The sequence below is a fragment of the Phoxinus phoxinus genome (assembly GCF_949152265.1).
Source record: "Phoxinus phoxinus genome assembly, chromosome: 5".
In the NCBI taxonomy this organism is placed as follows: domain Eukaryota; kingdom Metazoa; phylum Chordata; class Actinopteri; order Cypriniformes; family Leuciscidae; genus Phoxinus; species Phoxinus phoxinus.
Window position 1 is genome coordinate 9385988 of NC_136880.1, and position 72089 is coordinate 9458076.

The 72089-nt window shown below is 39.2% G+C and overlaps 1 long non-coding RNA gene and 1 pseudogene across 2 annotated transcripts; both read left to right on the plus strand.

The window, feature by feature from the left end:
* The first annotated feature begins 25383 nt into the window (after positions 1–25383).
* Positions 25384–25883, plus strand: LOC306999419. Its single transcript, XR_013797843.1, has 3 exons — positions 25384–25450; positions 25564–25606; positions 25692–25883. It is a non-coding gene; the product is annotated as an uncharacterized lncRNA (long non-coding RNA).
* Positions 25884–30348: 4465 nt separating this feature from the next.
* LOC306998928 (putative nuclease HARBI1) lies at positions 30349–31754 on the plus strand (annotated as a pseudogene). The gene is made up of 4 exons: positions 30349–30774; positions 30939–31054; positions 31168–31293; positions 31381–31754. The product of its transcript is annotated as a putative nuclease HARBI1 (transcript).
* The last annotated feature ends 40335 nt before the right edge of the window (positions 31755–72089 follow it).

A 72089-nucleotide genomic window follows, 5' to 3' on the forward strand; every position in this document is an offset into this window, starting at 1 on the left:
ACAAATGAATTGATGACAAAGTTCCAACATGCATATAGACAAGGCTTTTCCACAAACACTGCTCTAGCACAAATGACAAATGAGTGGCTAACATGTTTGGATGAATGGAAACTAGTAGGAGCTGTGATTTTGGATTTTACAGCAGATTTTGATGTAATAGATCATAGTCTTCTCATAGCCAAACTCAAAGCATATGGTTTTTCACACTCAGCACTAACTTGGGTGCATAGTTATCTTTCCAATAGGACGCAACAGGTTTATTTTAATGGTAGTCTATCCAATTGCTTAACAACATCATGCGGCATAGCACAAGGAAGTTGCCTGGGTCCACTTTTATTTTCAATATTTATAAACGATTTTCCATATGTTTTTAGAAAGGCTAGTGTTGTTATGTATGCTGATGATGCTACTTTGTTCAATACAGCATCAACATTACCTGAACTCAATGATAATCTTCAGCATGAGTTAACCCTCTGGGGTCTGAGGTGTTTTCTGGGTCCTGGAGGTGTTCTGACATGCTCTAACATTTGTGCTTATTTCTGTTACTTGTGACATTTTCAGGGCTAAAGTCTTATTACACTGCATTCAGCACAAACTCTGCTACAATAACATGTCAGCAGCATGTATGTAAAAGTTTGTATTTTTGAGATAATAACATTTATGCACGGTTTGTGAAAATGACAAAAAAAAAAACTGAAATAAGGTTATGAAACCCAAACTGATTATTTCTTTACAAGACTTTTGAAAATTGTATCACGTAGCCTAGAATATTTGCTCCAAAACTATGTGAAAATCACCTTGACTACTCATTCAGATAAGACAATATATTGATTTAAAATTTGTAAGACATGTCTTGTGTAAGAAAGCTTTATGCGAGTAGGCGTAAACCACCCCATGAATATTGAGTGTTTCACACCTGAGAAAGACCCTCCCATAATGGCCATATTAGGAGCTCTCAGGTCCTATGAGGAACTTTGAACAAAGAATATAAATATATTTTTTCTCAAAGTCAAAGTCAAAGTTTATTTATATAGCACTTTTTAAAAACAACAGGTGTTTAACAAAGTGCTGTACACATATATGCTATATCAATAATGCAATCAACCAACATGAAAAATAAAAGGAGTAAAAAATAATAAAAACAGCAAGCATAAAACAATACTCACATAGTATCAAATGCCAAACTATAGTAGTGAGTTTTGAGGTTTGATTTAAAAATAGCAAGGGTTTGGGCCTGTCTGATATGCAGGGGCAAACTATTCCAGAGCTTTGGTCCAGCTACTGCAAATGCTCTTTCACCTCTACTTTTTTTCTTCACCCGAGGGACAACCAACAACAACTGGTCAGCAGACCTAAGCGCTCTTGACGGAGCGTATTGCCTAATCAGTTCTGACATATACTTAGGAGCAAGGCCATGAAGCGATTTAAAAACAAACATCAAAATTTTGAAGTTAATTCTAAAATAGATTGGTAGCCAGTGAAGGGAGGAAAGAACAGGTGTAATATGTTCGCGCTTTCGTGTCCCTGTCAACAAGCGAGCTGCAGCATTCTGAACCCTCTGTAGTCTAGAGAGAGAGGCCTGACTAATGCCTATATAGAGGCCATTGCAATAATCTAAACGCGATGAAATAAAAATGTGGAGAAGTCTTTCAAAGTCTCTAGAAGACAAAAATGATTTTACCTTGGTGAGTTGTCTCAATTGAAAAAAGCTCGATTTAACTACCAAGTTAATCTGTTTATCCAATTTAAAATCACAATCCATAGTGAAACCTAGATTTTTGACATATGGTTTCACTAGTGGATTCAGCTCACCAAGATCAAAATTTAGCGAGTCATAAGTGCCACCGGGAGTAAAAAGTATAACCTCTGTTTTGCTTTCATTAAAACATAAGAAGTTCTGTGCCATCCAAGCTTTAATTTCCTCGAGACATTGGAGTAAAGGCGCTAAAGTGCAGGTGTCTTTTTTTTTCAGAGGCAGGTAAATTTGGGTATCATCTGCATAGACATGAAACGAAACTCCAAATTTCCTAAAGATATGACCTAGGGGCAGTAAATACAAGGCAAACAACATTGGCCCCAAAATGGAGCCCTGAGGGACACCAGACGTGAGAGACGCCGTAGAAGAGACAAATTCTCCAAGGCGAATTGCAAAAGTTCTTTCAGACAAATACGACTTAAACCATGCCAACGCAGTACCCTCAACACCAACACATTCTTCTAAACGTGAGATTAAAATCCTATGGTCTGAGGTGTCAAATGCAGCTGAAAGATCCAATAATAATAAAATCGCACAATTCCCTGAGTCAGTGGTAAGTAACAAATCATTTGAAACTCTCAACAATGCAGTTTCTGTACTGTGTAGCGACTTAAAACCAGACTGAAACACTTCGTGGATACCATTTAAACATAAAAATACATTCAACTGTTCAAATACAACTTTTTCGAGTAATTTAGACAGGAACGAAAGCTTAGAGATGGGCCTAAAATGATCAAAAACTGATGGATCCAGATTACTTTTCTTAATAACCGGTTCCACCACTGCGTGTTTAAAAGATTTAGGTACAACTCCCGTAGCCAGGCTACTGTTAATAATAGCAAGAACCGAAAAGCTAACGGCATCAAATACATCCTTTAGGAGACGTGGAGGAACAATGTCAGTGTGACATGTAGACAATTTCATTTTGACAAAAGTCTCCCTCAATGAGACAAGGGACACTGGCTCAAACTGATTTAAGACAGCAGAGCGCTCAAAACTAATAGGTTGGAAAATCAGCGAAGATGATATATTCAATCTAATAGCATCAATCTTGTCAATAAAGAAATGTAAAAATTGTTCACATAGTTCGGTAGAATGTTCTAAACTAGCAGCTTGGGGAGTATTTAAAACCGCATTAATGGTACTAAACAGTACAGCTGGCTTAAGGGAGTTTCTACTAATTATATTCGATAAGTATTTTGATTTCTCCTGTCTCACACACTTTTGATATTTAGACAAGTTATAGCGTAGGATATCAAGTGAGATCTGCAACTTATCCTTCTTCCAGCGGCGTTCAGCCCTTCTGCATTCCAGCCTTATAGCTCTAGTTGTAGCGTTTAGCCACGGTTGGACTTTACATTTATCTCGAATCGTCCTGAAAGGGGCAACAGTGTCCAAAATGCTATTGCAAGTTGAAAAGAACGATGAAGTTAATTCTTCAGTAGTTTGCCCACATGATGGCATCCGATAGTCTAACTCAATTAAATAAAAAATTTCTCATACTAATTACACATGTACGTTTGTTTGTGTGGAAAGCATTCGGAAATGTCAACAGATGAGCGCATCAGCGCGCAGAGCAACAAGGCGCGCATGAACGTGTTTCATTGTCACGGCTACATAAACAAATTTCCGCACACAGGAAGACAGTTATGGTAATATTTTACATGTATTTTAATCACAAAAACTAACGTTTGCATCAAGTGAAAGCATCAGGCACATTGGCTACCTACATAATAAGCTGTTTTAAATGTAATATGTTCAATGCCGCGCTGATGTGGGCTCGGGTCGGCTATCCATCCTCTATTTCAAACACACAGCGCGAACATTCACTGAAACATCGAGCAACAGTTCGACTGCAATGTGAAGTTTATGCAACAATACTAACTAATATAATTCAGAATTATTTCCTACCTTAAAATCTTTCTTGTCTTCAAATCGCGTTCTTCTTCTTCTGATGTAAATCCAATCTCACCTGAACTTCTTTTTTCCTTTTTCCAGACTCTGAATTTGAACTATATGGCCGAAATAGTCGGGAAAGATTCATCTGGATGTCATCTTCCCTTGTCGAAGATGATGCTTGGCTACTCTGAGAACCAGGGGTGGATGGATAAGGTCGCCAGCGAGTGGAGTTTGTTCTGTAACATGGGGTGGTTGGGAACAGACTGTGAGAGGGGGCCCTAGGGGGCATCATAGACAGGAAGGATGTCCCTGGGTTGCATGGGGTGGTTGGAAACAGACTGTGAGACGGGGGCATAGGGGGCATCATAGATGGGGAGGATGTCCCTGGGTTGCATGGGGTGGTTGGAAACAGACTGTGAGACGGGGGCATAGGGGGCATCATAGATGGGGAGGATGTGCCTGGGTTGCATGGGGTGGTTGGAAACAGACTGTGAGACGGGGGCATAGGGGGCATCATAGACGGGGAGGATGTCCCTGGCAGGATGTCCCTGTTAGGAGTTCCTTGTGAAGAGGTCAATCTTTCTGCCAGTAAATTCGTTGTTATTTGTATCTGGCGAAGTATTTCGCGCATGTCTTCATCTGAACTGTTAAAATACATGCACAAATTGAAAACATGTAAAATATTACACTAAAAAATACTTTTTATTTATTAAATTTGTTTAATATTTTAACTTAAAAAGAATGGTTCACTGTAAAATGAAAAATAAATGTCATAATTTATTCTCCCTGTTGTGGTACTAATGTCCCTTTTTTTCAGAACACAAAAGGTAAAAAAAAAAAAAAAAGTCCTGTTCATGCTAGTCCATATCATTGCAGTAAATAGCGACCAGCTTTTAAAACATGGTAGCCTATTTGCAGGTATCTGCACTTCCAATTTAATACTTTTTTTAAAGTTTCCAAAGCATTTTAAGACCTGGAAATCAATTCAACTTCTATGCAAACACACAAAATCACCCTGCTCAACAGAGATATATGAATGAACAATGGGCATTTCTGGCTTTAAATGAACTATAGCAGAATAAACGGTCTATAGGATTATATAGGTGACCATAGCAAAAAATATTTTTGATTTACAATTTGCTCTGATGGTGAAATAAAAAAATCCAATGTTGCCTTTCTGTGACCTTACGATAGAGGGAAAAAATATATAAAGAAAGAGACTGATCATGGCAGTCAGAGAGAAAAAACTATCACTCCCTAAGCAATAGAAACACACTCGCAGCAGTGCTTACTTTTTTTTGGTAATTTTGGTACTTTTTTTACTTGGTAATTTAATGCCAGCCAGTGGGCACTCTGGCTGTGGAAGGGAGGTTGAAGATGACCACGTTGGATCACTGGGAGTCTTAAGCACCAGGGCCTTTGAGGCAGTGACCAAAGCCAGAGAGGTTGCACTCTGACTGGGGAATAACTGGAAAACCATGGAACATCCAGTAAAAGACAGGCTGATTTTCTAAAATCTGAATCCCAGGCAAGGTGCAGCCCTCTGGGGCATGAATAAAGCTCAAACACCCAAGCACCAGGGCTTTCAAGGCAGTGACCCAAGCCAGAGAGGTTGCACTCTTGCTGGGCAGTGAGTTCAATCTCCGCCATGGTGGAGCTCTGAAAGTCATGAAACCTCCAGGAAAAGACTGATTTTCTGAAATCTTAATCCCCTGGCTGGGCTTGGTTTGCTCCTGGAGGCCCTCTCCCTCCAGGATTTATCCCCAGCCAGAGTGCCCCCAGGCTGGGCTTGGTTTTCATCCTGGAGGCCCTCTCCCTACAGGATGTTTTTTGGTCAGTAACCAGCCTGACATGGACCCCGGCGGAGAAGCTCCTTCTTCATCGCCCACCACTGCCTCAGCTGACATCATCCCATCTCATGGCAAAAAGTAAGTGCATTATAGTTTGCAGGCATTGTTTTCAGTGCGACTTTGTCATCTCAGAATAAAGGTTTTAATAACACTGTTATTATTCACATAATCTTAATGGTGGTGTCTTAAGTATCTTGTCTGTTTTGTCCCGTTTAATCCAAACAGACGGTCTATTGGGTCTGCTTCTAAACATCAGACAATCATGTTTAAAGCAAAGGCAGATGTGGAACGGATACAAAGGGACATCCAGGTGGGCCGTAAAATCAGCAATGCTGACATGACCTTATACAGGCATAGGCGCCGATACCGTGGGTGCTCCGGGGCTCGAGCACCCACGGAAAATACCGAGCACCCACGTGTGCCAGACTGCCAGTAGGCTACATTCATTTAAAATTAAGCGTCACAATGTGATTGGTTATGTCGCTGTCAGTTGCCTGCTCCATATCCTATCCACCAATCACAGCGTTTCTTGGATGAAAACGCCTCTTTAGTGACCGCGCTCCATCCCCCCACTATACAGTTTTTGGTATATGTGCTTTCGGTAATCAGATTCAGAGTGAGACTAAAATGGACAGAAATGATGCAAGTGTATTGACATCCACCACAAGTGCCCTGTCAGAAGCACATAACAGCGAAACTAGAAGCAGCGAAGCTAGGAGCTACAGTGAAACTAGCAGTAAGTTACCAGTAGCGAGGCTAGGAGCTGTGCCGGTCAGTCATAACTTGCCATTTTCAAAACTCATTTCCCTTGAAGATGCCGATTTAGCCTTGTTTACAATAATAGCATCCAAATGTTACATTGCAAATATGGAAACGTTGGACCGAATGAGAGATGCGCGAACCAAACGTCGTACAGTTCTAGTTTCGATTCAAATAAATCAGTTTATGCTTGGCGTTTAGAATAGGCTAAACACAAAAAAGGCTAAATGTTGTTTGTAATAATGGCAACAATAGGCTATTTTAGTCTATGTATATTTTTATTATACGTGGGTGGCTAACGTTACTTATTTTTCATTCTTGTTGTTTTCTGAAAACAATTCATTTAAGGATTTGACATGGGTTACAGTAAGGGGAATTAAAATATGTATAGCCTATGTTATTAATAGTGTTTATAATATTCATTGTGTAACGTATTTTATTTACCGTTGTTGTACACTATTTCTGAATAGGCTAATAAAATGCGGTTTTTACAACAATGTGACGCGCGCGTGTTTTACTACATGACCCGGTGCGCATCATTTGTTTGGATATAAATTATAGGCTAATACATTTTAATAAAACACAAGGCCTACATCATAAAACTCAGAAGAGTAGCCTACATTTTAATATCTAATAGAATTCATAATTATTTCTTACCTTAAAATCTTTCTTGTCTTCAAATCGCGTTCTTCTTCTTCTGATGTAAATCCAATAATCTAACAGCGTGTCTTCCAAACTCGACGAACAGCAGAGGACTGATGAAGTTCGGTGCATTGTTGTTGAGGTAATGAGCGCGTTTGCGTGCATGCGTGGACGATTTGCATGTCTATATATTTTGCACGTGTGGGTGTGGTCACATTAAAACTAATGAGCAAGGGTTTGAGAAACTGGATATCTTGTTGGTTTTATACAAATTACTTAAACAGAGAATATTTGTTTTCGTTTTGACTCTGATCATTTAAAACTACACACTTAAATGTTTATAAATATATAGAGCTCACAAATGTGTGACAAGTATTCGCTGAGTTTTGTTTATGTTTAGAGATGTCCTCAAGAAAAAAAAGTTTGGACGGAGACGGAGAGGCAGAAAGCACACCCTGTTTAATTTCTTTATTTTATAAAAGCACAACGTTTTGTTTTGATTGTAAGTGGACACATACAAAAGTAGACATCTCACAGATTGTTTTTTCATATTTATTAAGTCTGTATGACCATATATGACGGAGTATTTTAAGTTTATTTAGCTGCTATGTAAAAAAAATCGCGCAAATCACGCCGGCGTGATTGCCGACCCCAGAGGGTTAAATACAGTAGTGGACTGGGAGAAAAAGAATAAATTGGTAATGAATATTTCCAAAACTAAATGTATGATATTTTGCAATAGATACATGTTTCCAAGTATCACCCCACTTAATCTGCATATAGAGAGTAATGTGGCCGAGCAGGTTACCAGATTCACACTGCTGGGTGTTAGACTAGATAATTTATTATCTTGGTCAGACCAGATTGACCACATTGTCAGTAAGATGGGCAGGGGTATTGCTATGTCCAGAAAATGCTCTGTATATTGTCCAACTGCTACATTGAAAAACGTCGTCCAAAGTCTTGTTCTGTCTCACTTATATTACTGTCCAGTAGTTTGGAGTAGTGCAGCTCAAAAACATCTAAGAAAACTTCAAATTGCACAGAATAGAGCAGCCAGAGTAGTTCTGCACTGTTCTTTTCGCGCTAGTGTGCGTGAGATGCATATTAAATGATCTTGGTTAACAGTAGAGGCAAAAGTAAAATATAATATTTTGTTGCTCATGCACAAGGTCATGGCTAATTAAGCATATAACATTATAAAAGAAAAAATATTGTTTAGTGGATATGGTCATGAGCATGTGCAACAAGATAATGATTACTCCTAGTCCAAGATGTAATTTTATGAAGAAAACTATTGTATACAGAGGGGCTGTAGAGTGGAACTCACTTCCATTCAGCGTCAGGGAACTCAAAAGTAAATATTCTTTCTTTTAAGAAAACAATAAAACAGATATTACAGGTGTGAAAGTACTACAGATGGTACTCAACCAGAATGCCTATTACCGCCGCGACAGGCACCGCGGCAAAACTACCGCGGTAAAAATAATCCAGTCGCATTTCAAAGTCATTCGCGAAATGACCGCCAGGTGGCGCAAAGGGACATTGTGCAAAACAGCAGCTATTGCCGTATTTTGAAATGTAAGCGGGGTTAATGTAACACTGTCAATTAACAGATGAAATAGGCTACTATAGAACATTGTTTAGGACAGAAAAATAGAATCATAATTTAAAAATAGGCTAGAGACGAGAACAATATAGCCTTTATTTCATATTGTAGCCTAGACGTCGGTAGGCGACATAAGCCTATTGCCCGTTGGGAGCAGCGTGATAAAATAATAATAATAAAAAAAAACCGAACAAAAATAAATTAGGTGCAAAGAAGCTGATTATTTGTTTACTACTCTATTGAGGAATGAGACGAATGATGAGCGCTTCTCTGGAACAGATTGGATAAAACGGGCACTTCTTAATGTGTATGGCCGAGTGGTAGAACTGACGTATCGGCCATTTGGTTGACTCGGGTTCGAATCCCGAACAAACAAAGATTATTGTACATTTTATATTAGCCTATTAATGCATGTCATAGCCTATTATTAATGCAGACAATCAAACAAACAATTTTTTTTAAAATACAGGATAGCCTTTTTTTTGGTTCCTATAAAGAGTTTGTAAAACATGGTTTTAAGGTGCGATTTGCCAGGGGGGACGGGGATTTCCTTCTGGTCTAAACATCCCTGCTTCTGCTGAATTATTTTAATCCCCCTCCCTCCACAGTAATCAATGCTATAAATTACTTCACCAATAGACCATTTAAAATATATAATGTAAAGATATGCAACAGGCACGTTTAAACGACAAACAAAACAAAAAATAACCAGTTTCAGTTCATGGTTCCAGTGCCTTAATGCATGCACGGCTTTCAAAATGGCACAAAGCGTTTTGAGATTATTTTGAATGAAATATTGAAGTTTATAATTAAGTATTTTGGCACACCACGCCGAGTGGCGCTATCCATTGTTCTAAAGTCGGGTTTTATTCTGGCATGTTGAATTAGGCTAGTGTTCGGCAGACGCGGCTGCGCGTTCATTTGGATTTATTTTTCTCATAACAGACAGCTAATATAACTTAGGCCCTTTAGGCTACTCCGTAGTTTTTTAGTCATACAGATCAGAGTAGAGTAGCCTACATCGTTCAAAACTGTAAACTTTTATTCATATTCAAACTTTTATTCAAAAGTGTATCTGTCGTCTCTGTCTCCAGGAACTGCGCGTCACAAAAATGAACCGAAAGCCACTTTCCTCCGCTCAGTCACGATAAGAAATCGGCTATGTCTAAAGCCTTTAAATGTCTAAATATTTAATAAATGTTATCTGATTAGGTAATCCGTATGAAACCGAGAGGTGCAGAGGATCTACTCAAACTAGCTATTATGTGAGCGCTTCCCAATGATGAACGGACAAGGGTGAAAATCTCGCTATAATAGTCTAGGCTAAATCGCCCTGAATTAAATTGTAAAAATAGATCAGATAATTTATTTGTCGAAATGTTGCGATATTGTTTCATTTAAGTTCATAATTATTATATAAATGTTATTTAGTTTAGCAGCAGCAAGCACTGTGGTTCGAGATTTATATATATATAAAAAATAATAATAGCTAATTCACAAATCGCGCACCCTGGTTGTAAGGATCCAAAGATCCCCGTGGAATTTAACATTGAGTTGAACATTGTATTCATGACAACAAATGAACATGCGTTTGAACAAATGAACATGCGTTTGTATTTAGGTTTGCTCGGAAAAAGCTGGCCCAAACCGAGGTAGTGTTTTCTTTCTTCAATTATTGAAATAATTAAATGTTTATTAATAAACTTTTATGATAGAAATATTAGCCTACTAGCCTACATGTAGCCTAAATAATTTACTTATTTCATTACACTTTACTAGCTTAATGCTATGTCTAGAATTAAGTGTGAATTGCGACTTCTCTTTGTTTTAAGTCGGTCTGGAGCTCAGATCGCCTGTGGGGGGTTGGGGGTTCAGGAGGTGTTAAATGTTCTGTCTTTCATATGGAGAGTAAGCTTGATGACCAGGCAAAGGCAAAATACTTTTAAAGATAAATCTCTCGATGTGTCCAAATGTAGGCCCTTAAATTATAAATATTGTAGTTTTATGTATTGTATTTAAAGAGGTCTCACACACACTTTCAGTTGAAGTGTTCAATCCATTTGTTTCAACTGGTTTTGTATAATTTTAACATGTTTGAGTAGTGTGTGTTTGTCAATAATCTGGCATTATCTAAACATGAACTATCGACGAAACGCGTTCTTGCCAACTAAACGAATGCAAGTGAGCAGCAGATGCAGAGCGTTTTATTCGCGATCCACCTCGTTTTATTGTACGGTGAATTCAACCAGGCATTCTGTTTCTTTGAAGCAAGACTCAATCATTTGTTACAGTTTTTTTTTTCGTGATTTGTATGGATGACACACAGCGACATCTATCAGCTGTATAATGGGGTTTTACCCTGAATCTTGTTTAATTTCGAGAGAGACCCGGCGTGCGCAGTGCTGGGAGACTAAATAAACTAAAATAAAAGAGATCCAGCGCGAGAGAGAAGCAAAGAAAATCTTAATTTATGTTGCTTTGAACTATTTTCGTTTTGTAGACTAGCCTACTGTTTTAATTGTTTATTTAGCTGCAATTTCTTTGGCAATACAGATTTAAAATGTCGCAAGAATAAGATTCTGTTTCTTACTTAATAAACTCTAACTCGATGCAACCCTATTTTAAATAGGCTAAATAAACTGCCCCCGACACTTTATTTAAACCTTGAAATGTCCAGGATCTGTTTTTATTTTCTAATTATTAATTTCTTCCTTTGCTATGGCGGGTATCAATTGTCAGTCATCTCAATTTCGTGGATGATTCACAAAACAATAATTTAGCAGATTAAAGACTATCTTCATCATTTTCATTTTCTGACGCGATCGGCTGATAATCTTCCTTCATCAGTTTTGTCGTCTGTGCAGCGGCTCTACTGGAAAGTAGCAAATGTATGTTGTAATGTGCCATAGATAATTAAACAAAACGCTTGACTTCAAATAAACAGTTACCTATCTAAGCATCAAGAATGGTAAAACATTTAACGATGTCAGCCAAAGCTAGTGAGATTCGATCTCGCATCGCTTGAAGCTCCGTGAAGCTCGTGCTGGTGCGTTGACCACTGCGCTACCGTCGGTCCGCTGATAAGACGTTGCTCTTGCAAAGCCTGATTGATGTAGCCTAACATTTGTCTATTGCAATGTTTTGTGTTGAAATATTTTCATTATTTATTAAATGTATTAGGCCTACGTTTAATTTCAGTCTTGTGATTATATGAATTCATTTAACTAAATGCTTAACTTGAATTTTTTCTGTTTTACCACATTTCAAACACTCTCAATGAGCCGCGGCGCGGCGGCAGATTACGCAATAGAGAGAATAAACTGACACTTTTCAAAGTCTGCGATTGTAGCGCCTCTTAGCGGTCAAAGGCAGCAAATACACCCCCGCAATTTTACCGCCGCGGGAACGGCGGCGGTAAAAGTCTCATTCTGGTTGAGTACCATCTGTACCTATTTTATTTTTGCATGTTTTGTTTTAAATGTTTTGCATTGCATGTTGAATAGATATTTCTTTTTGCATAACTGCATAATTTGTACTCCTTTCAAATGTGTGTCATGGTAGCTAATATATTGCATAGTTTTTATAGATCTTATTGATGTATTGATTAATTGAATTTTTATTTTTGTATTGTACTTTCAGTGGACCCCAGGAAGACTAGCGACCACCATAGTGGGAGCTAATGGGGATCCAAATAAAAAAATAAACCTATAGTGTTTAATGTACCATGCCAAAAGCTTTTTGCAAAGGAAGGACACTTTGTTAGCATTCACTAGTACACTGAGAATTCTGAAAAATAAGCCACTGCATTGACCTGAAGACACAATCATGCCTTCACTGAAATGAATTCCATGCAGATGTACATCAGACGCGAAAGACAAAACTTCTTTGTGTGGCTATTTTTTCTGAAGTGCTGTCTTCTGTGGCACTTCTAATGTACACGTTCTTACCGTTTTCACATTCTGCACAGACAAGGGTAATGAAAAGAGACTTGGACCATTGAGAAAATGGGCCATCATAAGCTGATGCTTAGTTGCCAAAGTGAGTGGAATGTTTTTGAAATTGTGGACGTCACTCACCACACCTTTGAAATAGCTATGCTTGGCCTCAACTATGATTGTCCAGAAATCTGATTGTCCATAGCTCGACTAATGCCCAATTCTCATGTCCATTCCCACCTATGGTTTTCTTTGAAGAGCTGGACTGGGAAATTACTTGGGGTCTGTTCACTCTGTCTGAGTCGTTGTAAGGAAAGGATTTAATACAGTTGTACAGTAAAATGTCCCTTTGAAGATGAGTTATTTCAAGCTAATTGATAACTTCAATGGAACAATTCCCTCCAATGGGACAATTCCCTCCAATGTGTCATGTAGGAAATCTGGTGGGAACCCAGTTATTGGGTGAAAGAAAGGAAGGTGCTTACTGAGGACACATTCTTTTTTTACACCAAGTCTGCTCTGAAGCTCATGGTGGTCTCTCATCTGTAATTGAGTTGTGCTGTTCAATGGTTCGAAGCTGAAAACAACTAGCATCTTATGTCTGTATGTCATCTTTGCTGACTTGGCAAAATCTACACAGGTTCTCAGCTTGAAAGCTTTCTTGAAAGCCAGCAAGACTGTGAGCCCCAAGATTGTCAGCAAATACACAATACACCGTTAAGATGTGCATTCAGGGCTTCAACAAACACACCTTGCTGCTCCAGGTCTTTCATGTCTTTTAACAGTGGATCGAAAAATGTGTCGTAGCCAAACATTTTTTACATCAATGCTCTTTCCAAGCAGAGCCAGTTGTATTGAGGAAAGTGTAGAACGGAATTTTGCAGACAAATTTAGAAGCACCCAATAAACAGCTGTGATCTTGTGAATCTTTTTCGAAGTGCCCAGGGGATTGCAAACCTCAAAATCATCAATGTAGATACCCACTGAAAGGCAATCACTTTGAACACCTACAAGTTGGTTTTCCTTGTAATACTGCCCACTACGAGTAGATGTGTACTGTCCTGGTAACTCATCCTCAACAAAAACAGCTCTTTCCAAGACATCTGCTCTGTTGAGCAACACTTCAAGAACTCTCAACACAGGCACATGTGCCTATCAAAACGGTACTCCACCGGATCAATTACTTGAAAATGGTCTTTAAAATAAGCATTCCTTCTATAATCTGTTGAGAGTGTACCCTTCTTTGCAGTGGCTGTAAAAACAGGATTTGTTTTAAGATCTTCTGATGATATCAATTCAGAACGCTCTTCTGCCACTGAATCATCAATGTGGCTTTTGTATTTTCTTAAAATATCCCTGATCGATTGTTTTGCTGCATACTTAGATAACGAAACAATATCACTCATCCAACTTAATATCTCCTCCTGAGTTGCACTTTTTGAAACGTGCAAAATTGTCTGCATATAAAGGATCAATGATTCAAGTTTGCTCTCTAGACTTGTATAGTCTACAGGCTCTGAATACGAGCTTGTTTCAGGTCCAGAAGGAGTTAAAGGGCACCTATTATGGAATTTTGAAATGTACCTTTCATGTAGTGTGTAACATAGATCTAAGTGAAAAAAAAAACATCCTGCAAAGTTTGAAATATGAAAGTGCACCGTATATAAAGTTATTGTCTTTCAAAAGTAAGAGTCGACTCTGAGTCATTTTTATGAATCGTTAGAAGACCGAAGCTTTTTCTCTGACTAGATGACGTCAACTTGTCAAGTTATTTGAATACGATACGCCCACTTATTGCGCTCCAAGGCAAACTTGAAAACATCATGGCGACGAGACGCTGTGTTCTGAAGTGCGACTCAAAAGCCAACTTTTTTCATCTGCCCAAGGAGGAGCATTTGAAGACTAAGTGGCTACAATTCATATATACAACTATATACCACAGAAGTATAGTCCAAGCCTTGTGCTTAGTTCATGCCATTTTGAAGACGATTGCTTTAAATGCAATCAAACTTGGATTCGCGAGCCGGCTGATATTGAAGGAAGGTTCAGTTCCAAGTGTTTGCATCAGCTTCCTCCTCCATATCACAGCCTGTAAGTCAGGGGTGTCGGAGTCAGTTCCTGGAGGGCCAGAGCCCTGCAGAGTTTAGCTTCAACCCTAAACATTTTTTTAAAAACACCTGATCAGCTAATCAATTCCTTCATGCTAATTTGAAAATTGCAGGTGTGTGTGTGTTGAAGCAGGGTTGGGACTAAACTCTGTAGGGCTGTGGCCCTCCAGGAACTGACTCCGACACCTGTGCTGTAAGTGTTATTAATAATTGTTGCTTTTATGGTTTTTTTGTAGCATGCTTAATAATTATTTTGTTTGTTGTGTAAGCAACGTTTAGCTTCTAAGTCTTCAATGACAATTGAATTGAGATATGTGAAGTGTTTGTCGTTGTTTTCGGAGTTGTCTTAAAGAATAGAATAATACCTCGTAGTAACGTAACTGCATTTTTTTTTTTGTAAAAACGTTATGTTTATGCATCGGGCTAACGCAAACAAAGACTGATTGTGCTTTTACAATATGAACTCTGGGCTAATGCACGCTAACATAACATTAAATTCTTTATCTTATTTTTCGTTTTTTACTACAAACTACAAAGCAGTGGACTATAATCATTATTATAACACAATTTAATTGATAAAAGCATCATTGTACTCCGTGTTAAACAATAAGTATTATCTATGTAAACACTGCTGGGTCATCTGACCAATCGACGCAGATTAGCGTCGCGCAAAGGAGGGGTTTGGAAAAATGAGTCGTTGAACGAATCATTTGGGAGTCGGTGAGCAAATCAGGTAAAAATAAATGCATATTATACGACAACAAAAGTGTTTTTTGTCATTTGCATGCATGTAAAACTGTTGTTGGGGACTCCCTAAACAACATTAGGAACATTTTAAATGTCATAATAGGTGCCCTTTAAAAGAACAATGCTTACATTTGACTGTTGAATTGGTATCTCCAGTCTCTTCCGACCATGACTCTTCATTGGTTTCTAAATCATCCTTTTGAAATGTAACAGAAGAGCTAAAATCTTTAAAACCTTGAGACTTGTGTCTACGAGTTATGTGACTACTAAAAGTTGAAAGGACATTGGTTGTCAGCTCACAATCTTTAAAAGGACATTTGACTGTCATGTTTCTTCAAATGATTTCTGATATGGTTTAAAAACTGAGATGGCAAATATCTTTAAAATCACATAACTCACATGAAAAATGAAAGTGCTCTTTAACTGCAGCAGTCTGTTTGTGTGCTCTAGTCAAATGTGATTTTATCCTACAGTTTTGAAAGTGCAGATACAGTCCGTATACAAGCAAGGCTGCTGCCAGAATCGTCCTTGATAATGGTGAAACCTGTAGTTTCAAAATTACCTCTCTGCTACTGTGGGCAAATTTGCAAAGCTTACACTGCACATCTCTAACTCATTTTTTTTGTATTTAGGTTTGGAATGCAATGTTAAATTTCTACAAAATCATAATTAAATGTAATTAATTAACTAAGCATGAACAATACTTCTACAGCATTTATTAATCTTAGTTGGTGTTGATTTCAACGTTTACTAATACATTATTAAAATCAAAAGTTTTATTTGATAACATAAGTTAATGCACTATGAACTAACACAGACAATGAGCAACTTTTATTAACTTTGATTAATAAATACTGTAAAAAAAAAATGAATTAATAGCCTACTGTAAAAAAATTAATTGCTCATTGATAGTTCATATATTAATTTTAACGAATGAGACCTTGATGTAAAGTGTTACGTGTGTGTGTGTGTATATATGCTACGTTAAACACCGAAATAAGATCCTCAAAAATTAAACTGTTTTTATAATCGTTTGAAGACAAAATCTAAATTATATGGTTAAATCACGTCTTTACACTTGGCCGTGTTTATTGCACAGTAACGTTAGGCCTAAGTTACATTACAGTGAAAAGAGGACGAACATCAATGAACAAAATTAACACAATCTACAACACAAAATCCTCTTCTATACATGTTATTGTTTTAATTGACACTCTAACCGTGTATTTTTGATAACTTTCAAATGTTAATAGCTAAACTATCATCTCAAGATCGCTATAACTCGCTGTCTAAGCTCGTTTGAAAATATACTGTGCTATAGAATGAGTTGTCTTTTATGAACATAACATTGCACTTTATAATTTATGTGTGCAGTTTATATATCTTAATTTCAACAATAACGTTAAAAGAAAACCTACCTAATAGACTAAATCCACTCCCGAGTCCCTTCGTCAGCGTGATTGAAGAGGGAAACCCTGTGCAAGTTACGCGAAGACAGACTGTGCATGCGCAACAACAGGAAGTTAAACGGTCAAAATTATAAATCAAAATATTAAGTTTTCTCAACTTAATTGTTTATACTCAATGGACAAAGTAGTAATCAACATGCAGTTAAATAGTTTTTAGAAGTAAACTCAACATTGTGCTCAAAAATTTGTCCACTTGACTTACAATTTTAAACTGAGTTAACAATTTGCAAGTTGGATTTTTTACAGTGTGGAGAGAGAAACAAGTGCCCTGCACAAAGATGTCGCTTTTGGACTGACACAATTTGAACTTCACCTTTGTCAACACTTCAGTCGTGTTGAATTAATGGGTAAAAGAGGCCAGAAAGTTGCAGTGTTACTTTCACCAGACATGGTGAAGGCCATAACACGCGCCTAATAGAGAAAAGACAGTGGTGTTCTGGCAGAAAACCTGTTCCAGTTTGCCAGTCCTCATTGTCTGACTCCCTACAGAGGACAGGACAGTTTGAGGCTCTACGTGAGTGAATGTGAGGCTGAAAACCCTGAGCTCCTCAGGTCGACGCTATTACGCAAACATGTCGCAACTTTGTCACAGATCTTGAACCTCAAGAATCACGAGTTAGACCAGACTTCCTTGGGCATGATATTCTTGTACATCGGGAGTATTACCGACTTCCAGAGGCTACTACCCAGCTGGCCAAAATCTCCAAACTACTGCTTGCCATGGAGAAAGGGTCTCTCAGAAGCCTTCAAGGCAAAACACTTGAGGAGATTGAAATCGAAGGTAATACCATTTAAAGTTGTTTAAGTAAAAAATTAGAACTGTTTCTAGCAAATGTGTTTTTTTTTGCAAAATGGAACACACATTGTATGTAGGCAATCTAAAGCACTTGAATCTCATTATTCATCAAGGTAATATCATTTATTTTCTTAGATAACCTACAGTTGACCGATTCAAGTCCAGAGAGTGAGGTCGATGCTGAGAGAGAGGTCGATGAAGGAAATCTCACATATCCACAGACTGGTAAGTACAGTGTGATTTTTCTTGAATTTGTTTTATTTATGAAATCACATGACTAATGTTAAACTTTATTACAGATTCTGAATCATCAGAGATGAAAAGAACGACAAAACCTGTTGAGGAAGCTCCAGGCACGTATTTATTGTCACCAGATGTGGTTAGACTTTTAACAGTGTAACTACTTCCTATGATGTATCCCTAACCAATTGTAATTTCACTGTCAAGTCAGTAACTGTGTAATCACTTACTGGTTTCTTGTATTTCAGACACAATTCGAGGGGATGTTAATTTGTGTCTGAAAAACAAGAAAACAGTAAGGGCCTTATCGACTTAGGTCCCAGATAGCAATTGACTGCTCACGCAAACAGACTGCACACACAGTTGGTTTGCATTTTACAGGTGGGCTGATATGAGGTCACATGCAAAGATGGCGAAGGGTGTAGTATGCCAATTCGATTTTTGAACATTTCCTGGTTTATTCTGCAAAGAGTTTGGATGACAGCAGACTGACTGCACGCCCCAAGTTTCAGTGGAAGAGGCAAAGAAACAATAAGATATCTCATTATTATTAGGAGAAACGAGATACAGGAGAGTAAACATTACCTTTGTCTACTTTGCACATGGCAAGTTAACCAAACTCACTCTGTAATACTTCTACTCATCTTTTGTTATTTGTGTGTATGTATTTAATGGAGTATATTACATTTGATTACAGGTTCTGCAGGACTGCTGACAACCTGTCGAGGAACCTCCAGGCATATCTGTGCCATTATCACAAGGTTAGCCCTTATCCTGAGTCTACTAACATGTCACCTTTTTTTTATTGCTTTTAGGTTATGAAATAATGCACAGTGCATTCCCGCCTGTTCTCACGGAAATGCGTCTCTATAGCACGCAGTGTTTATCGTGCAATTTATACGTGAAAATTAGTTTTTACGTGCATATAATACGCAGTTTTCGAGTGCATTTGATACGCACTTCATTGCCTGTAATACACACGCACCCCACACCACTACAAAACCTACTGTACCCTAACCAACCCATGCGTATCCTATGCACGTAAAAGCTAATTTTCGCATATAAATTACACGATAAACACACTGCGTGCAATGAGACGCATTTAGTGTGATCGGGTTGAAAACCTTCACTTGTTTCAATTTAGTTATCACAGCAACAATTGAGATAAATGGGAGGCACATGAGCTAAATTTCAAGTGATGTGGATGTAGAGTACAGTAGTAGAAGCTTTAAATGATGACCAGGACACTTTTTTCAATCTAACAATTTACTCATTAAAACATTGCAGTGTAACAATGAACATAGGCATGGCTGCCGCTTTTCAATGCACATGACAGCAACTACAGAGTCTCAGCTTGCTCTTCTGCTAGACTCAATGCAGAATGTTGATTGGTTAACAGAGAATCGCCACTTGCACGTGCTACACGGGGAATGACAACATTAGAAGCGCCATTTTTTAATATAGCATACATTTGAAATATAATACTACTGTTATTGTGTCACGAAATATAGTTTTAAGAGTTTTTCAGGCGAGAATGTAGTTGTTTAACCCTCTGGGGTCTAAGATGTTTTTGGGGTCCTTGAGATGTTCTGACATGTCCTGACATTTGTGCTTTTTTCAGTTGCTTATAAACATATTAATGGCAAAGGTGTAATTACACTCTATTTATCACAAACAGGGCTACCATAATATGTGAGCAACATGCATATACATGTTTGTATTTTTGAGAGAATAATGTTTATGAATGGTTATTCAAAAAACAAAAAATGTAAGTGTCTGAAATATCTCAACAAAACACAATACTACATGTGTTCACAATCATTTTGAATAATGGATGTTGTCGCCTAGAGTTTTTCCTTCAAAATTGATCTGAAAATCATCCTGCCTAATCATTCACATAAAACAATACATTGATTTAAATTTTGTAAAACACTTTTTGTTTGGAAAGGCAATATGCGCAATGGGCGTAGATAATCCACCACCATCATGAATAGTAAGTGGTTCACACCTGAGAAGACAATGACCCGCTTAATGAGCTTGCATAATGACCCGTATACAAGTGATTTTATTTTACACTAATAATATATAAATAGATATTTTATTTGTGTGTGTGTGTGTGTATATATATGTATAAATATATATTTTATTTGTGTGTGTGTGTATATATATATATATATATGTGTGTGTTTGTACACACACACACACACACGTATACAATACATCAAAAAATACCCTACTTTCAGTTTAAGTTAATTTAACAATTCAACGCAAGTAATAAAAATCTGCATATATGAATTAGATATACATTATTTTTTATTTCAACTTTCTTTCATTATTTTAATGACACTGTTGCGTGATGACATTTTCACTTTCAAGCTGCGTTCACACTACAAGCGACACGTTACCATTCATTTCAATGGGGAGCGGGCATTTTCCAGGTTGGCGACCTGATGGGGTGTGTCTGGCGGCGCGACAAAGTTGAGATCTGTTTAACTTTATGCAAATGAAGAGCGACTTTCGGGAGCGACAACCAATAGGAGGGAAGTCAGTGGAGCGCGCGTGATCATCGTCACTCTCTGACAGAGGCAAGTTGAATGAGAAGCTAATTTTAGCAGTCAGAAACTGTCCTATAAGTTGTGATATATCTCCGTGGTGGTATTCACAGTACTGACGCCTAATTGGTTTTGTGAACCCATATAGACCGGTATTTGCCCGTTTGTTGCAATTAAATAGCCGCGATGGCAAAAAGCACTCATAGTTTCTGGTTCATCTTTAATATTATGCATGTTATGAACTGATTCCATTTATATTTAGAATTTTCCTTCCAAAATGTTTGTTTGTAGTGGCAAGAAAACTGATTTGTTTTCTACAACATGGAGAAACATCCGTGAATGTCACTCACAAACATTACTAGGCAACCAGTAGCGGGAATACGCCCACTAGTCAAGTCAAGTCATCTTCATTTATATAGCGCTTTTAACAATGTAGATTGTTTCAAAGCTGCTTTACAGAGATAAACGTATAACTTTAAGGTAGCAGATTGTTTTGGCTTTATAGCGGTTCTTGAATAATGTTACTTTCCAGCTAAAGTTAGTTTTGATTGATTCACTTCCGTCGAAAGGATAATTTGTTATTAAATTAGGGGCCGCTAAGACGACACCGTTCTCGCTACACAGACTTTAAACGTGAACCTGCGATAAACACTGATGGCGTTCACGTGCGCATTAGGAATTAATTCTATAGTTATGTGTGTTTGAATATATGTGCGCATGTTTGTAATTCTCTACAAACCAAGCCTATACAAACTACTTGTCCTGCCTATAAATTTGATACAGAATTTTATTTTATCACTACGGGGTAGATCCGCGAAATTTCCACAATGCTTTATCTGTAGAGTGGTAAAGGGATCCTCCATAGGGAGAGGCTAGTTGGCACTTCAGCACTGCGTTGTCATCGGGTCCAGGCGAAGGTCCTTCGTCAGATCTGGATACGGCCTGGATCCAGCAGGCTGCGGGAAAACCTCGGGATAAACAAAGACACTAAAATTAGCGTAGATGCCATTCTTCTTATGATGTAACGAGTACATCAGGATTTAAGGGAAGTGTTCCCAGTTCCGGCTGACCTAATCTATGCTGCCTAACATTGAATTATAGAAGTCAATAATGTATTATGTGAATGCTAGGTCAAAGAGATGTGTCTTTAATCTAGCTTTGAACTGACAGAGTGTGTCTGCTTCCCGGACAATGGTAGGAAGACTGTTCCAAAGTTTTGGTGCTAAATAGGAAAATGATCTACCGCCAGCAGTCGATTTTGATATTCTAGGTATTATTAACTGGCCGGAATTTTGAGATCGCAATAGATGTGAAGGACTATAATGTGTTAAGAGCTCGCTCAAGTACTGCGGAGTTAAACCATTTAGTGCTTTGTAAGTGATCAGCAATATTTTAAAATTTATACGATGTTTAATAGGCAGCCAATGCAGTGTTGACAGAACGGGGCTAATATGGTCATACTTCCTGGTTCTGGTAAGAACTCGAGCTGCTGCGTTTTGAACTAGCTGTAGTTTGTTTATTAAGCGTGCAGGGCAACCACCCAGTAGAGCATTACAATAATCTAGCCTTGAGGTCATAAACGCATGAACTAATTGTTCTGCATTATTCATTGAGAGCATATGACGTAATTTAGATATATTTTTAAGATGGAAGAAAGCGGTTTTACAGATACTAGACACATGACTTTCAAATTAAAGATTGGTATCAAAGAGCACACCCAGGTTCCTAACCGACGACGAAGACTTAACAGAGCAGCCATCAAGTGTTAGACAGTACTCTAGGTTATTACGTGTGGAAGTTTTTTGTCCAATAATTAGAATCTCTGTTTTTTCTGAATTTAGTAGTAGGAAATTACTAGTCATCCAATTTTTTATATCAGCTATGCATTCCGTTAATTTTGTGAATTGGTAGTGTTAGAAATGAATTGACTCCAACAAAAGTGCCCCCAGTCTCTGTCTTTATTCAAGGCATGAATAAACAATTCGTCCAGCGCTGGAGGAGAGAAGATTCTCTAAACTCAGACAATAGCGTACCAAAATATATAGAAGGAGTATCAGGGGGGAGTAAAACCCTTCCACCAATAAAACCATACATTACATCATATAGCATCATATAGCATAGTTATATAACATATTCTAAATATGGTCAGTTTCCTGTCAAAGCTCCACAAAGACATGTGTATCCGAACGGGACCCTCCAATGGAAAGAATAGGGACCCTAGAACAAGCTCTCCACTTGAGCAATAGGAACCCTCTTAATGTATAACAGATGTGACCATTACATTAACATAAAGGAATGCTTATGCTGCATATATGCAGGTCTGAGAGCATGCAGGGATATAGGAATATAAAACAGATATTTCTAACAGGTAGGTTTCGTTAGGTTTTGAAGAAATATACAGCTGAGTATCGTCAGCATAACAGTGAAAACTAATTCCATGTTTCCTAATGATATCTCCTAATGGTAGCATATACAGAGTGAACAGCAGCGGTCCTAGTACTGAGCCTTGTGGTACGCCATACTGAACTTGTGATTGATAAGACCTCTCTTCATTTACTGCTACAAACTGAAAACGGTCAGATAAGTATGATTTAAACCATGCTAGTGCAATTCCACTAATGCCAACATAATGTTCGAGTCTATTTAAAAGGATGTTGTGGTCAATGTTGTCAAATGCAGCACTAAGATCAAGTAATACTAATAGAGAGATACAACCACGATCGGATGATAAGAGCAAATCATTTGTGACTTTAACGAGAGCTGTCTCGGTACTATGGTACGGTCTAAATCCGGACTGAAAATCCTCGCAGATATCATTTCTTTCAAGAAAGGAACACAGTTGTGAGGATACTGCTTTTTCTAATATCTTTGACAGAAATGGCAGATTCGAGATCGGCCTGTAATTGACTAGTTTTGTTGGATCAAGTTGCGTTTTTTTAACAAGCGGTTTAATCATAGCTATCTTAAACGTTTTTGGTACGTATCCTAGAGACAAAGATGAATTCATGATATTAAGAAGAGGATCTATGACATCTGGAAGCATCTCTTTCAGCAGCTTAGTCGGTATAGGGTCTAACATACACGTTGTCGATTTAGATGATTTGACGAGTTTGCAAAATTCTTCCCCTCCTATAGCAATGAATGAATCAAATTTTCCCTCAGGGAGACTACAATGCACTTCCTGATGTGATACTGTATTAGACGGTGTTCATAAAGTCATTACCGCTGTGTTTCTTGGAAGCTTCTGGGCTTGAAGCTTTCTTTTTCGTTAGTTTAGCCACTGTTTCAAATAAATACCTAGGATTATGTTTATTTTCTTCTAATAGGGTTGAAAAATAAGCAGATCTAGCAGCTTTTAAAGCCTCTCTGTAAGCAATCGAGCTCTCCTTCCATGAGATCCGAAATATCTCTAGTTTTGTTTTCTTCCAGTTGCGCTCCATTTTTCTGGCTGCTCTCTTAAGGGCCTGAGTGTGCTCGTTGTGCCACGGCGTTGGACTATGTTCTTTAATCTTCTTTAAGCGCAGCGGAGCAACTGTGTCTAAAGTGCTGGAAAAGAGAGAGTTAAAAGTTTCCGTTGCAATATCAAGTTCTTCTAAGCTATCTGAGATGATGAAACTGATTAGGAAGATTTTTGATAAAGCAATCTTTAGTGGCAGAAGTGATCGGTCTAACATATTTATAACACGGAGTCGGCTTTGCAGCCTTGGCTAAATGTAATTTACATGAGACTAGATAATGATTTGAGATGTCATCGCTCTGCTGCAGTATTTCAACGGCATGAACATCTATTCCATGTGATAGTATTAGATCTAGAGTATGATTACGGCAATGAGTCGGTCCTGACACGTGTTGTCTAACTCCAATTGAGTTTATAATGTATTTATGCATCTTTTTCATTATCTATGTGTATATTAAAATCACCAACAATTAGTACTTTATCTGCAGCCAATACTAATTCTGATAGAAAGTCCACAAATCTTTGATAAAGTCTATATGGTACCCTGGTCGGTTAAGGTTAAGCCAGTCTGTCTGCTTCCTGACCTGAGCCCCAGATTGTCATGTTTTAGCTCTAAGACTATGGGCCAAATTACTAGAGAGAAGAGCAGCACCATCCCAGGAGGGATGAATACCATCTCTTTTTAACAGGTCAGGTTTGCCCCAAAAACTTTTCCAATTGTCTATGAATTCTATATTATTTCACGGACACACCCCAGACACCCAGCCATTGAGTGAACACAATCTACTAACTATCTCATCACTCCGCCGAACAGGAAGGGGGCCAGAGCAAACTACAGTGCTTGACATCGTACTTGCAAGTTCACACACCTCTTTAATATTCATTTTGGTGATCTCCGACTGGCGGAGTAGAACATCATTAGTGCCGACGTGAATAATAATCTTAGAGAATTTACGTTTAGCATTAGCCAGCACTTTTAAAGTTGCTTTGATGTCAGGCGCTCTGGCTCCTGGCAAACATGTGACTATGGTGGCTGGTGTCTCTATTTTCACGTTCCGTGTGATCGAATCACCAATTACCAGGGCACAATCAGCATAATTCTCTTAAGACCATCAAGATGGTCATCCTGTTACTGGTTCATGTGACCATTATGTCTTGTCTGATGTGTTCCATCAGAACAACAGTAAGGATCTTAGGGATTCCTTGAGAAAGATTGGCCTTGTCCCGGAGCTTGCAGGAAAAATAAACAGTCAGACAGCTGAGCAACTCTTTTGAGATATGAAGAAAAATAACTACTTCCTCAACATGATTAAACCAACATCCCACATATTCCTTGCAAGAAATATTTTGCACCATAAAAATGTGGCACGGAACAATATGGTTGTGAAGCAATTTACAGATGAGAACACTGAATTGCAGTTTGATTGCAATGTAAAGATAATTTGGGGTAATGTATTATCACTGTGTGTATGTTTGTTTATATTAATGTATATGTGTGTGTCTGTGTGTGTGTGTGTGTGTGTGTGTGTGTATATGTAAATAAATGTGTATGTATAGTATACATTGTATACGCTTGTGTGTTTTAGGTGAAGCCGTGAATCCTCAATCTGCTGCATGCAGTCAAATATCAGGTATGAAGGTGCAGTTGTGGTAAAAAGTTAAGACATCTTTGATTAAGAATTGTATATATTTATATATGTGTGTATGTTTTATTAGAGTGAGGATGTTTGTTTGTGTGTTTTAGGTGCAGCCGTGAATCCTCAATCTGCAGCATGCAGTCAAATCCGGTATGAAGGTGCAGTTGTGGTAAAAAGTTAAGACATCTTTGATTGAGATGAAGTGATAGTTCATGTTGTTTTTTCTTTTTTTAAGCCACCATATGAAGAGCATACGTCACAGTGTGACCACAAGCCCTTCTGGGCAGTGGAGGACATGCTTCCAAATAAAGGAGTTTGGGGCCAACCATTACCAGATCATCTTCAGAAAATGGTAGTCATTAGTGTGTGGCCATACTAAAATTCTGAAAACATGATCTTAGTTTATGCTTTTTCATTTTATTTTTCAGGTTGTAAGTGTATTGGACCCTAACAGTGACACAAAGGAACATATTGTTTCTGTGGGGTCCACTGTGCTGCTGCGTTCAGATTTTTTGTCTTTAGGATTGTCAGAAGGAGTTGAAGCAACGGTAAAATAATTTTTTATTTGTAAAATGAAATGGAAAAATATCAAAGAAACTGATTTTATTTGTTTTTATTAAAAAAATATAGATTTTGAACTGTTGTCTACAAATCGTTAGAGCACGTCGCTTTCCACAGGGTAAGGTAGCAGTCTCGAAGATTTTATTGAAAACCGGATACATTTGTATGCATCTGATAATTGTTTCTTCATTACAGGATAACAGTGTGTATGTTGCTAACTCGTATGTGGTAGCAACCTGGCTTCCGTCACTCTCTAGTTTCCCAGAGTTGTCCCTTCCGGTGAGTTCTGGACTGTTTTATTTACACGTGTCGCTCCGCCCAAAAGTGTCGCCCCGCACCCTCGTCCAGACTGCACTCTGGGGTACTATGCCGGAACCGACTCCGTGTAGTATGTACACCACGTAAACATGTACATCCGACATGTACACCATGTAAAGAGTTCACTAGGCTAGGCGCATCCAAAAAAGTATCGCTCTAGCACTCTTCTTACTATTCTCGATTAAAGTTTGGATGCGTGTCTCTAGTTCTGAAATCTTCTCCGTCAGCCTGACTGTCTCCTTGCATTTATCACATATAAATCCTATATTGCCGACAGAGAAGGCTATGGTAAACGTGACATGAAGTGCAGGTGACAATAACAGGTCAAGACATTACTCACCGTGTTTGTTGACTAATTCTTACTCACCTGGGCTTATATGAACTCAAAGGCGCGCGAGAGAAAAATAAATAACTGAGCGCACGGGTGGTGCGTTAACAGGCTAGTGAGTTACTAGCGTGTTGTGCTACCAATAACGGAAGCTAGCAATGTCAGGTTAATCTGAGATTTTGGGTAAGCTGTATTTAGTAGTATAAACAACTAGAATTGATAGTAAATGATGGTTCAAAACAGAAAGAAATACGAAGCTAATAAGAGGCTTAGACGGCGCAAACAGACTTACAGCAGCAGCAGTCACAGAGGCAGACAGGAGCCACTAGCGACTTAAGTCACTAGCGACTTAACCGCCAGCCACTGGCGACCTGCAGCGACAAAATCACTTGTAACATAGACTCACCGTATTTCGGACATCATGGTATTCTGTACACTTTACCTTTTCCCGCGAATTCTATAAATAAACGACATAAATTACACTTTCAGGTCACGGCATCTATATATATCAGTGTCATCTTTGCCGCCTCCTCTTTCGATTCCAACCTACCCCATGTTTCCAGAGCCAGTCGTTTCAAAGAAATCAGCGTGAGTTTCTAACGTACACCAATGACTGTTCAGAAAATGGCGGGGGGAGGATTTTCCGTCAGGCCAAAAGGAAGAGGGGAGAATACCTCGGCTCTTAAAACATAATCACCCACCAGAAAATGACAAAAAAACATTCTTATGGTCTTAGGGACTGTTCGTTATTTATTTAAGTAGCCACCGGAGGAGTTTTGAGATCTATAGTCAAAATAGACTTGACCCTCCCTTCACCAGCAATACATTTTTCTATGACCCTCCAAAATGATTGTGAAAAAAGGCATGACCCTCCCCGATAATTTATTGATTACTTCTGTACTGGTTTGCGCTTGGCAAAGATGTTCAGATATCTCTATGCCTAGACCTACACCAAGGTAGAAAATGCATGATTTGATTTGTTAAACATGAGGATTATCCGTCTGGCATTGCCGCTCACTCTAACATTAACCTAGATAATTGTTCGCTATTATTAGGCACATAGGCTAACCAAGTGGTTGTGCGGAGTGAGGAGCGCGCAGTGCATGACATGCAGGCGCTATCGCGATTACTTGCACTTTCCTATCAACAGTGGAAACAACTTAAAATACTTCATTTCTGGCCATACAGAAAAGAATAATGCATTAGTCACAATACTTTTATTTGTGTTAACTCACAATAAAAAGAAAAAATTTTGCTTTCGTAAAATAAAGTAAAACAATCAGGGCACGCTTTCATGGTCTCCGTGAACTGGAGCATGTCAGAAAATAAGCAGAAACATATCGTAAGATATAGCCTACTAGCCTCACATATATGAGAAAAATATCTATATAAAGCTTTATGTCCACTATTAAACGAAAAAAAATCTAATCGAAAGCAAATATGATCTGATTAATCCGTATGAAAGATGCATTTCTCTCTATTAGCGGAGATGTATGGAGACATGTTTGCAGTTGACACTGATTTAGAAAACATTAGTTTATTAATAAACAATTAAAATGCATCGTTATTTTTTAAGACATATTTATTATAATTAGCCTGCTTTTGCGGCAAGATTTATGGATCGGAATGCACCCAGTATTTAAGCAGAAACTAATAAACGTGTGATTAGTCGACTAGTAAAATCTTTAATATCGACCACAGGCTCAGCTCCCTCCTACTTTCACTCGCTCCTACGAGTCTACATCCCTACCAGAAGCCTGCGATCGGTCAATGAGCGACGGCTCGTGGTACCATCACAGAGAGCCACAAAATCACTCTCTAGAACATTCTCATTCACGGTTCCTTGCTGGTGGAATGATCTCCCTACCCTCGTCCGGAATGCAGAATCCCTGACCACATTCAAAAGACAACTGAAAACTCATCTCTTCCGTGAGCACTTGACATAAAAAAAAATAAAAAAAAACCTCTCCTTTACCCTCCCTTGTTTTGGCTTATGCTACTCTGAGCAATGCCAGAACTTTGTATTTTGAGCACTTCTTGCGTTATTTTTGCCTCTTCACGATGACTCGCTTGCTGTAGTCCTCAGTTGTAAGTCGCTTTGGATAAAGGCGTCTGCTAAATGACTAAATGTAAATGACTAAATGTAAATGTAATATATGGCAACTCTAATCAATACATTTACTATAGTTGACATTATTTAATTAGTAATAAGTATCCAGCTCTTTACATTAAATTTGTGTTAACAATTAGTTAATGAACCAATAAAATAATAAAACATTTACTGTAGCCTATCTTGAAGATTGTTGTATTGTGTTGTATCTTCTGCTATAAAGATGCAGATTGACATTTCGTTAATTAAAAAAATAAGCACATAATGTTGTAAAAATGTTCTGTTAGATGATCTGTTTACTACTTTTTGAATTTTGTATAATAATATTGTCAGTGTCTGGTTTGTGTATTCCTGGTGTACACTAGAGGTCCTCTTCCCCACGGTGTCATCCACATTATGAACTGCATTCCCCACAATCCTTGTCTGTACCAATCACTGTTCATTGCACTCAGCTGTTTCCCGTCATCATTGTTCCCAGCTGTTCCCTGTTTCATTGTTAGTTCTGTGTGTATATATCCCTGGTTGTTACAGTGTTTGTCACGGGAGTCCTTGTCTATTATCACGCCACATCTGTTCCCTGTTTGTGTTCATGGTTTTGAATGGATTTATGATGTTGACTTCTTGCCTGGACTGGATTTATGCTTACGGAATTCGAAATTCGGGATTCGAGATCTCAGACTGAAGTTTAAAGGGGTGGTAAAGTATGATTTCACTTTTCCAACTTTAGTTAGTGTGTAATGTCGCTGTTTGAGCATAAACAACATCTGCAAAGTTACAACGCTCAAAGTTCAAAGCAAAGGGAGATATTTGCTTTTAAAGAAATCGTTTTTTTAAGGACTACAACAAACGGCTGGTAGGGACTACACGACATTCCTCCGGTTTTAGTGACATCAGTAAGTCTAAAATGTACATAAACCCCGCCCCCGGGAACACGCAGTTGAGGGAACAAGTCAAATATTTGTATTTGTATAGTATTTTGTCACAGAAGGGAGTCAGCTCAAACTTTAGCATCCATCTTTTCACATGCAATCGAAAGTCACTCTGTGTGCATCTCACAACAGTTCCTATACGAGCGATTTATAGATTACCATGACAGAATATCCTAATTGAAGATAGTTAACGCCACATCAGCAACATAAATTCATCAACTAACCTTTCAGAGACGTCCTGTTGCATTCTACATGTTGTCTCTCCATCTTTGTCTGACTCCGTTTTGACATTAAAGACAGAACAGTTTCTGTCATTTTAGTGTGTCTGCGTGAGGTAATCGCAGCTGCTAACACACACATGAGCTCTTGAAACCCCGCCCTCTGCAGCAGCTCATTTGCATTTAAAGGGCCAGACACAAAACCGTGCGTTTTTGCAAATCCTCAAAAAGTGACAACTTTAACATGCTATATAAAAATATCTGTGGGGTATTTTGTGCTAAAACTTCACATACACACTTCTGGGGACATCAGAAATTTATTTTACATCTTGGGAAAATGGCATTTTACCACCCCTTTAACTAATCAGCTGTGAGCAAAGAAACATATAGGTGACGTAACTGATTCCCAGCGTCTGTTCTCTGTTGCAATGGCTTCACCTTTTCTCCCAAATCCCGTGGACATCTCCGCGCAAATTGTTAGACGAGCACTTCGTAGAGAGAGTTTTTAGGGACAGACAAAATTCCTTTGACTTTCCTGATATTTACATGTATGAAAGATACAGATTTTCCGCGGAAGGAATATCTTATCTTTGCAAACTTCTTGAGCCGCACATAACAAATGTGACTCATCGAAGCCATGCCCTTACTGTACCGCAAATGGTATGTGTTGCGGTTTTTTGCAAGTGGTACATACTTTTATGCGGTCGGTGATGCAGAGAATCTAGGGAAAAACACGGTCTGTCGAACAATTCGCAAGGTGGTCCTCGCTCTGCAGGGGTACATAAATAGCTTCATTGTGTTCCCTGGACATTTATCCACCATGTCCATAAAAGAGGGCTTTTATAAAATTGCCGGTAAGATATATTGATAGGGTGACATCACAAGAACAAATGTAACCTTTCACACAAATTTTTTTCTTCAAAAATTTTTTTTTTCACACTTAATCTATTATACAATAGTCTGCAGTAGCTACCTGTTAAGAAATGTTTTAAATATATATGTTTAATTCCTATGATAGGATTCCCTAGAGTCATAGGAGCAATAGACTGCACACATGTTGCAATCTCCACAGCTCTAGGAGAACATGAGTTAGATTATGTGAACAGAAAGTCTTTTCACAGCCTTAATGTTCAGGTAGGGCTACAATATAGCCTATGTGAAATTATTTTTATTTGCATTGAGATCAATCTTTAAACAAATAGTAACTAACAGATAGGACAATGATTTACTGTACATTTCATCTGCAGATGACTTGTGATCATGAATGCATGATCATGAATGCATGATCACAAGCTTGGATTCCAAATGGCCTGTCTCAGTGCATGACTCACGAATTTTCCGTGAGTCTATTTTGTGTCAGCGCTTTGAGGAAGGCAAGTTAAATTTGGTACAGTACACTTTACATTTTTTATTTTAATTGCAAAACTTACAAATTTTTCCCCTTTTCTGTTCTATGACAGGGATTTTTGATGGCCTGTTGGTAGGAGATAGAGGTTATGCATGCCAGAGGTTTTTGCTAACCCCCTATCCTGACCCCCAGACAGGGCCACAAAACCGCTTCGATGTGGCCCCCAGTAAAACCAGGGTCAAGATCGAGATGACGTTTGGCATCCTAAAGGCACGTTTCAACTGTCTTAGGCGTTTAAGAGTGTCACCAGAGCGGGCATCACAGATAGTGGCTGCATGTGCCATTCTGCATAATATAGCCACTATCAGAAAGGAGCAAGAACCACCACAAAACCAGCTTCTCCCTGATGAAATTGACCCCATCACACTTGACCACACAGCTGGGGCAGCTGTCAGAGATGCAATCACAACACAATATTTTACTTAATAAAAGCACACTAACACTGCAGATATGACTCCAACTGTTTTATTGGTCATGTGGCTAGGGAGGAAGAAAGGGAGCAAGAAAAATAACATTAATAAACATTCATAGTGTTCATACTAAAGCGTTACTTGGTTAAAAAAAGTTCACATACTGAGATCTGTTTTTTCCAGCTGTTTGATCTCCAATTTAATTTTTTTTAATTTGGAGCGTCCTCAGCTCACAGTCTAGTTCTAGACTCCTTTTGTAAAGGGCCCTGACTGAGTCTGTTTCCACCTGAAACAATTCCACTACAAACATGATCATTACAAGTTTTCTGGAGGTTGATCAAATCACAAAAAGTGGCATGACTTTCTACAAACATAGGACTGACTGTAATTTATGTCAAGGGTTTAAAGCATTACCATGTTCACATTCCTTCTGTAGCCCATTGAGGTAGAGGCTTCAGTTTCTGGGGCAGGTTGTGAAAAATCCTACAATAAAAGAGATGTGTAAGGGCCAGTCACTTAATTATGACATTCAAATGTATGACAATAAAAAGCCCAGTGCATTCACCTCAGCAACTGTCTCAGAACACACAGAGTGTCTTCATCATTTGGTTCACCCTAATAAATAAAAGTCAAATATAAAGCATAGCTGTTATAAAGCAGGTTATGTTCATGGTGTTCTGTCTGCTGCATATACTGACCTCTGTGTGGGAGACTGTGTGCATGTGTGCTGGCTTCAACAGGGACACTGTATTTCCCTCTACTGCAGAACAGAGTCAGACATATTTAACCCTTTTTAAAACATTAGTAATGCATTGCACACACATACCCAGTGTCACTTGCTTAGAGGAGCCAGCACCAGGGTCAGACTGTACAGCACTTGCAATGCCATCTATAATCGGCCGTCCCTTTTTATTACTCAGCGCCAACTACTCCGCCACAGTGTAATTTTGAGGAGGTGGCCCTCCCCCAGTTTTCCTGATTTTACACTTTTTTCTGTTTGCTGCAAACAAGTTTTTATGATTAAATGTTCACAAAAATAATAAAAGGTTGTGGTAAATACTCACCACTTTGAATTATATTTTTATATTTTGTCTTGATCTGCTGCCAAGAACGTTTGGAGTGGGGGTTGCATCTAAAAATCAATGAATATCAATCTTTCTTAGGATGTAATAGCCTATACATTCACATTTTACATACATCTACACACACACGTATGTACAGTATGCATGCATGCATGTATATCAACACGAATACACACGTTTATTTTAGCATTTAATACATTTTTAATATGATTACATCATTTAACTTACGCATTAACGCAATCAGCAATCTTCCTCCAAGATTCTTCTCTTGCTTTGGCAGCAGAGACAGTATTACTGCGTGCTTGAAAAACACTTTTATATTCTTCATATTTTTGAATAATAATCTCTTGCTCCTGCGCGTAAAAATATATAGCTCTCGCTCTATCCATTTCGAACGCGATTGGTTGTTCAGTGCCGACGTCACTCTTTTATGTGCACGCGCGTGGAGTAATCATAGCTTAAGATCAAAGCCTGAGTTGACAGAGAAAGTTGATGAGCTGCGTCATGGTACCAATAAAGCCTGATTGCATCGGTTCGGTTTTGTCAACTCAAAACTAATCCTGTAACCCCGAGTTTGTTCAGCTACCTTCATGGTACAGGCCCCTGGTGTAACTGCCCTCCGAAACGCATTCGAGACTTGCGTAAGAGACTTGCATTCGAGACTTGCATTCGAGACTTGCATTCGAGACTCGATTTAAATCCGATCGCTCAAAACACTTCAGGAGGAGGTCTGGGCCACATTCCAGACAAAACTGGACAAGTGTAAATGCATCTTGTTGAAACCACATATGTAAATTTTACTCCTCCCAAAAAAACAAAAAAAACAAATGTGAGCATATTATGTGTCATATTATAGCTAGATATGACGACACTACTGCAACACGCATCACTGCAGCCGAGCATCTATTCATCAAGCCAACGTGCAAACTATCACAAAGTGAAAGTAAGTCGCAGACGCTCAACACACAATCAGCTTTATTAAAAGTGAAGAACCAAAATGACCTTACCAAGGCTGCTAGCGGCTCTCTCTTATTGTCTTTGACTTATTGTCTTAAGCCGCGTTTCCACCGAAATTACCCGGAACAATTTGTCCCAGGAACTTTTTTCCCAGGAACTTTTTTTGCCCCAGACCGGTTGCTTTCTGCGTTTACACCGCGGTCCAAAGTACCGGGAAGATTATAAACTGCGCGCGACTGCTCCTCCCAGTCTGCAACGCACAGTAAACAGTTTTGAGCGCCACATTTATAATAAGTATGGAGGAGATTCAAACTGTGCTGTAGTTGTATTTGTGATGTATTGCAGACATTAAATGTAAGACGGGTGGGACGAACGCGCAGAAAATTTCCTGTTACACAAATACGCTTAATAAAGCCTGAACCTCGTCATCGTTCCAGCTGTTTTTTTTTTTATTGTTTTTTTTTATTAAATTCCATATTTGCAGACAGACAACTCTTAATGCATGAAGCCACGAACCGCAATAGATTTTTAAAAATGCCGGTTAAAATAGAATGCTGCGTGAAGTCCTCCAGTCAAAATGCGGAGTGAACACAACCAATCAGCATGTTCAGCGCACAAGTCCCACCCCCGAAAGTTCCTGAACTTTGAAAAAGTACTACCTCGCGAGCAGGGACTTTCGGAGGGGGAAATATTTACCCGGAACTTCATTTAGACCCTGGTTCCTGCGGTGTAAACACACCGAGTACCAGCCCACAGTTCCTAGTTCCTGGGGAAAGTTCCCGCGGTGGAAACGCGGCTTTTGATTTTGTCATTTTAGCTGATAAAATGCAGCTCATATCTGTTGTTTTCGGTGACGTGCACTCCATTAAATCTGCATAGCGCGAGAATTGAAGGTGGGATTTAAATCCATTTTACACAAACACATTTATGTGCCCATTGTAAATTGAATCGGTTTGATAAATCAGAGAGCTATTCGATCTGAGAAAACGCATGAAGTGGACAGATGTAAACAGCCCCTAAATGTACAAATGTAACGCGCGTTACTTTACAGTTTTTGATCGTGGAGGATTTAATGTCTCCACAATCTGCTTTTGAAGAAATATGGTAGTATCGTGTTACAGCGCACATTCTATAAGCTGCAGTTCTGGCGCCTCAGTCCCAATACTGTAAATCTCGACGTACATTCACATCAGATGTTAATGCTGCGGTAGAGTTACACTCACAGGACACTTCACTTATTCGCAATCACAAAAGTTCATTATTTGCTTGTGCTTTAAAGTTTTGCCGGGTAAACTTTTCATTGGCGTTCTGTTCTGACATGTGCACTTTTTCTGAGTGCGTGCACTGTCAAACAGCGCCAAACTGACTGAGACAGAGAGTTACATGGAAAAATATGCACCAAACAAGCCACTTTGAAATTTAGCTGTTTTCATGAATACAAAAGTTGGGTGACCCTCCCCTAAACTAAAAAAAAGTTAGATGACCCTCCCCTCAACAAAGAATAAAAAGAGATGACCCTCCCCTATTTTCCTCCGGTGGTCCATTCCATAAATATTTGTATTTTTTTAAGGGATATACACGTTCAACAAGGCACTTTGTCCGACATGAATTTGAGCGGCTGCGGCGCATCACTGCACCCTCATTAAAACACCTCAAGTTAAATTAACGTTCATGTTAAATGCTGTTTTAAAGGTAATTTCAACACATCTGTGTAATTTCACGTTATCTGGTTAACATTAGGACAGCACAGCACGTATTGTAATAACATGCAATTTAACAACATTTCAAGCCATTAAGTTAACATGTTTAAGTTAACTTACTTATAAGCCATAAAAGTAACGTTAATAACGTTAATCATAATTTCTATAACATTAAGTTATTTGAGGACCCAATAAAAATTAATCTACACTTCATTTTATAAAAGGAACTTTTAATAACATGAAAAAGATGAACATCAACAAAAAACTATATCCTCTGGATCTTATTTCGGATTCAACGCAGACACGGACAACTTTTCAATTCATCACTGGCATTCATCCAACTCACACTACTCGTCTGCTGTTTGCCGATCCTCGCACTACTCCACTGTACCTTCTACATACAAAGGTCGTCATACTGTGTTGATCGTGCATAATTAGCGGCAAAAGTGCTGCTGCTTTCTTGCATTTTCTTGCAAGAAAAGTCCGTTTCTCAATTGCCAGTAATGTCGTGCTGCTCCGTGGTCTGAATATGCATACTAATCGCAACGTCTCTGCACTGCACTGGAGTTTTAACTCTGGGTTTATTATTCAGCTGTGTACCTATGGCTCTTGACTATTCGTTACTCCAGCTGCGTAGCATGAAATCTCATCCTCGTCTTGACACGACTACATATAGACTCTGTACGGAGCTCAGGGTTGCTAGGCGACCGCGCTATGTCCATCGTTCCTGCCGCCGCCATTTCTAATCAGGCTGCCCATCGTCGTCAGCCATGCCTTCCATCTGGTCGAACAGATCGGATATCTGTAATTCTATGCTGCCGTCTACTCACCATGGAATGCATCATACCTCAGTAAAAACTGTTTCCTGTGATCTATCTCTGATTAATCCATATACATGCAATGACTGCGCGTTTCATCCTGCAGTTTAACTGTCGGTCTCTCACAGATAAGGCTGTACTCTGCTCACTACTAACTGAGAAAAACTTTGACTCATTGCTCCTCACTGAAACATGGCAAACTCCTAATGACAATTTCCACCTAAATCTCCTCACTCCCTCTGGATACAGCTACCTGGCCAAACCTCGCTTGACATCAAGGGGTGGTGGCCTGGCAGCTGTTTACCGCAATAGCATTCCAGTCAAAACTATTGACTTTCATGTGACTTCAACCTTTGAATATTTAGTTCTCAAAGTTTCTGGCACATCTCCAATGCTCTTGATTCTCCTGTATCGTCCACCTAAAGCTATGTCAAACTTCTTCAGTGAACTGCATGAACTGTTAACCCTTTCCTCTTTCTTATCTCATTGTGTTATATTACTCTGTGATTTCAATATAGATGTTGATACCGATTGTGCAGAATTACGCGAACTCTTGTCAGTGTTTGAATGTTTCAATCTTGTACAACATGTTCATTTTGCTACACACTCAAAAGGTCACACACTTGATCTCGTCTGCACAACTGGTCTACATAATATTTCTGTGCATGGTTCTCAAATTGGACTGTCTGATCACCTCGTTGAACTAAAATGTGAAATGCCTCTTCCCCGCGTCAGGGTTAAATCCACTATAACATACCGTAACCTCAATTCTGTTGATCCACTGCTATTTTCTGAATCTATACAAACTCATCTCTCTGACATTACTGAACACACAAGCCCCCTTGATATGCTTACCAAATATAATGCCTGTATTTCCACAGCCCTCAATATTTACGCCCCTCTTAAAAGTAGATTTGTGCCTTCTACGCACACGTCTCCCAGGTTTACCCCTGCACTTCGCAATCTAAAAACAGCTGGTCGTCGTCTTGAACGCCTTTACAAGAAAACTGGTTTAACTGTTCACCTTACTGCGTACAATGACCATATTCAGTTATACAAATCTGTTATAAATACTGCATAGTTACTACTCTACCATCATTAACAATGCATTCTCTCGACCAAAATCACTGTTTTCTATAGTCAACAAACTCAGCAACCCTCCTGCACCTGTCATGAGTAACTCAGCAGACCTCTCTAAATCATTCCTGTGCTTCATTCAAAGTAAAACTGATAGTATCTATAATCTCTTCCCATCCATGATCTCTACTGTTCTCACGCATGACCTCCTCACCACTTCTACACTTGGTACTCTCACTGATTTTGCCCCTCTAACCCCTGCTTATATCTCTGAGCTAATCAACAAAGCAACCCATACAGAAGTCACATATATTGAAATATATTAATAATAAATATATTTTCATATATTTAAATGTCTTAAATCTAAATAGATTAAAATATATGTTATATTTATATGTAAACATATTTTGAGATATATATTAAAAATATAATTTAATTTGATTTTGGCTCCTTTTTAATATTTTTCACATATATTAAACATGTGTAAATATATTTTTATTGGAAATATTTACATATATTTCTTTATTTTATATGTAAATACATTTATAAATATATTCATTTATAATATGAGTTAACATTAGATTTCTTTATAAGTAAATATATTTTAATTGGAAATATTTACATATATTTTTAATTAAAGTATATTACAAACTTTTAATTTAGACCCTAAATAATCATATTAGCTTGTACAAAAATGATATTATATGACCCCTTTAAGGCTGTTTAACAACTTTTAACGTGTTTACACGTTCAACCAAAAATATAAAAAAATAAATACAAATACAATTAAAGCTGCAAGCAGCCTTTCAGGGGCCAAGCCCTTCTGGATGTTTGGCTGGTTTGGATACATGATTTTTTATTTATTTTTTACTAGGAATCTTTTGAACATTCCACAATTCACATGGTTTAATACTTTGCTACACATCGGATTTGATTAAACAATCTTCAAAGTTATAGCCTTTTTCTTTACTCAGCATTTGCTTTATACTCATACACTGTGGTTTGCTTAATTTTACAGAGAGTTAACCCTCTAAGCGCCAAAGTCGCAAAATTGCGACAAGACGTCATACTTAATAAAACAGGCTGTAGATCCTAATATGGTGTAATATCTCATTTGTATTCCCTACCACTAGATGGCAGACATGTAATACTTTGATTCAAGACCAAAATGACGTCATGTTCCTATTCAAAGTATTGGAGAAAACAGCAGAGCAAGTGAGCGCTCGTGTCATTGATGCGGAAGCAGTTCAGTTCAGAGCGTCTGTGTAAATTGTGAGATTTGTGAGAGAAAATCATCAAATGGCTAATAAAAACTTTTATCGTGAGGATGTGTTGCAAATGTTATTCGCCGATTCTGACTCTGAAGGGGAATATTTGCCTTTTGAAAATGACGATCGCGCTTCTCCCGGTACATCTTTGCCGCGAAATGGTGGAGCTCGCGCTTCTCCCGGTAACGTACATCTTTGCCGCGCAGTGGTGCGCTTCTCCCGGTACATCTTTGCCGCGCAGTGGTGCAGCTCACGCTTCTCCCGGTACATATTTGCTGCGCAATGGTGCAGCTCACGCTTCTCCCGGTACATCTTTGCCGCGCAATGGTGCAGCTCGCGCTTCTCCCGGTAAATCTTTGCCGCGCAATGGTGCAGCTCGCGCTTCTCCCGGTACATATTTGCCGCGCAATGGTGCAGCTCGCGCTTCTCCCGGTACAACTTTGCCGCGCAATGCGCGAGTGTTCACGAAGCACAAACAGATCAATTTGACCATTTGCCTAACGGGGATGGGAGTGGCAGGGGTCGACGTGGTATTAGTGTACATAGCAGAGCTGTTTCTAGAGGTATAGGCAGCAGGGGTAGAAGAAATAGGGCTGGAAGTAGAGATAGCTCTTTGGATCCAGTCAGAGCGGCTCGAGGTGGGAGTGGCCGAGGTAGACGTGGCCGTGCTGTGCGTGGGAGAGCTGGGAGATGTGGTAGAGGCAGCAGGGGTGATCTGGGTCTAAATAGGGATGGAAATAGTGATGACAATAGTGGCTGTTTTTTTTTTTGAGAAATGAAGAAGTGTATCAGGACTGGATCAAACACTTTGATGAGCCTGTTGGTTATCTAGGAGAGAAAGATTTCACCAGTGCTGCACCCTTAGACTTTCTGTCCCTTTTTCTGACTGATGACTTCTGGAACCTCATTACAAATGAAACCAACAGATATGCTCATCAGTTTCTAAACTCCCAACAGCTGAAACCCAATTCCAGATTTCATAATTGGTATGATGTCACTGTCTTAGAGATGAAGGCCTTCCTAGCACTGCATTTGAGTATGGGGCTGGTAGAGAAGGCAGAAATTGAGAATTACTGGGCAGAATTTTGGCCAACCTACACACCTGGGTTTAGCAAAGTAATGTCTAGGAACAGATTTGAAATCATTCTGTCTTTCCTCCATTTCACAAACAATAGTGAGTATGTAGGGAGGGGTCAGCCAGGTCATGACAGGCTGTTCAAGGTACGTCCAGTAATTGACCTGATAATCCCTCTTTTCTCAGCCGTTTATGGTCCACTCAAGGAACTTTCTCTGGATTAAATGACCATAGAATTCAAGGGAAAGTCCACCTTGAAACAATACAACCCTAAAAAACCTGACAAGTATGGCTACAAGGCATATGTTTTGAGTGAGGCCAGCTCAGGCTATGTTTTGCAGTGGTCCATGTACACTGGCCAAAATGCTGATGCTGATTCTGATTTAGGTGCCACCCATCTAATTGTTCGTCAGCTGATGGCCCAATACACAGGGAAAGGGCATGAGGTGTATTAAAGTAATTAAAGTCCAGTTCATATGAAAAGAGGATTAGTTGGATTTTAAAACCGAACCAACATTTAAAGCATTATAAATGGAATTACAGGTACAAAGATAAAAAAAAGGACAAAGTTAGTCTCATATTGCATTTATTTAGAAGGAAATCAATTTGGGATAAAAAAATAAAAAAAAAGTAAAAAAAAAACATCAAAAGTAAAACATTGATAAAGCATCCTGTATAGTTGCAAACCTGAAACATTTAATCAAGTAGGAAAAAGTATCACAATTAAATCATTTTTATTTTACAGCAATGTATATTTCCATTACAAATTATTTTAGCTACTAGAAGTGGAAAAAAAATAAAAAAATTCATCATTGAAAAGTAAACTCTACTCATTTTTTACAACACTGAATATTTGAGGTAGACATGAAAGGAGACAAAATACAAGTTATACAGACAGTATAGGCTCATCACATGTTTTTTGTTTTTTACATGAATGTTTGTTTTTTGTTACAGGTCTTTTTTGCGGGATGAAAACTGCGTCAGGTTCTTGTGAGGATTCGGTTTCTTGAATTTGAAGAAATTGTTCATTGCTTGGATGTTTGGTTTCGGTTACAGGTCTTTTTTGCGGGATGAAAACTGTGACAGATTCTTGTGAGGATTGAGTTTCTTCAATTTGTAGAAATTGTTCGTCGCTTAAATGTTTGGTTTCTGTTACAGCTTTTTTTTTACGGGATGAAAACTGTGGCATGTTCTTGTGAGGATTCACTTTCTTCAATTTGAAGAAGTTCCTCATCAGTATCGTGGTTGGGTGTTGTTTGTATCTGTAGAACCTGCATGTTGTGTGTAAATGTTACGGTTGAACTGTTCATGGCCAGGAACATCTGTTCGATGTCCTGGGCATCGATGTGGTTCAGGTCAAGTAGTGGTTCTAGAAATTTCTTCAAAATGGAATTTGACACTGTTAAAGAAAGCTCTGTTTTGTTTTCTTTAAATTCCAAAATGCCACCGAGTTTTGTGGCGTAAGTGTTGCCAGTCCTTAACATTTTGCATTTTGTGCAGCGGTGGAAAGCACATTTTGGCGAAAATTCTTGCTGAAGAGTGGCACACTTTGGGCACTGTTTACTAATGTTTATTTGGACACCTTGCAAAGCAGAGGTGATGCTTTTGTGAGAAGTAATTTCTTTTTCATATATTTGGTGAAGTGGTCCAGTAGAAATTTGAATGGTTGGTGTAGGTGTAATTATTGTGTGTCTGGTTGATTGTAAAAAGGTTTTTTGTTGGTACCTTTTTGTTGTCAAGTTCGTAAAGTCATACGAGTTCCCTTGATAGACGTCATTAATAAAGTTGTCCCACAAGGCAATTTGAATTCCTCCTGTTTCGTCGGATATCCAACAGTTCATTACTTCTTCAGTCTTGTTAAAAAACACATTTTTAACAGATTCTATCTTTGTCACTGTGGCTTTTAGTGTGGGTATCTGTACACAAAGAGAGTGTGAGAGAAAACGGTCATGAGATTTGTTTTCAATGTGTATGGAAAAATGTTGTGCAACTTACATGATGCTGTGCATCTAGGGTTTTTATTTCGGCAATGGTTGAGAGGTGTACTTCCTTTGGGGGTTTATGGGGGAATGGTACTTGAGTCACTTCGAGTGTTGAGAGCTGGTACTCTGGATAGCATATTTTGTGTTATTGCTGTCTGGAAATTGAAAGAAACATTTAAAAAAAATTAGACAACAAGGAGGCATATGTGCAATCACTTACATTTTACTTAAAATACCATGTAATTTTTTTGTAATACTGATAACAACAACAAACAAAGCATTGTGAGTTTGTAATAAATAAATGTTGACCACGTCACAAAAGTTAACCGAAACGGTGTACACAAGTATATACTTGCCTTACAGACATGAGAAATGTATTAATGGAAAGTTTGAAATGTCTACTTTAAAAAACATGAAACAATTAAAATCTTACACACTTTCAGATAATGTAATCTGCATGAAACGGTTTCTTGTTTTATCAAGACACATTATGTTTACGATGCACCACAGCAAGCTTTATGCATTTCAGCACTGATTAGGTGATTAAAGGTTTATGATGTATTAATATAAATGTGCCATCCGTTGACTAATTACTAAAGTGATTAATTGTTAGTTGACTAGAAAAATCTAGGGCAACCAAAAAAAAAAAAAAAAAATTGGTAACACAATTAAAAAATAATAAGAAGAAGTGGAGTTAAAAATACAAGGTATACTTACTTGGAACTTTCTTTGCATACGTGATTGCGGAGCAGTTCCTTGCAGCATTGTTCCATGAGGTTTGTTGATTACATTGAAAGATGACTGTGTGGTGGTATGTGTCCCTGTCTGTTTGTAGTGAAGCGGTGAAATATTTGTTATTAATTTTAGATAGTTTTATGGGTGATACAGAATGCACATATCCTGAAATTGAGTCTGGAAGTTGATTCATTGTTCTCTCAATTTTGTTTTTTAATATTTCTGTTCTAATAGTGGAAAATATCTCATGGAATTCTGTGCAGGATAGTCTGGTATTTAAATTGGGAATTAGATTGGGAATGCACCATTACTAATTAAAAGAGATTGAGTCGGTTCATAGTTAATTAATTGGAGTGTGTGATTCATTGATGTCCATTTTAAGTTTATTAGTAAATTATGGTCTTTAGTGGTAAATTGTGGATGGATTAATACCTGTAAGTTAATTGGTTTATTTGTCATTACACTATATTTGATTGTTGCCTGTTATGTATTTCTGGTATAGGCAGGAAAAAAAATAATACTGATTTATGTATAGATATCTATAGGGTATTTTGCAATAAAGAAAAAATGACAATGATATTTTATGGAATTATTTCTTTATTAATTTTAGTAAACTTTTGTGTGGTAAACTGTAAAGTTGAGTGACATGTACAGTAATGATACTGGTATGATCAAACTGTCTGTTAAGTCTGTGTTACTGCTGTTGTTGATGTTATCACTTGCCCAGACAAAGTTAATAATATGAATCAAAGCAGTCAATGTTTTGCATACAATGCATCAAATAGAGATTGTGATAAGCCTATTCAATATTAAGTATCAGTTATATCCATTGAAAACAAAATTTCCTTAGCAGTTTTAGTTAAAAAGTGTGCACATTTGAAGTATTGATGGGTTATTATGTTTACTTAATTTCTATACAGATGAGTACTATTTATTAAATGTTGTACCCAAAATGAGGTGGTGTGAGAATTATGCTGCATGTGTCGTATGTCTCTTTCATTCATCCAAGAAGTTAGAGGGCGCCCTTGCCTAGAAAGTGTTCAAAACATTTCAGAAAATCCTTTATATGGCATTAAAAATCCCCCTTTCTGGTCAATGTATCCCTGCCTCTGCTTAATTATTTTTATCCCCGGTGGGGATAAATTTATCCTCCCCTCAAAGTGATCATAGTGCTACTACATAGTGGCGAGACGGATCACAAAACTTATCTTATCCCTCAATGCTTCTCTGCAACACTCGCTCCCTGAGAAGTAAAGCTGAGGAGCTAAGAGTCAATTCCAGAGTTCGACATGAGTACCGGGATTCATGCCTGCTTGTGCTCACTGAGACGTGGCTACGAGATGACGTGCCGGACTCGCTCGTTGCTCTGGAAGGCTTCTCGCTGGTACGCTCTGATAGGAACAACAACTCAGGCAAGAGCAAAGGGGGCGGCATTTGTGTTTACGTCAATCAAAACTGGTGCTCGCAATTTACTGTGAGAGAGCGGCTCTGTAACTCTGACATCGAACTGGTATGTTTAAGCCTTCGGCCTTTTTATCTTCCACGCGAGTTTGGGAACATTTTAGTATGCACTGTTTATATCCCACCCAGTGGGAATGCTGCAAATGCAGCTAAACTTACAGCAGACTGTGTCCATAGACAATTAAGTGTAGCGTATATGCCTCGGACTCTGGGTCCGTATGAATTAGCTCAAATGATCTATAGGGAATTTTAATAACTAATCATGAATATGATTAATATATTGCATATTACAGTTACATTAAATTATCGAAATTGAAGATAGACTATATGAATATATGAATAATCAATCACAACGAATTATAATTCCTCATTCATACATCAATAGTCTTATTTCAGATCGATTATGAGATAATCTTTAAGGGAAATTATGTAATCATCAAATCGGTGTTGTCCCGCAACGACCGTAAGATTAAACTATCAATTTCTCAATAAAGTTATCCCTTACAAACTCCAAGAAATATTAACTTTCTGGCCGTGAACATTAATTTTCTTGTGTTTATAAAATTAAATCTACTCGATGTAGTAAATAATAAGAGCGCTGGCAGCTCTTGGATCTTTAGATCTCATTGACTCGTTTTTATGATCGTTAAACAGTCACCAGTCATTTATAATATATGGTTTTAATAAATGCAAAACTACAGAATATAGGCTACTACACAAGATACATGTTATATGTCTATGTACATATCATACAGTTAAACAATAAGACAAACGGATAACAAATGAGAGAGGGAGAGTTGGAGAGAGAGAATGAGAGAATGGGGGCACGCGCGCTGAAGCACGCGCTGAGGTTGTAGAGAGAGAATGAGAGAAAGAGAGAATGGTCACGTGTGACCAGAACAGCAAAATCACAGACCTTTGAGAGCCATCAAAATGCATCGAACCTTAAAACATTAAAAACTCGTTAGAGTGGATACTTGCAAAAGGATCGTTGTGTGCGTAATGTGTCTGAGGAGGAGTGCGCGTTCTCGTGCTTAGGCGCGTTCTCTCGTGGAGGCTCGGACAGGGTGCATGCTCTCGTGTCTCCGGGGCGCGCTGGCCGCGGGAGTTTTAAAGAAGGCCTCTTTTGGAAGGGAAGTTGCTGAAGGAATAGTTCACGCTAAATTCGTTCACTCTTAGGTGGAAACGAACAAAAGAGAATTTGAAAATGAAACAAAAGAAACTTGGATAAAGAAAATAAAAAGAGACGGACTTCGGAGGAGTCGATATCGCAGACTGTTCACATGACGAGGTCGGGTAGCAAGAGCAGGAAGCGAGAGAGCAGGAAGAGCTTTGGCTCTCTTTTTAAAGGAATTTAAGGATAACGCCTTCTCATGGCGGATTGTCCAATCACCTTCAGTGATCTGGGAGCGGGAGAATCCCTTTGTCCTGCCAGAAGACCCCAGTCTGTGTAGTTTATGACAGAGCTTTGGCTTAGTCATTTCTATGACTGAAAAGGATTCATCTAGTAATAATCATATCATTGCAGTCTATTATCGAGATTCAACTCCGTTAGGTCTCAAAATTTAAAATGGTATCAAACACATTCAGGTTACGGTTACAGGAATACAACGTTTGATTATTATGCATTAGTCTAGACATTTTAAAGTTTGATTAATACATACTGATATTGAAATCAATTCCACATCGGTCGTGACACATAAATGGCAACACAAAAATATCAAGTCCATTTGTTGAGGTCTTAAATATGATTCTGTTGAATAAAGTCTCTTGGTGTGTGTGTGCTTCTTTGGGAAAGGAATGTTTGGTGTCATATTACGTGTCTTTTTGTGTGTGTGTGTGTGTTGTAATGGAGAAAGAGACAAAGCTCTCGTCGGTTCAGACAATGCATGAAGTGTTTGGAGAATCACGATTCACTGATCGAAAAGCAGTAGTCATTGTTGCTACATAAGTCGTACCCCTGAAGCACCTTGTTTCATTTTAATCATTGTAAAATTGATACTGTGTTGCCTGGATTCCATCAATATGTGGATTGTAATACAAGGGGCAAAAATATTTTAGATAAATGTTATGGGAATGTTAAGAACGCCTATATAGCTAAGGTTAAACCACCATTAGGCTCCTCTGACCACAATGCTGTCCATTTAATTCCAACATATAAGTCAATGCTTAAGAGCAGTAAACCACAAACTAAAACTGTATATGTGTGGAATGATGATGGAATTGAAACCTTAAAAGGATGCTCCTCTTGTACTGATTGGAATGTCTTTCAAAGTTTGGATCTAGAGGAGGCCGCGGAGACTATGACAGATAACATACTTCTCTGTAAAGATAATGTTTTAGATAAAAAAAATAATAACTATATATCCAAACAATAAATCTTATATCTCCAAGGAAATTAAGGAGTGTATAGTACAGAAAAAAATGGCTTTTAAGAGAGGAGACCTTGTAGCTATGAAAGATGCACAGAAGGAACTCAATTTTAAACTAAGCGTAAGGAGAGGGAGAAATTTGAGGCCCATTGTTTGACTATGAACACTAAAAAACTATGGGATTCTATGAAATATATGACTAATATGGCTCCAGCCAAAAGATCTATTAATGTGATAGATGAGGAGGCAAAAGCAAATGAGTTAAATGGTTTTTATTGCAGATTTGACGTAAGAGACTTTTCACAGGAGCAGCTAGCTGCACTTGATGCCTTGCCTACATTGGATTACCCTAAAACAATTATTGACAAGATCATGGTGGAGAAATTGTTCTCACAGGTTTGTCCTAGCAAGGCTTCTGGGCCAGACGGCATCTCTGGGCGGTTACTAAAATCCTGTAGTAAAGAGTTAGCCGAAGCCTGGTGCCCCATTTATCAAAAATCTATAGATACGCATACAGTTCCTTCTATTTGGAAGACTTCCACTATTATCCCTGTTGCAAAAAAGGTTAGCTGTTAGGAGAATAATGACTACCGTCCAGTAGCACTCACTTCAATAGTGATGAAGTGTTTTGAAAAAATGATGATTAACTTTGTTAAAACTGATGTGAGTAGTCTATCAGATATATTACAATTTGCGTATAGAAGTACAGAGGATGCTGTTATAGCCATAACACATTTTATAAATGGATCCTAGCTCATATGCACGTCTTTTATTTGTAGATTTTAGTTCAGCTTTTAATATGTTGCAACCACATCTTTTAATTGCAAGGCTGAATGATTTTAAAGTTCATCCATCTATTATAAAATGGTATTATTCTTTTTTGACCAATCGCAGGCAGCAGGTTAATGTCAATGGTACATTTTCTGAATTCAGAACGTTAAGCACAGGAGCCCCTCAGGGCTGTGTTAGCTCACCGGTGTTGTTTACCTTGTATACGGATGAGTGTAGAAGGCATTATTCTAAAACCACATAATTAAGTTCTCAGATGATACTGCAATCTTAGGTTTACTGAAAAAGAAAGAGGACATGTCTGAATATTTATTAGAGATCGAACAGTTTGTTAACTGGTGTGAGGATAACCACCTAGCTCTGACTGTCAATAAGACAAATGAGATGGTGTTTGACCCCGGAGATGTTGGTGATCACAGGCCTGTGATTATCCACAATGAAACCATCATACAGGTCTCTTCATATAAATATCTTGGCGTCTCCATTGATAATTTACTGACATGGAATATCCATGTAGATGGTCTTTGCAGGAGATTACAACAACGGTTGCATTTTTTACGGCGTCTTAGACTTTATGGTGTAGATCAAAGGTTTATGATAATATTTTATCAAGCAGTCTTCGAAAGTTTAATCTGATATTGCATTACAGTCTGGTTTGGTAATTTGTCCGTATCACGCAGAGCTAAATTACTACGAATGACCCATACGGCTTGGAAAATTATTGGAGTGAAAGAACAGACATTGCTGCAGATTCTCTATGAACAGGCTACTCTAATGCAGGCTAAAAAGATTGTGGGTGATCCATCACATATTTTGCACACAGAATACGAGTTGCTGCCTTCCGGCAGGAGGTTTAGAGTCCCACGTTGTAGATTGAACAGATTTAAAAACTCATTCATCCCAGTGTCTGTAAAGATGTTAAATAGTGGTGTTATGGAGTTGTAATTTATGATTTTTTTATTTTTATCACTATTATTGTTGTCTAGTTTGTCGATTTGTTGTATGTCTGTACTGAAGGCAGCATGGGTGATGGCCCAAGACAAATTTCCCTTCGTGGGATAATAAAGTTTTACCTTACCTTATCACGGATCCGTGGTTTGATTAAAGTCAATTTTATTTTAAAATGATTACTCTCACGCTTGAGCGTCTGGCGCCAGTGATTTCAATTTAAAGGAGAACTCCGGTCAATTTTAACATTGAGCTAAATTTTTAGTAAATTTGGAGTGCTGTCAATACAGAGAACAACGACAAAAATCGATGTTGCCTACACCGTGTTATCCTCTTTTTTAAATTTGCACCCTATTGACTTGAATGGGGTCTAATTTTAAACCTGCTTTTATTTCTCTTATCATCCTTGATGTGTCATACAAGTGCCCAGCCATGTTGAGTGATTCCTTCAGAGTGAACACGAGTGAATCTGACTGCAGTAGATGTGAAAGATATGAATAAAAATGATGTTATATTAGCCAGCGCACAGACCTGTATTTAGTTCCTGTTTTCGGTCGAAGTCCAAAGTAGTCGATTGTCGAGTTCACGCGCATAGGTTTAGTTACCTATGATCACGCGCATGAACTCGACATGTAACAAAGATGAAATTAATGCTTTTTGTAGAGCTTGGAATACCTAATCACAAAACGTTGTAAATAAGGGTGAGGATATTGTCAATACATTGTTTTAGGTTCACATGCTAGTTATTTGTTACCAAGTTTTTCTTTCTATTGCAGTCTAAAGAACAAGGTTTTTTAAAAATGGATATACAGTTTATATTAAATAATTAAGGGGCAAAGACAAAACCAGTTCAATTTAATTTACTTTATTTTTTTATTTTTCCGCCAACCTCTCCAACAGCAAAAAAAAAATTCGGTTTGACCTCTCTCTGGCCTCTGCTTCCCTCCTCTCATCTGCCTCCCTCTGGTATTTCATATCCTCTTTTAGGAGCTGTAGGATTGGATCCTCTCGCTTCCTTCTCCTTTTCTCTCCTCTGTGCCCTGCTCTCTCTTTGCTGCTGTCACTCACTCTCTCCTCCTCATCCTCGTCTCTCCCTTCATCTACCTCTTGTGCAGTGCTTGGCCCTGATTTTTCCTCTTGGATCGAGGCAATAAGGCAAGGGGGAGAGACTGCTGCAGACTGCCCTAATGCCTCGTCCATGAGGGCAAACCAGGTCCAATTTGCTGCTGTTGCCTTGCCATCCTCTGTCCCTTGACCTGTGGCAGGACACTTACATTCCTAAACAGTGAAGATCAAAAAGTTGTGATGTACACTACCATTCAAAAGTTTTGAACGGTAGTGTATTACTATTGTACATTACACTGCATTTATACTTACTGCAAGCAGGCCCAAGTCTGTCAGGTTTACATTCAAGGTTTACTTCAAAAATCACAAGTTACATTAAAATGTGCAAAAACAATTATTTCCATATCTCCCACCTTGTACTTGGTTTTTAAATTGTCCCACTTTTTTTTTTGCCTGGGTGTGAAATTCTGAGGATCCTCGACATTGGAACAGTCCTTCGACGGATGTCGATGACGTAGCATCCTCGAAATTCCGGCTTCCGAGGATCCTTCCTTGACATTGAGAAACGGCTATTGAGTCTGGTAATAAAGCTAAATAACTGAGAAAAATTAGAATTGGTCTTCAGATGCCATGTCTGTAACTTGTATGACAAAATCTAGCGATAATCCAATATCAAACAGATTAATTAAAATAAGTTATTAGTCCACCACGTGCGAGACGTCATAAACCAACGTGGTTGAACGATACTTTGCGACATACGGTTTCGGGAAACAGTCGTGACTAGCTAGTTGATTTCTCCAACAATGCATCGTACTATGGTAGTTAAGCAGCGAGCTATATAGTTGTACGTTCCATAAAGACATTCTGATGGATTTATGTTCAAGATATTAAACAAACTTTATGAAGATATATGGTTTTTGTTATTACAGCCACATCCTAAATGTTTTTTTTTTTTTTTTTTTTTCAGTACATTTAAGCTCTTTATAACTGCGTTTCTTGTGACCGTAATTAAGATTTTTTTTTGTACTGTAAGCATTGGTATGTTGATAGTAAAAATTAGTGTTTGCTATACATTTCACTGATGTTAAGTAAGATTGAATGTAATCCAATTAAACAATGAGTTTTATATTATTATCATGTCTTCAAAATGGATTTTAAGTAAGATTTTTATGGCAATGCCATGAAGCATTTATATTGATATACACTTTTCATCATTGCAAGTATTTTTTTGTAAAAGTATTGAATTAATGAATGATGTCAATATATCTGTATTGACAATGATTTATGTAACATGTATGTTAATATCAATGTCTTTACTTGGAATGTTATCATTTTGTAGTTATGAACTTTCTCTTTACATATGTATTTTTCTATTTTTGAGATTACAGATGCCATGGCCAAAAAAGAGATCACGCATAGCAAAAAGGCTATATGCAAAGAGATGTGCAAGGACCGAGGTTTTGCCACTTCCTCTTGAAAAAGTGGTAGAGGCTGTAGACGAGTGTCCTCTTGAATCAAGTCAAGCAGGCTTCTCTGATTTTATAAAGCTGAAGGAAAGTCCAATGAAACTCATGAAAAATTAAAACTTTAAGAAACACATGAAAAATTAAAAAACACATGAAAAATGAAAACCATAATAATCCTTCACATTCACATGAAAATGCGTTGAATACTTTACCTGCATGTGTTGAATTTTCACAGAAACCATTACTGAAAGGTTCCTTTCATCAAGGGGATGCCCGCTTTGGAAAGTCACGTGGCAGACAGTGTGGTGCCATCAGTCTGACAGCAGTGTTGACGAGCAAGATGAAGAATGTGCTGACCTGGACAACACAAGATCTCAACGGTGTCTTGGTGGCAGGAACACACCTTTATGAATCTTTACGAAACCAGGTTAACATAAATGACCGGGAAGTCATGGGTAGGCATTACATAGCAGTCCATGAATTACCAAGGAGACACGTGCTGGGTAATACTGTATTTTCCATAGAGTATGCAGAGTCTCTCACTGTATTTGTTAATGTTGATGACTACGATGAAGCCTTAAAGCTATGGTCTACGATTTCAAAGATTGTTCATTATTAATAACCTCGTTTAGATGCTGGTTATGGTTCTACAGTACAATCCTAACAATATGAAGAGAAAAATAATGAAAAAAATCCATTCACTCTATTGGGTGTACAGCTGCAGAGAAGTTGACCAATGTAAGCTGTCCGGCCGGACAGCTTACATTGGTCAACTTCTCTCATCCAATCACCAGCGCCACTTGAAACTCCGCCTGGCGCTCGCGTCTCCACCCCGCCCCCCTCCTGCGACATGAAATTGCGCGGGCAAGCAAGCTGACAGTCTATGGTAGCTAGCTAAGTAGCATCAGATCAGCAATGGATAAAAAAATAAACGACAGCAGCAAGCGGCCTCTGCTTGCCCCTACTGTAAAGTTTGGACGAAAGAGAAAGTCTGTAGAGGAAAGAGCAGAGATTGAAAAAAAATGTGAAGAATGCCGGACTCTAAGTAGAATAAATATAGGGTCCACCATTGACCGTTGGAGGAAGCTTCAGGGAGATCTGGGACTGAAAACCGACGCTGACACGGCTGACTTTTTGTTGAACAGGTAAACAAAAAAGCTTTACCTGCGAATCTGACATCGCACGTCTCTGTTCCGATGTTTACTACCGGTGATCACAGCTTGACTGAGTGACGTTGTTCAGGCCGTTTCCCGGTGGGAGGGATCGGGTAGCACAGAGGGGAGGGGTGTGTGTGTGTGGAGGGGCGGGATGAGTTTTTTTTAAACTTCCCAACCGTCTCAGGCTTTCTCGACCGATTTTGAACATCGTAGACTATAGCTTTAAGCAATGTGGCCATGCCAGTTGATGTAGCTCTTCAGCAAGCTTTACTGAGTGCTGATGCTTTCCTTTTAAGTATTTGTGCCAACACATGTGCAGTAATCAAGGAGGGCTCATGGTATGCCTTTGTTGATTCTCATGCTAACAAAACTGAGACAAGTTGTGTTGCTTATTGTGGCCGGATAAGTGATGTGGCCTGCTGATTGGTCCTTGTTGAGTAGGGCTTGGACACTCCAATAGGGGGAAGCGGCCGTAATATTTAAGGACCCTTATTTTGACGGGTTTACGGGTCCTCGTAGGTCTGGGTTCTTCACTTCCGGGCAGTTTGTTTCGGTTCTCGGTCCCCTTTAAGGTATGTTTACACTCTCTCTTCCTAGCGTTGTAAATACACGGATTATTTTAGTAATGTGCTTCATTTATAGTTTATAGCGGGGCTGGTGGCGATGGCGTTGTAATAGGTTTCTGGCGGAGTTGCTTTCAGGTACGTTGATGTTTACTTAAGCTCTATCGCGGTGTTTGAGGTAATTATTATGTCACATTTAGCAGTAAGAACGCGCTGGCAGATGCGGGTGAACGCTGGCCGGTAAACAGAGCCGCAACGTTGGTTGTGAGTAGCCATGCAGCGCTGCGTTCGATCGTGATTCTGCCTAAACCGTAAGTAACCTCTCCCTTGTTCACATTCGGTGTTCGGGACATTTAGGTTGACTTGTGTCTCGTTGTTGAAGGTGAATGGTGAATGGATCATCGCGGTCATTAATCCATAGTGGAGAACGCTGCACGTGACGCCGCTGCTGTTTTGCTTCCCTTTAATTTGTTTACTGTGTATTTGTGCTGCTGGACTAACGCCTGGTGATTTATCTGGCAGATATGTTGGAAGGCTAGTTTTCTAGCTTCGCGTCTGCCCAGCTGCTTACACAGGTTATTTTGTTTTGTTTATACAGTTTATTTTCTTTTTGTTTTGTTTTGCCGGGTTGTTTTCTATATTGTTTCTTTTGAACTTTGGTTTTGTTTAATAGTGGGTTTATTTTGTGGTAAATCCTGTCTGTGTCATTATTTGTGAGCAGTTTTCTTGTTTATGATTATATTATAAGTTGGTAAATGTTTGTTTTTCTTCATCCCCGGTCCTGTTATTTTTGTGCCACTAGTCGCTGAGTGCCAGCTTGAGCGGCGTAAGGCACTATTAGGGGGTGGAGTATTATAGCTGCCATATTTGGTGTCTTTACTTCAGTTTCTTTTCATTATTTGGTGTATTTTATTTTTTATGGTTAATTCGAGTCCCTTTCTTCTCTCTCTCCAGGAGCCAGTGAGGATTTGGCGTGGAACGGGGGAGGCTAGCTGCTTCGTTCGAGTGGCCTGCTATACCGTGTGCTACCCTGGGCTTTACACCGTGTGCTGTGTGTGCTGTCAAGGCGTCCTTTTGGTGTGGGTGTGCGGGTTTGATTTGCTGTGACTTAAGGTGGGTGTGGGACAACCCCTCGACTTGCTGCCGGCCTGCCCTGTTCCCGCCAAGCTTGGCTTGGAGAAATTATTTGTTACGTGTATGAGTCCTGAGTGATTTTATTGGAGCTGATCATTTTATAATAAAGTATTTTTTGTATTGCCCCTCACGTCTCCGGTCTTCTGCCTGTACCAAATGGTAAAACTTACCTGTGTGCCTTTTTCTTGGGAGTTATTTCCCTGGTGCCCCCCAGGGTGGCGTAGTCGGATTAAAATTTGAGATTAACCATACTCTCCGCCGAAGATACCGCCACATTATCATAGCACCATATAATCTTTATATGACTATATTAATGAGATTGAACAGTCATTTGGGTCAATTGCGCCACGATTTGTAATAACTGGAGTTTTGGTTTATGCAGATGGTGAAGTTTCTCCAGTTTTCCATGCTCTTCTGGTAAAGCACTTTACAGTGTAGTCTTAAAACGCAAACCCAAGGTATGCAAATCTGTGACGACTGAGGTAAGGTCATCTGACTTTCAGTTACCTGAGGTTGAAGTTCAAAATACAAGAAGCAATAATGTTCCCATGCCACAGCCAGTGTGTAATGTTTTGCCAAGTAAAGGAAAAAGGGGGAGAAGAAAAAATCAGGATGAACTATCAGAGAAATGGGTTACGAAGTCCCACTCGCTAGAGGCAGACCACAGCAGTTGTCCATGGTCCTCTGGTAAAGCACTTTACAGCGAAGTCTTATGCAAATCTGTGACAACTGAGGTAAGATCATCTGACTTTCAATTATCTAAGATTTAAGTTCAAAATACAAGCAGCACTAACCTTTCAATGTCCCAACCAGTGTGTAATGTGTTGCCAAGTAAAGGAAAAATGGGGAGAAGAAAAAAGCAGGATGAGCAGGTCTCTGAGAAATGGGCTAAAAAATCTCATGTTGAAAATGTTGTAGTAGATGACATAATTATTACTGATGTTTCAATTCCAGAAGATTTTTTTTCTCCTTTGACTCTTAGAGATCAGCAAGCTTTATGTGAACTTGTGCTTCTGACAAATGATAACAGTGACTGTGATGTCATAACAAACTTTGGTCCCATTGCAGGTCCGTGTCAGACAAAGAGTATCAAACCAGATGGTAACTGCTTTTTCAGATCACTGGCATATGCAATAAGTGGAAGTGAGGACAAACATTTGAAGATTCGCTGTGCAATTGTCAAACACCTGAAAATGAACGCTTCAATATTTAAGAGGTATGTGAGAAGTGAGTATACTTCAGTAGAGGACTACTTGATACAATCTAGAGTCTATTATTCTGGGTCATGGGTCACTGAAATTGACATCTTTGCTTCTGCTGATCTGTTTAAAACAACCATAATGACTTTTAATGATGACCGATAGAATGCACACAAACCTACTGGAGTGGTAATTGCAAACAATGCAATATATTTGAAGCACGCACGACTAATAATGACTATTGGGAGGACTGTCATATTACATAACATTATAAAGAGAACAATATTGTAATAAAACATTGTGCATTATTTGAGTTTAGTTGCCGTGTCGCGTTGCTCCGGGAAGAGCGCGTCCACAACATGAGTCATTCTGAATGAATGTTTAAGTTCACTTGTGCATTCACGTCATTTTCTGCAGAAATAGTTTGTAATATTATGTTTATTTTGAATATATCTGATTAACCCTCATGTGGTGTTCAAAACCCTATAACACCTGTTGTGTTCCCGGTCAAAAATGACCGGCCCATAAAAAATAGCTTATAAATCACTCATTATACCATATTTTCACCCAATCTTGGATTCAATATTTTTGTCAACATGTTCTCTTTCAATTAGGACTGGTTTTATATTTTGATTTGCATCTGAATAATCATAGGCCTCATTTATTTGAGAGTAGGCATTTCATTTTTTGAGTAATTTTTAATAATTTTGGAAATATTAAATCAAATCTGAAGAAAATTGGTATTGTTGATTACACTAGTCAACTTAAAATTTTCACCAGGAATTTTGTTTTGGAACTTTTGTTTTGTAAAAAATATGGCACATAGTCACACTTGTGGTGTTCCTGGTCTACCGGCCTATAAAAAATAGCTTATAAATCACTCATTATACCACATTTTCACCCCAATCTTGGATTCAATCTTTTTGTCAACTTGTTCTCTTTCAATTAGGACTGGTTTTATATTTCTGTTTGCATCTGATTAATCGTGGGCCTCATTTATCTGAGAATAGGCATGGTCAAAAATGGTCACAATGGCCGACCATTGAAAGTGAATGGGAGAGACTGAAAATTACTGAACAATTTAGTTTTCAGGAGCATGTTCATTATTTTCATGTACACATATGAGCATGTGTGCTTGCAAACATCGAGCCCTTGGACCTGTGCATGTATCGATACATTTATACACACGCTACCCAGACACACACACGTTAAAACACACAAACTTTTTTGAGTATTACACACATTCTATTGGTCCTGGCTGGAGAGGGTTTGAGGGAAAGTGTAACTGTAAGAGACAGAGGAAGAGAGGGAACTTGGATTAGATTTAATAAATCCTTGTTGGGTTTTATAAGTATATCTAGCCAGCAAATTAATTCAACTTAAAAAGATGACAATAGCATGTTGATGTGAGGTGTGTAATATTTACCTGCTTATTCTGTATTCGTGTGAAAACTTGCTTGTTGTTTTACCATATTAGTTAAGGATAAAATACCTTTCATAATTAAACTGCCTGGTTGCACTACAATATGTGTTATTGTCGTCTTGACGTTGTTTTGCAATCATGAATGAGACGTTTGGCAGTTTTTATAGTTTGTTACAATTTGGCCTAATCTGCAGGCCTACACCACACACAGTCCATGGTTATCATGTGTTAGTTTCTGTGATGTTCTGCATGGCCAATATGAAGTGATTTGGTTAGGATCATTGTAGGACAGATGATGAAAAAATGCACTAGGGATATTTTCATTGAGATGATCTCAAAATATTCTAATAATAGGTTCTCTTTTTCAAGATGCATATAACAATCCAAAAAGGGAGATCTTTGCCTGAATTGGAGAGATGCACCACATGCTGCAACGACTTTCACTGCCCGTTCTGTAGTTCAGCTCTGTTCCACTCAACAAAATTGAGCAAGGTCAGAACCCATCTAGAGAGCCATTTCAGTCGTGCAGTTCTCCATGAAGGTAAAGTTTTCAAACATTCCCTCAGGAAATGCAATTGGAGTTAAAATGTGCATTAAAACCAGCATGAATTTTATGATCTGTTCCATTTGAGCAATGAATCAAAACAACTGTCTCTCTGATTTGTTTTTGGAAATCATACACCTAATTCAGATTTTGGGTATACATAATTTACACTTTTAAAAAAATTATCTATGTTCTTGTTTAGGAAATACCATTCACAGATGTGGGTTACATTGCCGTCCACAGTTGCATTACCACTGTATCCACTGCCAGTCAACGCTGTTACGTAAATCTGACTTCATTAAACACCTGTCTTTGTGCAAGGAGAATCACCCTGCCATAGCCGGCACAATCCCAGCTCCGACATTTACAACCATCCCATCTCCAAGAAAGACCATGTTAGCATTTCCAACAACAGCAACCACCACCATCCCAGATCCAACTACAAAAACCACGACCATCCCATTTCTAACAACAGCAACCACCATCCCAGATCTCTCTCTCTCTCTCTCTGTGCGCATGTGCGAGCGTTTGCGGAGTGAGTGAGAAGAGTGTGGTAAGTGACGCCTGAGTTTGTTTTCTAACTTTTTTGTGTTTTGTTTGTTTGTTTATGTTGTTTGTATGTTAGTTTGTGTAGGTGAGTAGTTGAAAGTTGTGGGAGTCTGCTCCCGGCGTTCTTTTGCCAGGAAGCATGGCTGCTTCAGGTGTCACGAGTAGTGATGGTCTAACTCGGCGTCATGGGATTAAGATTTTGTGTAAGTTCAGTGTAGAGGAATGTGCTTTAGCGGTTGGCAACATAGTTGGTTACAACGCGATTGTCTCTGCATCTAAAATGAACAACGCGGTTGTTTTATTTTTAAACGCGATCGAGAAAGCTAATGAAGCTAATGAATCGGGAGTCGTGATTAGCGATGCGCTCACACCTGTACTTCCTCTTAGTAGCCCTTCTAGAAAGATTATTGTGTCAAATGTTCCTCCTTTCGTTTCTGATGCAAGTATTGCTAAATAATTGTCTTCCTTTGGTAAGATAGTCTCTCCCATTAGGAAGATTGCTCTTAGCTGTAAATCACCCTTGCTGAAACGTAGTGTCTTTTCGGAGACAGGTCTACATGATTCTGAAAAATAATGCTGACGAGCTGAACCTGTCCTTTAATGTTAAAGTTGAGGACTTTAATTATACAGTTTATGCTACATCTGAAAGTATAATGAAATGCTTTGGCTGTGGCAAAATTGGCCATCTGATACGTGCTTGCCTGGAAAAAATGGATGAAAATGCTACTGTGCAGACAAACTCTCAGAGTAATCCTCCTGAGGCTGTGTCTGTCACAGAGGATGTTGTGGCCCCGGCTGCTGCTGTTGAGTCAGGCTCTGGGGGGTCGGTCAGGAAGAAGCCCACTATGGCGGAGGTTACTGCAGGTCTGTTCCCTGCACCTGATCTCATGGTTTATGAGACAGGTAATTCAAGCAGTGACATCAATGCAGAGAAAATGACTACTGATAAACAGGCCAATGAGGGTGTTGTTGGCATGGAGATGGAAACAGATGCAATCTTCAAAGTTCCTGTTAAAAGGAAAATAGTCCACCAGAGCAAGGTCATTAAACAAGTAAAAAAAGACAAAAATAGGGCTGAAAGTGTAGTCTCAGATAATGACAGTGATTCTACAGATTCCAATGTTTCTGATTGTTCTTATCTGTCATCACAAAATGAAAACGAAAATCAGACTACAGTTTATAAAGTTGAGGACATTAGCAAATTTTTGAAAGAAACTAAAGGTCTACCTGGAGTTCAGGTTGAAGATTACTTCCCTGATCGCTCAACTTTCATTAAAGGGGGGGTAAAATACTTAGTTTCAGTCAATCTCATGTTAATCTTGAGTACCTATAGAGTAATAGTGCGTCCTTCATATCTCCAAAAAGTCTTTAGTTTCATCATATTTATAAAATAAAAATACAGCTTTCCGATTCTAACCGGAAAAAGCCGAGGTCCTTGATTCTGGGCGTGGGCGGAGCTATAGAGTCAAGCGGGAGCGCCCGGGAAGGTTTGCTTATTATCGATCGTGGTGCGGTAGGCCATATTACTATATATATATATAGTATTTGGTTTGCAAATCCAGCGACGACCTGGGCCTTGTTAATAAAACATTCGTCACTGAAATGACCAGAACACAAAACCGCACTTGCCACACTCCTTTGCTGTCCCGGAAATACAAACTGCATCCACTGTTCCAGTAACACTGGGTTCTTTGGGAAGCTGAACAAGGTAAACTTTCCCTCACATCCCAAAACACACTTTTTTGGAGACATTCTTGACATCAACCATTCCTATTTAGCGCTGCTGATGATGATTTCCGGTAGTAGCGCGTCGATGCATAGATATTATATAGATCATATATGATGTCTATGCGTCGATGAGCGCGGTCTTTCTCTCCTCTGGTCGATGTGTGCGTGAACGCGCTTTTCCGAGAGCAATGCTCATATAAGGAGTTCCACTCTGGTCTACGTCATTAGATCTACGATAGAAAAAAACCAGCCGAAACGTGTTGCAATCCGGAAGTATGATTTTCAGCACAGAAATTCTCTGTTATTCGTTCAAAATAACTTTTCAAACTTTGGCCATTGTTAGCATGAGAATCCATCTCTTTAACACTGTAAACAACTCTGAATACATGAAACACCATTGTACCCCCCCTTTAATGATGCAAAAATTCTAATGAAAGAAGGAGCTATTGCAGACAAAGAAGTTTACCGTCTTAAGAAAATTGTGAGTAAACTTAGAAAGCAAAATCTTAACGATGAAAAACAAGATATGGTATAATTTATTTTTCTGGTAGAAGTCTTTGCCTTGCTGATTGTTTCTTTTAATTATCTATGTATTTTTAAAACATCATTTTCTATAAGAGATTTTAAAATTGGAACTCTCAATTTAAATGGTGCCAGAGACAGTCAGAAGAGAATGTGTTTGTTTGAATTTATTAAACAAAAACATATTGATGTTACTTTTATTCAGGAATCACATAGTGACTTAAAAAATGAGGTAGACTGGAAAAAAGAATGGGATGGCCAAATATTTTTGAGTCATATGTCTTCTAATAGTGGAGTAGCAGCCATTCTGTTTTCAAAGAAATCCATACCAATTTCTTGTGAAATAGAAGAAATAGTTAAAGGCCGTTTTTTAAAAGTTACAGCTGAGTTTGAAAACACTACAATTATTTTTTTAAATATTTATGCTCCCACAAAAGGGGCTGAAAGAATAGGTTTTTTTTATACAATTAGTGTTGTTATGAAAGATTTAAGCTCAGAAGAATTATTTTTCCTCAGTGGAGATTTTAACTGTACCGAAAATGATAAATTAGACAGAAATCACTTGGAGCCACATATTGCCTCACAAAAAGCGCTCACGCAATTGATAAGAGCATTTGATTTATGTGATGTTTGGAGGAATGTGCATCACAACCATAGACAATATACTTGGGCACATAGTAGAGATAATCTTATTTCTATGGCAAGATTAGATAGGCTCTATGTGTCTAATCATCAAGCAAATCTGGCTAGAGAATGTAGAATAATTCCAGTCGGTTTTTCTGATCACTGTTCTGTTGTTTGTAATATTTTTATTAATTCTGTGCTTTTAAAGAGTGCTTATTGGCATTTTAATACATCCCTTTTAAATAGGGCTGTAACGATTAATCGCGATTAATCAAAATTCAAAATAAAAGTTTGTGTTTACATAATAAATGTGTGTGTATTGTGTATAATTATTTTGTATATATAAATACATACACATGCATGTATATATTTGAGAAATATTTGCATTTATATACTGCATATATATTTTTATATGATTTATATTATATATAAATAGAACTATTTTATACATAAATAACACATTTTTATTAAATATATACATGCATGTGTGTGTATTTATATATACAAAATAATTATACACAATACACACACATTTATTATGTAAACACAAACTTTTATTTTGAATTTTGATTAATCGCGATTAATCGTTACAGCCCTACTTTTAAATGATAAAAAGTTTATTGAAATTTTTAATTTGTTTTGGGAAAATTTTAAGGAACAAAAACAGTCTTATACTTCCTTACAACAATGGTGGGATTGTGGCAAGGTCCACATTAAACAATTATGTCAAGAGTACATGTCACAAGGTGACGGGTCAACGGAACTATCATCTGGGGAAATGTTTCCGGGTGGGAGCGGTTATAGTGTGACACCGGACCGGTCCCCCAATGTTTTGGGTCCGGGCGGAGCCGCTAAATGAAGAGACGAGCGTCAGCTGTGCGAGAGGAGGAAAATTAACAGTGATTGGGACACACATCCACATTGAGGATTATAAGAAGGGCATTCTGGCATGAAGAGGGCGCGATACGGAGCGGTAAAGATTAACGCGGCGGAAAGGCGGAACTTTATTCTCGGCGTCCTGGGGGACTGGATGAAAGGATCTATGAAGTGAAGGTGACGAGGATTGGAGAGTGGCTGAGCATCCACATCGTGTATACGGTACATACTATTTACAGCGTTGGATATTCAGATCTATTGGTGTGAGAGGACGTCGGCTGGGATCGCGAGTGGGGGCCTTACTCACTGTGAGTTTGTTGTGGACTGCAGTGCTTAGTGTGGAGTGAACACGTGTGACTCTTTGAAGTGATTTCCTGCATGCACAAGTGTGGGTGTATAATTCTGCTTCCACCCGTTGGCCCAGTGGGCAGAGCCGTGAGAAGATCCCTTACCATTGTCTGTTATATCATCTGCTGTCTGTTCTGAGGAGAAGCCGCTGTGAGAAAATCCCTTACCACAGCTTGTGCCCTCGTCTGTTGCTGTCTGCCCGGGAGAGAAGTGGCTGTGAGTAAATCTATCGCCATTATTTGTTTCATTGTCTGTTGTCTGATATCTAGAGAGAAGCCGCTGTGTGAAAGCCTCTTCACAATTGTCCCCTTATCTGCTGTCTGCTCTGGAGAAAGACCGCTGTGTGAAAATCTGTTCCATTATCTGCTGTTTGCTCTGGAGAAGAGCCACTGTATGAACATCTCTTACCACGGTCTGCCATCATCTGTTGCTGCCCGTCTTGGAGAGGAACTGCTGTGAGTAGACCCTACTATCGTTCTTTGCCCTATTATCTGCCGTCTGCGCCGCAGAGAAGCCGCGGTGTGAATGCCTCCCATCACAGCCTGCCCCATTGCCATCTATTCAGGAGAGAAGTTGCTGTGAGTAGATCCTACTGCCATTCTCTGCCCTATTATCTGCTGTCTGCTCCGCAGAGGAGCCGCTGTGTGAAAGCCTCTTATCACAGCCGTTCCATTGTCTGTCGCTGTCTATTCTGGAGAGAAGCTGTTGCAAGTAGATCTTACTGCCATTCTCTGCTCTATTACCCGCTGTCTGCTCCGCGGAGAAGCCGCTGCGCGAAAGCCTCTTATCACAGCCCGTTCCATTGTCCGCCGCTGTCTATTCTGGAGAGAAGTGGCTGTGAGTAAATCTATCGCCATTATTGGTTTCATTGTCTGTTGTCTGATATCTAGAGAGAAGCTGCGGTGTGAAAGCCTCTTCACAATTGTCCCCTTATCTGCTGTCTGCTCTGGAGAAAGACCGCTGTGTGAAAGCCTCCCACCACAGCCTGCCCCATTGCCTGCCGCCATCTATTCAGGAGAGAAGTTGCTGTGAGTAGATCCTACTGCCATTCTCTGTTCTATTACCTGCTGTCTGCTCCGCAGAGAAGCCGCTGTGCGAAAGCCTCTCATCACAGCCTGTTCCATTGCCTGCCGCCATCTATTCAGGAGAGAAGTTGCTGTGAGTAGATCCTACTGCCATTCTCTGTTCTATTATCTGCTGTCTGTTCCGCAGAGGAGCCGCTGTGTGAAAGCCTCTTATCACAGCCTGTTCCATTGTCTGCTGCTGTCTATCCTGGGGAGGAGTTGTTGTGAGTGGATCTTACTGCCATTCTCTGCTCTATTACCTGTCGTCTGCTCCGCAGAGAAGCCGCTGTGTGAAAGCCTCTTATCACAGCCTGTTCTATTGTCCGCCGCTGTCTATTCTGGAGAGAAGCTGCGGGGAGTGGATCCTACTGTCATTCTCTGCTCTATTACCTGTCGTCTGCTCCGCAGAGAAGCAACTTTGTGAAAGCCTCTTATCACAGCCTGTTCCATTGCCTGCCGCTGTCTATTCTGGAGAGAAGCTGTTGCGAGTAGATCTTACTGCCATTCTCTGCTCTATTACCCGCTGTTGTTCCGCAGAGGAGCCGCTGCGTGAAAGCCTCTTATCACAGCCTGTTCCATTGCCTGCCGCTGTCTATTCTGGAGAGAAGCTGTTGCGAGTAGATCTTACTGCCATTCTCTGCTCTATTACCCGCTGTTGTTCCACAGAGGAGCCGCTGCGTGAAAGCCTCTTATCACAGCCTGTTCCATTGTCCGCCGCGGTCTATTCTGGAGAGAAGTTGCTCTGCTGCATGGAAGTCTATACATTTACCTGCTTCGGAGATAAGCCACTGCATGAGAGTTCCTTACCACAGTTGTTCTACTGTCCGCTGCTGTCTATCCTGGAGATAAACTGCATGAGAGTTCCTCACCGCAGTTGTTCATTGTCTGCCGCTGTCGGCTCTGAAGAGGAGCCACTGGGTGAAGATCCGTCTGAAGACGCACCATCGTGTGCTTGACCCTTATCGTTGTCTGCATCCGTCGCCCAAAACGGCTACTCACTGGTTCTGCCGAAGAGGAACAAACGAGTCGACCTTCTGCTGGACAGAGAAGAGCGGAGTTGGAACTCTTCTACTACGTGTTTTAACAAATAGGATTTTAATTCAATAAATTGACTTACTACTTATCCTGTTGTCCGTCTGTGGTGTCGCTGGGTAACTCCTCGAGGTGGTACATATCAAAGGGGCTCGTCTCGGCCCGTGACATACACTCTTAATGCCTCTAAAGATATGGCCCAGTCAATGAAGATTTTAGAAAATTAAATTATAGAACTTTTAAATACAACAACTTCTACAGGTGATGGTGATTGTTTTGAAAGTAGTAAATCCAAAAAAGAATTGCTTGCAGATTTGTTGGGTATGAAAGCTCAAGGAGCGTTAGTTCGTTCGCGTTTTCAAAACATCTCACAAATGGATGCACCATCTAAATTTTTTTTCAATTTAGAAAGATTCATTGCGCTCTGATACAGGGACAGAGCTTACTGAGCCCAGTGAAATACGCAAGCATGCCTTGGATTCTACTCCAATTTATACAAATACGAATAGTCTCAAAGAGAAAATTAAGACTCTAATTTTCTTCATGATCTTCCAAAGATTGATGAAGAGTCTAACATTATGCTTGAACAAACTTTGACACAAAATGAATTATACTCAGCTATGATGAGTATGGAAAATGGAAAGACTCCTGGCATTGACGGGATTCCTGTTGATTTTTATAAAATTTTATGGCCAGTGATTGGTGAAGATTTCTTTTTAGTTCTTAACGACAGTTTGAATAAAGGATTGCTACCGTTAAGCTGTAGAAGAGCTGTTATTACCCTGTTGCCCAAGAAGGGAGATCTCCAGAACATAAGTAACTGGAGACCGATATCTCTTTTATGTGCAGACTATAAAATTCTATCAAAGGCTCTAGCCACCAGGTTAAGTTAAGTTCTGAGTCAAGTAATACATTCCGATCAGAATTATTGCATACCCAATAGGTCAATCTTCGATAACATCTCATTGGTCAGAGATGTTCTAGAGGTTCCAAGGCTATTTGGTGTAAACTGTGGTCTAATTTCGTTAGACCAGGAAAAGGCCTTTGACCGTGTAGAACATGCATATTTGAGAGATGTTTTAGAAGCTTTTGGTTTTAGTCAGGTTTTTATAAATATGATTGAGGCCATGTATCGTGACATTGAGAGTGTACTCAAAGTCAATGGTGGTTTCAGTGCTCCTTTTAGGATTCAGAGGGGAGTTAGACAGGGATGTGCCATGTCAGGTATGCTATATTCCCTGTCTATTGAACCTCTGCTTCATAAATTAAGAACTGAGTTGAGTGGTTTTACTATACCGTACTGTAATGTCACGTTGCACCTTTCTGCCTATGCTGACGATGTAGTTGTTTTTATATCCGGTGCTGATGATATTGAAAAATTGAAGATTATTGTTAACCGTTTTAATAAAATTTCTTCTGCAAAAGTTAACTGGGGAAAAAGTGAGGCCCTTTTAATGGGCGATTGGAATAGAGGTCCTCCCAGTTTACCTGGAGGTTTAATCTGGAAGAAAGGCGGATTAAAATATCTTGGAATTTTTCTAGGTAATGATGATTTTGTCACAAAAAATTGGGATTGTATGCTAGAAAAAATTAAAGGACGTTTGCAGAAATGGAAATGGCTACTCCCCAAACTGTCTCATCGAGGCCGTACACTTATAATCAACAATCTGGTGGGGTCCTCGTTATGGCATAAACTTGCTTGTGTTGATCCGCCTGTTGGACTGTTACCAAAACTTCAAGCAGAAATGGTTAACTTTTTCTGGGACAATTTGCACTGGACACCTCAAAGTGTTCTTTTCCTGCCAAGGGATGAAGGAGGTCAAGGCTTGGTGAATCTTGTCAGCAGAGGAGTACAGACTTATCGGCTACAGTTCATTCAGCGACTGCTGATGGGTCCCCAGAATCTAGTGTGGAGACCATTAGCACAAACCATCTTATCTGGGGTGAATGGAATGGGACTTCATGCTGCACTTTTTTTAACTGACTATACTCTTCTGGATTTGACCAGATTACCTTTATTTTATAAAAGTCTTTTTAAAGTGTGGAGACTTTAAGCATGAGTGGACAGAGTCAGCTACATCTCTTTTCTGGTTGCTTGAGGAACCTGTGGTGTTTGGGAGTCGCCTTGATGTGTCAGGTGATGAGTTCCCAGGGCTAAAAGACTTGCTTGTGTCAAAGAAATTATTGCAATTAAAAGATATTGTTGACAAAGCCGGACCTGGACTAAAAAATGCAGAAACTGTTGCTATACATCTGGGTATAAGATCAGTGAGATTTGTTAGAAGTTTTCTGAACAAACTGGATGGGGTTTTAAACTAAGGAAAGACCTCTACTTGAGAGATACAGTATGGGTGATATTTTTCCTGACGCTGATGACCTTTTCCCAGACGTCAGAGTTATACCTGATCTTGAAGAGTCCTCATATAATAGTCCTCTGTTGTGTTTGAATACAAATGGAAATGTTGATTTTTGTACAGTTAAAGGTAAGATCCTATACAAATGTATTGTGAAGATAATAAATAAACATACGTTAAAAGACAGAGTTGACACAGTATGGAGAGACAAACTGGGAGTGGTAGAGGAAATAAAACCAGAGTGGAGAGAGTACTATACAAACCACCATTGACTAAACGAGCAGGCGATCTCCAGTGGAGAATCCTGCATGGGGCAATCGCTGTGAACGTTTTTGTGATGAAATTGAATCCCACTGTAAATGATAATTGTCCTTTCTGTTCAGAGAGAGAAACGATATTCCATTGTTTTATGAATTGTGACAGACTTTCTCCACTTTTTGATCTTTTAACATTTTTATTTTCTTTATTAGGGATGTTTTTTTACAAAGCAATGTTTTATACTTGGCTTCAAGTATAGTAGACTACAGAAATATAAGTGTCAATTAATTAACTTTATTGTTGGTCAAGCCAAATTAGCGATTTATATTTCCAGAAGAAATGAAATAGAACAGAGAAATGGACAACACATTGTATCAGTTTTTAAGAATATGTTTAAATCAAGAAATCTTGTTGATTTAAATTATTACAAGATGATGAATGCAATCAATGTTTTTGAAATTGAATGGTGTTGTGATGTTGGTATGTGTTCTGTACGTAATAATGAGTTGGTTTTCATATGTGAATTAAGGTAGTTAAAATCATGTAGTAGTGTTGTTGTTGTTATTGTTTTTTCTTGTTTTTTTTCTACTGTTGTTGTTTTTTCTTTTTTGAAATAGCTGTTTTTTAATAAAGTGTTTTAAAAATCAAATCTCTCTCTCTCTTTCTATCTCTCTCTCTCACACAGAGTTGAAGCCTACCTACAGCCATTCTGTCTGTGCAGCAACTGATGGAAAAAGAGGGTCTTCTGGTGCTGTTATATTTAAGGACCCTTATTTTGACGGGTTTACGGGTCCTCGTAGGTCTGGGTTCTTCACTTCCGGGCAGTTTGTTTCGGTTCTCGTCCCCTTTAAGGTATGTTTACACTCTCTCTTTCTGGCGTTGTAAATACACGGATTACGTTAGTAATGTGCTTCATTTATAGTTTATTTATAGCGGGGCTGGTGGCGATGCCGTTGTAACAGGTTTCTGGCAGAGTTGCTTTCAGGTACGTTGATGTTTACTTCTTAAGCTCTATCGTGGTGTGTGGGGTAATTATTATGTAACATTTAGCAGTAAGAACGCGTTGGCAGATGCTCCTGTTGAAGCTGGTCAAAATATCTTATGAAGCCTTCTCCATATTGACTGAAATTCTTTTGGTCTCTTGCTTGTCGATGTTTACTACAGAGATTATTTGTTTTGTGTCATTTTCCATTACTGTGTACGTCCAGAATTGAGCACAGAAGCCAGGGCTGTCTATGCGACCATCGGCTGTGAAAACATTAAGCATTCATTTAGAAATCCTTTCAAACAAAGACATCATTGTGAGCAAGGATTACTGAGGCATTTAACAGATAGACACTCACCCAGAGCTACAACACACTGTCCTTTGATTTCAGCCCTGAGATTAGGGCACTTCTGTGGTCATGCCAGCATTCTCTTATAGTGTCAACGCAGTACGGATCCTGCACTCTGAAGAAGGTGGCATGGCCAACGATCCTCATATTCATGTATTGGAAAAGTAGGGCAATTTTGCAAAAAAAGTTTCCGGACAATAAAATGTTGGTAGCCAGCATGAAGTCCCCTGCCTGCATTCCAAACTTGAATGTAGGCTGGTAATTCCAATGCTAGACACAGTGATCGTTGGGACAAATCTGCAAGTCGAAGAGTGAAATGACAGGACATTCTTTTTGTTACCACCAACTAAAAATAATAATAATAATTTAAATAAGAGTCAGTATTATCTTATGTATGTGTTACTTACCCATTGTAGTGACAGCTGTACCTCTCAATTTACAATCAATCCTGAAAGGTCCAGGAGTCCGACACTCAACAGAAGTCGGTGGGTCCTTGGCAGTGCACAGTGGAATTGGTAGTAAGGTACTCAGCAAGTCTTTTTAAACAGGTGAAATAGGTTATGGCTGCAGGTTCGCCAACAATGTCCCCTTCCTCCAAAACCTGAACCATTTCAAACGCTGTGGTCTCTTCTGGTGGTTCGTTATCAGGACAATCGTGGACTGTCTCCTCCATGCCTATGGCCTCAAGGTCCTCCAGGCGTATTTTTGTTTTAACCCTCTGGGGACCAAGGTGTTTTTGGGGTCCTTGAGATGTTTTGACATGCCCTGATATTTGTATTTTTTTCCGTTGCTTATAAACATATTAATGGCAAAGGTGTAATTACACTCTATTTAGCACGAACATGGCTATCGTAATATGTGAGCAACGTGTATGTACATGTTTGCATTTTTTGAGAGAATATTATTTATGCGTGGTTATTCAAAAAACTCAAACTTACATTTTCTGATATAAGACAACAAACGGCCAACTTCACATATTCCCACAATACTTTTGACTAAGGGATTTTTACTTTAAAATGATCTGAAAATCATCTGGGCTAATCGTTCACATTAAACAATAGATTGATTTTAATTTTGTAAGACACTTTTTGTTTGGAAAGGCAATATGCAAGTGGGTGTGAATGATCCAACAAGGTCATGAATAATGTCCTCATTCCCACCTGAGAAGACAAAGACCTGCTAATGCTGCATACTAATGAGGCTCTTATTCAGGTGTCACTGAGCCACAAGAAAGAATGCAAAGACACACACACACACACACACACACACACACACACACATATATATCTCTACAGAATTGGTTCAGAGTTTGAAACATCTTGAAAAAAAGTGTATTTTTCCACAAACTGTGTATGCTTGCAAATTGTATAATATCCAAGGTAAACATTTCTAGTAATTGTGCAATTAATTCTCATTCGTATTTTCAGAAAGTTTTGGAATATGTAGGCTATTCTCTCCCCAAATTTGTCACTAATAAAACACAAAAATAATTTAAAGAGAAGGCTTATATTGACCTTTTAAGATTTTGTTTGCACCTTGTAAATTAGGTTTTGATGTGGTAGTAAAAACTTTATAATCAATCCAAAACGAAATGTTGTCTTTCATATTTCGTCTGCAACATATCGTCTTTTATAATATATATTAGGGCATAAATGTTAATTTGCAGTTTAATATGTTGCTTATACAAAGACATTTTATTTCAACGTATTCAGTCGATTTTTACTCATCTCAGTTGGCAATATAGATAGTTTGCTAAAAGCGAAATTCATTCACACAGACATGCGCGAGCTGTACTAAACAACAGCATGAATCTGTGCCGTGCATTCTTTCAAACACAGAAACGCAATTCAAATTGTAAAATTATTTTGCGGTTTACAGACACCATTTCATATCGCGATTAGAACAAAGCACTTACTGATCTGCAGCTGGATCCGTTGTTAGGCTACTCCAGCACGTTTGAGGAAAATTTCCAGGATTATCACGATATTATTATTCCTCACCACAGTGTGTTTTCCAGCTGTTGTGGGCGTTGACTGGTTTGCATGTGTTGCTTCAGATGTTTGAATAGCGCGCGCTCTCCATGGGCGTGTCAAATTAGCAGAGTAATGAGGTGCCAGAACGATAATGAGAACGGCTGATCTCTCACTCTTTTTATATAGATTACATAAACAGAGAATATTTGTTTTAATTTGAAATAGATAATTTAAAACTAAACACTTAAACAAAACTCAGCGAATACTATTCACTCAGACATGAGCTATATATCTCTATAATCATTTAAGTTTACAGACGTGCACTAGAAAAAATTTTCACGGAGACGGAGAGGCAGAAAGCAATGACAGTTTCTTTGTCGACTCTACTGTCAACAAAGGCTCAAAGGGAGGACTTTGAAGAGCTCTGAGTACCAGAGCTAGGTCCCAAGAGGGTACAGAGTGCAAAACACGAGGTGGATTTAACCTCCTAGCACCCTTAAGGAATCTGATGATCAGGTCGTGCTTCCCCAAAGATTTACCCTCTACTGCATCGTGATGTGCGTCTATTGCAGCAACATACACTTTGAGGGTGGAGGGAGACAGGCTTCGCTTCGCTTTCTTTTTGCGAGAAGGGGCTGAAGGCGTCGGGACCACCCGCCTGCAAGTCATGGAGTGCATGCAGTGCCTTGGCCTGGTGGACCTGCAGCAGCGCCATGGCATGCAGGGCGGAAGCGGCGTCTCCACACGCCATGTAGGCATCCCTGGTCAGAACCTACAGGGAGGGGAGTGAAGGGGCACCCCGCCAAGTGGAAGCGGTCTTAGGACACAACTGCATCGCAACCGACCGCTCCCCTGGGGGGATTCCCTCGTACCCGTGCGTCACTCCGCCATCAAGGGTGGTGAGGAAGGAGGAGTGAGGTTGCCTACCAAGACTTCCTCAGCTCCTCATGCACTTCAGGGAAGAAAGGTACTGGAGCGGGCCGCGGGGCAACAGTTCGGCCCGCTCCGAGACACCAATCATCCAGCCGCGAAGGTTCGGGACCCGGTGGAAGGTTCCAGACGAGCCCGACATTCGCAGCCGCCCTTTCGAGCATTATGGCCATTTCCGGATCCGGCTCAGCCGAAGCCACCACACCCGAAGGGGGTAGTTCCGCTGAGTCCTCACCAGAAGATGACCGCTCTTCCTCCGATGCCACGATCGACATCTGATCCTCAGGCGGCGCCCCGAAGGAAACAACCGGAACCGCCCGAGACGGCTCCGGAAGCTCCGCCGGGACAGCCAATGGCAACGAGCTGCTAGAGGAGTGAGAAGCCCGTGAGTATCTTTCACCGCACGGGACATTCTGCACTGTGATCCTCATCCGCTCACCAACAGGATTCACCGAAGTAGCCGTCTGCCGAACTGAACCGGCAGACGAACTAGATCGGGGAACCGCTGAAGGGACTCTCAGGGTTCTCGGTCTCGAACGTAGCATCGCCAGAGTCATGTTCCCGCAATGAGAAGGACGCGAAACGCCCGTGATGCTCTTTCAGAAGAGTTTTTACACTCTGTTTTTTTTTTTTAAAGAGAGAAAAAAAAGCTCGGTCAGCAGTAGGAAGCGATGATCGCTGAAGCGCCGTCACACCAGCACCAGAGAGGAGGATCTTCCAAAAAGAGGACTTGTATTTTCTTTATCTTTCTTCAGGCAAAAAACAGTAGCTCACGCAGAGACACACTGGACGGCTCCGAAGCAAAAAGCACTGACGCAATGTTTACTTCCGCCTTTTATACCCGCGCTGGTAGGCGGGTCGCGGAATGCAAATCTTGCATGCCAATGTCCATTGGCTCGTTTTAATTCTCTCGAAGGCAATTGGCTCCCTAGTGTGATCCCAATTCATCAGGGAACTCCCCCGAACACACGTCGGAGTTACCATGACGAAAGGGAACAAATATTCTCAGCTTCTGTAATCTGTTAGCCTGGCAAGCCAGACTTACATCAAGATGTTTAGTCTGGCAACTCTCCATAGACGCGGCTTAATCCGAGGGGCAGGATAAACGGTTGTCTCTCTGCACGCAATAGGATAGCGCTACAACCAATCAGAGCAACGAAGAAGGTGATGTAGTGATGTAGTCAGAGCGACGGAAAAGAGTTGATGGGGAAGTGTTTCGCGGAAAAGTTTGATGAAGAGATTTCTGTAAGCTACCAAATGTTATTGTAATGTAGCATAATGACTGTTGCCGTGTTTGTGAAAAAAATATGAGAATTGCGGGTGTGCTTGTACCTTCAGCAAGCATTTTCGATAAACAGAAGAAACTACTAAGTAAGTACTAAGTAAGCCAAGAGACTACTGCATGTCGGAGTGGCGGTAGTTAAAACATCGATAAAGTCTAACAGGATTTGTAAGGTGTGTCTCAAGACTTGAACGTGACTTGCCAGTGTACTGGAGATGGGTGGAGGATGAAAAGAACGAGCAAGCCTCCGCAGTAGAAACAATTACAGGTCGTTCAGATAAAAGAGAACGTGAGCCTACTCCATTGAAGACCCCTGGGCCTTGAAGAAGTTCTTTCAGGTCATCATCAAATGCCCTAAACAAAAGGTGTGCGAGGCTGAGGATGCTTTGATGGTGAAACACAAACAACAAAAAATGGAAAGCGGTGGCCAAATTAATCATGAAGCATGAGGAGCTTCTACAGGATTTTTTTGGTTTTGTAAAAAAAAAAAAAAAATTATATATATATAGGCTAGACTAAATTGTACAGTCATTGGGAATTTTATTTTAGGTTTAGTCAATATTTTCTTTCTGTTGGACATTTTTCACCGACAAACAATAATGTTTTTTTAAGATGGTATATATGTTCAGTGTAAGCATTCATATGTCAATTGATTGCTGATT